Source organism: Chionomys nivalis, chromosome 5 (assembly GCF_950005125.1).
Source record: "Chionomys nivalis chromosome 5, mChiNiv1.1, whole genome shotgun sequence".
NCBI lineage: Eukaryota > Metazoa > Chordata > Mammalia > Rodentia > Cricetidae > Chionomys > Chionomys nivalis.
Genome location: NC_080090.1, coordinates 113,150,239 through 113,222,327, shown reverse-complemented (window position 1 = coordinate 113,222,327; position 72,089 = coordinate 113,150,239).

Genomic DNA, 72,089 nt, shown 5'->3' with positions numbered 1-72,089 from the left:
TTTGGAAATGAACAATTTAAAGAATTTAAATATGAAATAGAGAAGCAAGTTACACCAGCAAAATTCAAACAATGGAAAAGACACTCTTGGGCCTTGAGGATACAATATAAAAAAATGGATATGTTGGTGAACGAAATTGCTAAATGTAAAACATACCTAACATAAAATGTACTATAAATCTTGGAAACTGCAAGAACAAATCTATGAATAATAGGAACAGAAGAAGCATAATAAACCAAATTCAAATACCTAAAAATACTTTTAACAAAATTATAGATGAAAAACTTCCTAACCTGAAGAAGTAGATGATACGGAAAAACCCTGTCTTGAAAATCCAGAAAAAAAAAGTTTAAAAGACATATAAAACAAGAAATAGATTTAGTCAGATAGAAAATCTCGTAGCCGGGCGATGGTGGCGCACGCCTTTAATCCCAGCACTCGGGAGGCAGAGGCAGGTGGATCTCTGGGAGTTCGAGACCAGCCTGGTCTACAAGAGCTAGTTCCAGGACAGGCTCCAAAGCTACAGAGAAGCCCTGTCTCGAAAAACCAAAAAAAAAAAAAAAAAAAGAAAATCTCAAAACACTGCATTATGTACAGAAAAGAAGGAGGAGGAGGAAGAGGAGGAAGAGGAGGAGGAGGAAGAGGAAAAGGAGGACGAGGAGGAAAAGGAGGACGAGGAGGAGAAGAAGGAGAAGGAGAGGGAGGTAGAGGAAGGAGAAGAAGAAGAAGAAGAAGAAGAAGAAGAAGAAGAAGAAGAAGAAGAAGAAGAAGAAGAAGAAGGGGGAGGGGGAGGGGGAGGGGGAGGGGGAGGGGGAGGGGGAGGGGGAGGGGGAGGGGGGAGGGGAGGGGGAGGGGGAGGGGGAGGGGAGGGGAGGGGGGAGGGGAGGGGAGGAGGAAGAGGAAGAGGAGGAGGAGGAGAAGAAGAAGAAGAAGAAGAAGAAGAAGAAAAAGAAGAAGAAGAAGAAGAAGAAGAAGAAGAAGAAGAAGAAGAAGAAGAAGAAGAAGAAGAAGAAGAAGAAGAAGAAGAAGAAGCGCAATGGAAAGGTTCAAGAAACATTTAAATTTGAACCAGTTGGAATGACATGGGACTTTTCATTTTAGACTCTAAAAGTCATAAAGTCCTGTACTTTGAGGATCGTAGATGCCATTCTAGACTATTATATCCAGGAAACTTTCAATCACCATAGAGGGAGAAATTAAGATATTCAGTTGAAGATAAATTTAGACAGTACCTATCTACAAATACAGGCCTGCAGAAGGTAATAGAAACAAAATTCAACCGAGGAGGTTAACTACACACATCAAAAGACAAGGAATACATTTTCATGATCAGCGAAATCAAAAGAAGGGAAAACCCCCCCGAACAACAACAAAATTAACAGTAATCAAAAATCATTGATTATTATTACCCCTCAAAATATATGTTTTGGTCCACTAATAAAATGTCATAAACTAACTGAATGGATACAAAAACAGGATCTGTCCTGCCACTACATATAAGAAACACATTTCAATAACAAATACACATTACCTCACAATAAAGACTTTAAAAAAAACTTTTTCCTTGTAAATGGATCTTATTTTCAAGTGGTGTAGTTATTTTAAAAGAAAAAATAGACTTCAAATCAAAATTAATCAAAAGAAATGGACAAAGACACATCATACTTATCAAAAGAAAGCTGTATCAAGATAATATTCCAATTCTTAACATATGTGCTTATAACACAATTGTGCCCAGGTGTGTAAAAACAAACAAACAAACAAACAAATGCAAAAAAGGAAACAAAAAATTAAACAAAAAAACCCAGTTTCTACACGTTTAATTACATATTGACTCTCACACACTGATAGTGGAAGACCTCAAAATCCAACTCTCATCAATACACATGTCATCTACCTATAAGCTAAACATAGAAATGCTGGAACTAACATAGAATATAAACCAAATGAACCTATGATAGTTTTAGAACATTTCACTGAAAAAGAAAAAAAAATCTTTTTCGCTGAACTTCATTGAACTTTTTCAAAAACTTGCCACATACCTGGATAAAAAGTAAGTCACAATGGATAAATAAATAATAAAATAATTTTCCACATCTTCTCTGACTACCTTGGATTAAAGCTGGACATCAACAACAACAGAAAAAAAAAGAACCTTACAAACTCATGGAAATTGAACAACTCTCTACTGAGTAAAATTTGTGTCAGACAGAAAAAAATTAAAAACTTTTTACAGTTGAATAAAAATGAACATAAAATATTCCCAACATTATAAGGTAGAATTAAAATGGTACAAAGAAGAGACTTTATAGAAGTAATTGCCGATATAAAAAAAATGGAAAGATCTTGTATTACTCAGGTTTTCTAAAGTCGCAGAACTTATAGAAAATATCTTTCTCTCCCTATGAAGGGAATTTATTGGAATGACTTGTATGTGGCAGTCCAACTCATCAAACAATCGGTAGTTACGAGTGGAAAATTTAAAAATATAAGTAGCTGCTGATTTTGGCAGTGCTGGATGTTTCAGCTGTTCTTCCATTTATGCTGGAATCCTATGGAAGAAGATTCTAATGCAAATGAAGAAATGGATGTGCAATATTAAGATATGGTTTTAAACTAAGCGTGGTGGTACAATGAAGCACATGATCTTGCTGATAGTGACGATAGAACTTCAAAATGACAGAGCAAAATGTTGTTTTAAATTTTACCATTATCAATCACACTCATAGATTAGTTACAGCCCATCAATGTCTTCTGAGTAAAGAATTAATGTTTCCTTGGGACCAGAATTTGAGAAAGATTATCTAGTCCTAAGTGGTCAGTCCTAAGCCCATATTCCTACATGCAATACTTGCTATACCCATATGTTTAAGCAACGTACGCGCACACAAACACACACACTTAATTAAAAAGAAGAGATAAATTAAGATAGAATAATGTTGGGAACAAGTGAAAAGTAGAGGAAAGAAGGAGTGGTAAAAATGATGGTAATATATTACATAAATATGAATTTCTCCAAATATATAAATAAAAATCTTTTAGGGGTTTTTTAATGTAAACTTTAGAAGGGGTGTTACATTTTAGCATTTCTCATAAGTAAATTTGATTCATCCATTGGGCATTTCATGTGTTCACATATTCAATACAATAAGAATGTATTACTAGAAGGAACTCAATCTGCTTTATTCTATCACTCTTCTTTTACAAATTGTAGAAATATTATTCAGTTAAATAATATAAATTAAAAATGTAGTCTCCAAATGCAGATGGCTAAAGATATGGATAATTTTCTGAAAAATTAGATGTGAGATGTTCATATTGTGTTCAGAACCATTTTAATTTTAACATTGTACAGTCCAGAACTGATCATATTACACAATCTGAAATTGAATGGTGACCAAGCTGTTATAAATTATAATATGGAAGAAGTTGCCACAAGATTCAGTCAACCAATATGAGCTGATTATCTATAAATCTGACCCATTTTATGAACAATTTCCAGAAAAAAATAAAATACTAATCCACTGTCTGTGTTTCCAAAGCCAAAACACATTAGCCTGACACTCTCAATGAATGAAATATAAAATAAATATTCTAACAAACATATCAAATGGTATTGGAAAGATAGCTCACAGTGTAGGAGATTTTACTGCACAATTACTCAGGTTTACTTCATGAAAAGTCTGATGATCATACAACATTATCAAGGTAGAATACAAAGATAGAAACACTAATGAAGGCTGATGGCTGCTGGGTTCAGTGAGACACTCTGTCTCAAAAAATATGTTAGCAAGTCATAGAGCAGATACTCAACATTCTTCTTTTTTCAACATTAGTGCATGTGCACAAGCAACTATGAAATAATGAATAAATATAAACAAATAAACCACACACATATATTTAGAGAAACGGACAAAGTTCACACAAATATAGAAAAAAGCACAAACAAAACCTATATACATAGAGTACTCACCAAACTTCTAAACCACACACACACAGAAAAAATATTAACCACACACACATATCCATATGAATAACACACACAATACCACACATTCACAGAAACAAACATATGCAACATGCATCCTCATAAATATATAGTCATCCCACCACACCCCCAAACTGCACAGCCACATACACACATGTATGTGTATATATGAATAAATAAAACAATTTTTATATACATAAAACATTTTGTTAATAGACAGGATTCTGAAGCTCATGAGTAAAATTCTTATTATATTAGAACAATAAATATCAAAAAACATGGTTTAGCATCAGATCTTTCACATAGCACAAGGCCAATAATTTATTATGAATTATTATTTTAATTAGTATTTTTTTAATTTTATGCCCCAAAATGCTGCAGAATGTTAATTTATCCATGGAAGAATGTTACAATATTTTTATTTTGTGAAGTATCACCTTAAAAATATAAAGGTGTTCTGCATTTGTTTACATTTTATTTTTTAACTAGACAAAGATGTCACATTTGTTTATGTTACATATGTTCAATTATGTAAAGATGTGTTGCTGTTTCAACTTGCTATCTGAAGGACCTAGTTGGTCTAATAATATGCTGAATGGCCTATTTGAAGTCAGTAGAGAGATACATAGGGCTGGCTGGCTAAGAGAATTCATAAAATATGAAAGAAAAGAGAAGAGATAGAAGAAGAAATCAAAGGACATGATTGGGATGAGCCAGCCAGACTAGTCTGTAGCTAGATAGACACAGAGTAAGACATGGAGAATGAAAGAAACGTGTAAAGCATTGAGATGAAAAGATAAAAATAAACAGATTAATTTAAATTGTTTCAGCTAGCAAATAAAGAGCATAAGCTAAAGCCAAACATTCATAACTAATCATAAGTCTAAATGTTATGATTAGAGAGCTACTTGGGCATCCAAAGAAAGTCGGTTATACAAGAGTCTTTTTTTTTCCCACTAATATATGCTTATTACATGTGCATCTGGTTTCTGCAAATGTGAGTGGGGTAAAGGGAACAATTCTGCATTATTTGTGGGAGTGCAAGCTGGTAAAGCCCCTTTGGATATCAATATGGTAATTTCTCAGAAAATTAAGAAACAACCTTCCTTAAGACCAAGCAATACCACTTCTGGGTTTATATCCAAAGAATGCTCAATTGTGCCACAAGGACATGTGTTTAACTACGTTCATAGCAACATTGTTTGTCATAGCCAGAACCTGGAAACAACCTAAATGCCCCTCAACCAAAGAATGAATAAAGAAAATGTGGTACATTTATACAATAGAGAGCTACACAGCAGAAAAAATAATGACATCTTGAAATTTGCAGTCAAATGGATGGAGCAGGACAACATAATATTGAGTGAGGTAACCCAGACCCAGAAAAACAATTATCACATGTATGCATTCATAAGTGACTTTTATACATAAACCAAAGAAAATTTTCCTACAAATGACAATTCCAGAGACCACAGACAACAATTAGAACCCTAAGAGAGACACATATGGATCTAGTCTATATAGGAAGTAGAAAAAGACAAGATATTCTTAGTAAATTATAAGCATGTAGACCATGGGAGAGGGTTGAAGAAGGGGGGAGAGGCAGTGAGGAGAGTAGATAAAAATGTAGAGCTCAATAAAAACCATTTTAAAAAAAAAGAGAGAAATGGCTTGGCTAAGTCATGAAAGGAAAGTAACTACAACTATCTAGTCTTCAACTGTGTCAAAGACCTGAGAAATATAATATTACTTGAGTAGAAGTGTAATCAAGCAACTTTCAAGAAGTGCAATAAATGACAGAGACAACTGCCTACCTGGGCAATCACCCAACTTCTCATTTGCATCATTGGGGCAACCAACTTTGTCTAAGGCCTAGAGTAACTGACAGCATTTTCAGAGGCAGGAAAATTTTCAAAAGTATCCTACTATGTCTTGGTAAGGTTTAGCAGTCTTTTCTCTTATACAACTTGTTCAATCTGGACATCATGCATTTTTTTCAGTCGTTGAGGCATAAACAGTTCTTTGCCAAAAGGCCCATTTTGGAATGAAAACAAGCCCTAACTGGAGTATCTTTAGTGCTCAACATTCCCTTGGAAAAGATCGATGTTAAAAGGAACAATTATATTTCATGTCAATAGAACCCTAGGTAATTTGAATGCCATATTCCTCTGTTCTTTGTAGTGGTTGAAGATTGCCTATCTATATGGAATACAATCTCTATGTATCTAAAGAACTTGACTAGTCTAACTATAACATATAAACCTGGATGACTACTGAGGTATAATTCTAATACTTATATAGCTTAAAGAATAAGGCTTCATAAAAAATGATAAACAATCTTTAAACAACAGTGAAGCAAATGAAGACACTGACCTCAAAATAGTCCTGCAGCCATTCAGTCCCAAAGAAATAAACTGAAGTCAACATTAATTATAATTTGATTGGCCCAATAGCTCAGGTTTCTTATTAACTAATTATTAGACTTTATATTAGCCCATAATTCTTGTCTGTATTAGCCATGTGGCTTGGAACTATTTTTGGCAAGGCAGTCACATCTTGTGTCTCTGTGTCTGGCTTCCTCTGCAGTTGGGTGAAAACTGCAGACTGACTCTTTCTCCCAAATTCCCCCGTTCTCATAGCCCCACTTCTACTTCCTGCCTGCTACTGCCCAATCATCATTTTATTAAAATACAGGGTACAGACCATTGTCCCACAGCATATTTGTATCTTGATCAGAAGTAGAAATGTATAGTACAATATGATAATTATATCCTAAAATTGCATCAATATACAAAATATCTTAGCAGAAATGGAAATTTGCATGTATACAATATGACAAAATAATTTTACATAGGTGTACAAATACTGTAAACATAAATAGAAGTACATACAATATAAGACACATGATTTGAGTTTGTATCAATATATAAGAATCTATACCAATGTAAACTGTATATAAATAATAGCACAGGAGTATTCACTCTATGACTCAATTTTATTATTAGTGTGAGAGGGTCCGCACTAATCAACCTATTATATAATCCAATGTCTTTTGTGTCTAAAAGAGAACCACAAGCCTACATAATTTCCACCACAACCCCTAACTCTATACCATTTGTAATTAACCCATAGTAGATGTCCCTAATTTTAAGGACAAACTTTCTTTGGAAAGGGGACGCTATCTTCTAGAATTACTTCCAGCTGTCAGGGGGTGATGTTATTTCTATAAGGTCCTGTAAAAACTAAAATGATGGATAAATTTAAAGATTACTCTTTGATAAAATTGCAAATATTCAGTGAGTAGTCATTAGGGTTTCTCTGAATTTTTATGCAAAGTCCTGGCCATAATATTATAAGATGGTGCACCATTTCAGCTAACGAAGTTGGAATCATTTTTAGCAGCTGGTACCCAAAATCCATCTTAAAGTAGCACTATCTGCATCATGACATAATATCAAGCAGGTGAAATTGTTGTTGTAGAGCCCGTCTCCTTCCTGGAAATTTCAAAGATTACCACAAAAAAAAAATTGACTCTTCCTTGTGGAAAATTTAAACATTATTTGTATAGGCATATATTTAACAAAAGGTAAAATAGAGACAAAAATAGGTATAAAGAGAAGTAAATTTTTCTAAAATTCTTTCATCTTTCTGTCCTTTACGAGATGGCTACTCATGTGAGACAGAATCTCTAAATTATTCTATTAACAACATGCTTGAATTAAGAAAATGACAGCCATTGTCCAACTCCAAATTTAAGTGGATTTTTAAGTGTGTTACAAAGATTATTATTAAGATTATTATTATTTTTTGTTTTTTGTGGTTTTTCGAAACAGGGTTTCTCTGTAGCTTTGGTGCCTGTCCCGGAACTAGCTCTTGTAGACCAGGCTGGCCTTGAACTACAAAGATTATAGATATGGAGATATATATATATATATATATATATATATATATTCAGGTAAGAAAATATTGCCTTCAAGATTTTACTTTGCTTGGTGATTTTTTTGTGAATAGTTATGTTTTCTTCTTTAGGCATATAGATGTCCAATGTCTCTCAAGTTTAGGAAGTTAAGTACTTTTTTTTCAAAGAGAGAAAGAACATTCTCCCAAGCCCTTATGAGATTTCCTTACCACCTGTATGATTGTTATTCCTGTAGATGAGCTATCATTGAGCTATCATTTCTTTTTTTTTCAAGAGTTTTCTCTTTTTCAACCAAATCTTTATTAATTTTGATGGTATCCATAGCTTTTCTTCTCATGAGGAAACAAGAAATAAAGCTCTTCTCCAATGTAGCACATCTCCTAGTTTCTTTTCTAAGGTCAATACATGCTTGAAATACACCAGCTGATTTAATACAGAGTTTTTTTTTTAATTGTCCAATGTCTCTCTGCTCCCATGGTTCCTTTTTCATTATCATTAAGAAAATTTAAGGTTAATAAAGCGTTGTACAATCTATTTCTGGGGGGTATTTTACATCTGTTTATGTTTGTTTAATATATCCTTTATTGTTTGATTTGAGCTTTCTATAACCACCTGACCTGTAGGATGTTTTTGCTATACCTGTAATATTATGTATATTATAATAAGTAAAAAACTGCTTCATTTTCATAGATACATATGCTGGATTATTATCTGTCTTTATTTGTACACATACATAAATGATAATTATAACTTCTAATAAATGTGTGGTTACTGAATCAGCCTTTTCTGAACTCAAAATAGTTGCTCATTAAAAATTCTGCAAAATGGAATGCATCCATCTTTCAAATTTCCTTCCTTTGAGGATCCTTTGGGTTACACCCTGCAAGTAATGGTGTTTGGTTTTAGAAATAGATAGTAGGGCAATTTGTAAAATTGTCTTAGTCTTTGCCATCTAATAAAAAATTTGCTTTAAACCATTGCTATCGACATGGTTTTTCATGAAATTCTGAGACCTTCAGCACATTTCCAATCAATACTTGATCAATTTCTGCATTGCCTTTTGGAAGAGCAACAGGCAGGTATGTATGGGATTTGTTGTGTCTTATGTATGTGGACAAAACTTATTCCTGATTATGTCTTGAAAGTGAATGAATAATGAAGTCAATTCTGTATCATCTGGTATAAATTCAGTGGTTTCAATATGCAAAACAACTTTTTCTGTATATTTCAAATTAGTAATTGTATTGGGAGGTGCTTTAAAATCCCCCAGTACCATGAGAATAGCATATAATTCTGCCTTTTATACAGAATTATAAGGATTTTGTTCCATCTTACTTAAATCTTATGAGTTGTAACCTGCCTTTTCTGATTAATTTGAATCAGTATAGAATGTATGGGCTGTCTTGATTGGTGTGTTATGTACAATAGGGAAAGATCCATGTAGCTCTTTTTCTAAGGTTAATTTTATCATTTGGGGGATAACCGCTATTAATTTCTCCTAAAAATTTAGCATGAGGTCTTTACGAGGATTCATTGTCTCCACATATTTTTTTATTTTATAATTAGTAAAAGGCACTCTAATCTCTGTTAAGTCTATTCCTACAAATTAATGAAGTCTCCAATCAGAAACCTTATCCACATGAGTTTTTTTAAAAAAAAATTTTACTGAGTTTATGTCGTAAATGGTGTAGGAGGATCTTCTGTCTATTAGTTTCTTTGATTGGTTGAATAAAAAAATGCCTTAGCCTTTTGATAAGAGAGCACTTAGGCAGGCCCATGTAGATAGAACAATTAAAACATTGTGCATTTTGATTTCTCTTCATATCTTTGGAAATTGCTTCTCCTACCAAAGCCTCAATATTATAGTCAAAAGCCTCAATGTTTGCTGTTTGGTGCTGATATATCTTTTAAAGTCACAAGTATCTTTTTGCATTATAAGTTTACATTTTCAAAAGCTAGAGATTCAATAAGTACTTATCTAGCTTCTGGATCTTTAACTACTATTTGTACAGCTTTAGTTAATCTTTGTAAAGTCACTGAAGTGTTTTCATTTTTCTTTGCCATTGTATAACCCTAATATATGATTCAATTCTTTTTCTTCATTCTTGAATCCTGTCCCAAGCATTTAAGGCTTCCATCTGTGTAATTGTAACCCATCTTCAAGGACCACTGATACTTATTAAAGTCTTATTACTTGAAACTCATGACATTACCTTCACCCTAACAAATGGTGAAGGCATGCCTTAAGATACTTGTGCTTGCTTAAATTCTTTTAGATCTTTCATACCTATAGGTTTCTATTTACATTCTTTGTATCCATTTGGGTATTGAGAATTTGCTGTCTTGTCAGAGGTTATAAAAGGAAAAGTAGTTAAAACTCTTGGTAGGTCATCACTGACTTGGAGACTCTGAGAAGTACTAGTGATGCTAAACCCTTTGCTGGTACTGCTTTCCTTGCTTATCAGTTCTGATACTTTCCTCAATGGATTCAATTTTTTTACTGCTGTATTTTGTAAAGACTAAGTCTCTTGAACTGTGACTACTTATTTTTTTAATTTATTTTTATATTTTATTATTAAAATTTCTGTATCCTCCCTACCTCCCACTTCCTTCCCCCTCCTCCTAATACCCTCCCCCTCCCTCTCCAGTCCAAAGAGCAGTCAGGGTTCCCTGACCTGTGGGTAGTGCAAGGTCCTCCCCCCTCCATGCAGGTCCAAGAAGGTGCACATCTAAACAGACTAGGCTCCCTCAAAGCCAGTACATGCAGTAGGATCAAAACCCAGTGACATTGTCCTTGGCTTCTCAGTCAGCCCTCATTGTCAGCCACATTCAGAGAGTCCGGTTTGATCCTATGCTTTTTCAGTTCCAGTCGAGCTGGCCTTGGTGAGCTCCCAATAGATCAGCCCCACTGTCTCAGTGGGTGGGCTCACTCCTCGTGGTCCTGACTTCCTTGCTCATGTTCTCCCTCCTTCAACTCCTCATTTGGGCCTTGGGAGCTCAGTCCAGTGGTCCAATGTGGGTCTCTGTCTCTATCTCCATCCATCACCAGATGAAGGGTCTATGGTGATATGCAAGATATTCATCAGTGTGGCTATAGGATCGGGCCATTTCAGGCTCCCTCTCCTCAGCTGCCCAAGGAACTAGCTGGGGTTATCTCCATGGATACCTGGGAACCCCTCTAGAGTCAAGTCTCTTGCCAACCCTAAAATGGCTCCCGTAATTAAGATATCTCTTTTCTGCTCCCATATGCTCCCTTCCTCCATCACAACAATCTGATTCCCCCAGGGTCTCCCCATCTTCCCCTCCTCACTTTTCTCTCCACATCTCCCCATCTCGCCTTACCCCCACCCCACCCTCACCTTCAACATCCCAATTTTTGCCTGGCAATCTAGTCTACTTCCAATATCCAGGAGGATAACTATATGTTTTTCTTTGGGTTTACCTTCTTATTTAGCTTCTCTAGGATCACGAATTATAGGCTGAATGTCCTTTATTTATGTCTAGAATCCACTTAAAGGTGAATACATATCAAATTCATCTTTTTGGGTCTGGGTTACCTCACACAGAATAGTGTTTTAAATTTCCATCCATTTGCATGCAAAGTTCAAGATGTCATTGTTTTTTACCCCTGACTAGTACTCTAATGTGTATATATTCCACACTTTCTTTATCCATTCTAACATTGAAGGGCATGTAGGTTGTTTCCAGGTTCTGGCTATTACAAATGATGCTGCTATGAACATAGTTGAACAAATGCTTTTGTAGTATGATAGGATATCTCTTGGGTATATTCCCAAGAGTGGTATTGCTGGGTCCTGGGGTAGGTTGATACCAAATTTCCTAAGAAACTGTCACACTGATTTCCAAAGTGGTTGCACAAATTTGCATTCCCACCAGCAATGGATGAGTGTACCCCTTACTCCACATCCTCTCCAGAAAAGGCTATCATTAGTGTTTTTGATTTTAGCCATTCTGACAGGTTAAAGATGGTATCTCAAAGTTGTTTTGATCTGCATTTCCCTGATCGCTAAAGAGGTTGAGCATGACCTTAAGTGTCTTTTGGCCATTTGGACTTCTTCTGTTGAGAATTCTCTATTCATTTCAGTGCCCCATTTTTTTTAATTGGGTTAATTAGCATTTTAAAGTCTAGTTTCTTGAGTTCTTTATATATTTTGGAGATCAGACCTTTGTCTGTTGCAGGGTTGGTGAAGATCTTCTACCAGTCAGTAGGTAGCCTTTTTTGACTTAGTGACAGTGTCCTTTGCTTTATAGAAACTTCTCAGTTTTAGCAGGTCCCATTTATTCAATGTTGCCCTTAAGGTCTGTGCTGCTGGGGTTATACATAGGAAGTGGCCTCCTGTGCCCATGTGTTGTAGATTATTTCCCATTTTCTCTTCTATCAGGTTCAGTGTGTTCAGATTGATATTGAGGTCTTTAATCCATTTGGACTTGAAGTTTGTGCACAGTGATATATATGGATCTATTTTCATTCTTCTACAGATTGACATTCAGTTATGCCAGCACCATTTGTTGAAGATGCTTTCTTTCTTCCATTGTATACTTTTAGCTCCCTTGTCAAAAATCAGGTGTTCATAGGTTTGTGGGTTAATATCCAGGTCTTCTATTTGATTCGATTGGTCGACTTCTCTGTTTTTATGCCAATACCAAGCTGTTTTCAACACTGTAGCTTGAAGTTTGTACTGTAGTTTGAAGTCAGGGATGGTAATGCCTCCAGAAATTCCTTTATTATATAAGATTGTTTTGGCTATTCTGGGTTTCTGGTCTTTTCCATATAGAGTTGATTATTGTTATCTCAAGGTTTGTGAAAATTTTGATGGGACCTTGATGGCGATTGCATTGAATCTACAGATTGCTTTTGGTAGAATTGCCATTTTTACTATGCTGATCCTCCCAATCCAAGAGCAAGGGAGATCCTTCCATTTTCTGGTGTCCTCTTCAATTTCTTTCTTCAAAGACTTAATGTTCTTGTCAAATAGATCTTTCACTTCCTTGGTTAGAGTTACCCCAAGATACTTTATGCTATTTGTGGCTATCCTGAAAATGTAATGCTTCTCTGATTTCCCTCTTTGCTTCTTTATCCTTTTTTTATAGGAGGGCAACTGATTTTTTTGGAGATGATCTTGTATCCTCCCACAATACTAAATGTGTTTATCAGCTGTAGGAGTTTTTTGGTATAGTTTATGGGGTCGCTTATGTACACTATCATATCATCTGCAAATAATGAAAGTTTAACTTCTTCCTTTCCAATTTGAATCCCCTTGATCTCCTTATGCTTTCTTATTGCCATTGCAAGAACTTCAAGCACTATATTGAAGAGATATGGATAGAGTGTACAGACTTGTCATGTTCCTGATTTTAATGGAATGGATTTGAGTTTCTCTCCCTTTAATTTGATGCTAGCTTGCTGTAAATAGCTTTTATTATATGTAGGTATAAACCTTTTATCCCTAATCTATACAAGACCTTTATCATAAAAAAGTATTGAATTTTCTTAAATGCTTTTTCAGCATATAATAAAATGATCATATTTTTTTTTCTTTCAGTTTATTTATATGATGGATTACATTGATAGATTTGCATATGTTGAACCAGCCCTGCATTTCTCCGATGAAGCCTACTTGATCATAATGGATAATTTTTCTAATGTGTTCTTGGATTTGGTTTGCCATTATTTTATTAAGAACTTTTGCATAGATGTTCATGAGTGAGATTCGCTTGTAATTCTCTTTCTTGGTTGAGTCTTTTTGTGGTTTTGGTATCCGGGTAACTGTGGCTTCCTAAAAGGAATTTGGCAATGACTCTTCTGTTTCTATATTGTGAAATACATTAAGGAGTATAGGTATTAGGTCTTCTTGTAAGTTCTGGTAGAATTCTGCATTGAAGCCATCTGGACCTGGGCTTTTTTTGGTAGGGAGGTTTTTTATAACAACTTATAATTCTTCGTGACTAACAGGTCTATTTAGATTGTTCACCTGATCTTGGTTCAACTTTGGTATATGGTACTTATCTAAAAAAATGTCCATTTCTTTTACATTTTCCAATATTATGGCATACAGGCTTTTGCAGTAACATCTAATGATTCTCTGAATTTCTTTTATGTCTGTGGTTATGTCTTCCTTTTCATTTCTGATCTTAATAATTTGTATGCTCTCTCTCTCTGCTGTTTGATTTGTTTGGATAGAGGTTTCTTAATCTTGTTGATTTTCTCCAAGAACCAGCTTTTTGTGTGTTTCTATTTTGTTGAATTCAGCCCTCAGTTTGATTATTTCTAGTCTTCTACTCCTCCTGGGTGAGTCTGTTTCTTTTTTTCTAGAGCTTTCAGCTGTTCTATTAAGTCTCCAATGTGTGCTTTCTCTGTTTTCTTCAAGTGAGCATTTAGTGCTTTGAATTTTCCTCTTAGCACTGCTTTCATGGTGTCCCATAGATTTGAGTATGTTGTGTCTTTATTTTCATTGAATTCAAGGAAGACTTTAATTTCTTTCTTTATTTCTACCTTGATCCAGGGGTGATTCAGTAGCTGACTGTTCAGTTTCCATAATTTTGTTGGCTTTCTGGGGGTAGCATTGTTGTTGAATTCTAGCTTTAATCCAAGGTGATCTGACAAGACACAGGTGGTTACTAACTTTTTTTTTTTATCTGTGAAAGTTTGCTTTGTTCCCAACTATGTAGTCAATTTTCGAGAAGGTTCCATGAGCTGCAGAGAAGAAGGTATATTCTTTCCTATTTAGGTGGAATGTTCTATAGATATCTGTTAAATCCATTTGATTCATTACCTCCTTTAATTATCTTATATCTCTGTTAGGTTTCTGTCTGTTTGACCTGTACATTGGTGAGAGAGGTGTGTTGAAGTCTCCTATTATTAGTGTGTAGTTTGATGACTGCCTTGAGTTCTAGAAGTGTTTCTTTTCCATAAGTGGGTGTTTTTATATTAGGGTCATAGATATTCAGGATTGAGACTTCATCCTGATGAATTATTTCTGTTAAGAGTATAAAATTTCCATCTCCATCTCTTCTGATTGATTTTAGTTTAAATTCAATTTTGTTAGAATGAGTATAGCCACACTCGCTTGTTTCTTAGGTCCTTTTACTTGAAAAACCTTTTCCCAACCCTTTACTCTGAGTAGATGTCTGTCTTTGTGGATGAGGTGTGTTTCTTGTAAACAGCATAATGTTGGATCCTGTTTTCATATCCAATCTCAGTCTGTGCCTTTTTATAGGTGAATTGAGTCCATTGATATTAAGTGATATTAATGACCAGTGGTTGTCGACTCCAGTTATTTCTTTCTATTTTTTGGGGGGGTAGTAGAGTTTGTGTGTTTCCCTTCTTTGAGCTGTGCTTGTGAAAGGTCACTAGATGTCTGAGTTATTGTAGGCAGTGTTGGCAATGTTGGATTCCTTGGGTTGTGATTCTCCTTCTATTACTTTCAGTAAGGCTGGATATTTGGTTACATATTTTTTAAATTTGCTTTTATCCTATAATATTTTGTCTTCTCCGTTAATAGTGAATGATAGCTTTGCTGGGTATAGTAGTCTCGGCTTCATTCATGGTCTCTTAGCTTCTGTAGTACCACTATCCAGGTCCTTCTGCCTCTCATGGTTTCCATAGAGAAGACTGGTGTAAGTCTGATAGGTTTACCTTTATAAGTTACATGACCTTTTAACTTTGCAGCTCTTAATATTCTTTCTTTAATCTGTATGTTTTGTGTTTTGATTATTATATGGTGAGGGGATTTTTTTTTTTTTGATCCAGTCTGTTCGGTGTTCTGTATGCTTTTTGAACCTTCATAGGAATATCTTTCTTTAGGTTGGGAAAGTTTTTTTCTATAATTTTGTTGAATATATTTTCTGGGCCTTTGAGCTGTAATTCTTCTCCTCTATCCCTATTATTCTTAGGTTTGGTCTTTTTATTGTGTCCCATATTTCCTGAATGTTTTGTGATGAGAATTTGTTGGATTTGCTGTTTTCTTTGATCAGGGTGTTTATTTTCTCAATGGTGTCTACAGAGTCTGACATTTTTTTTTTCTATCTCTTGTATTCTATTAGCTATGCTTGTTTCTGTAGACTCTGTTCGTTGACCTAGATTTTCCATATCCAGCCGGCTCTCGGTTTGTGTTTTCTTTATTGTCTCCATTTCAGTTTTCAATTCTTGAACTTTTTCCATTACCTGTTTGACTGTTTTTTCTTGTTTTTTCAGGGTATCATTTACAGATTTACTCATTTCTTCAAAGTTTTTGTTATACTTCTCATCCATTTCTTTAAGGGAGTTTTTCATATCCTGTTTAAGGGACTCTATTTCTTTCACTATGTCAATTTTTTCCACCTCTTCTGGATTAGGATGTTTAAGTCCTTCTGTTGTTAGATTGCTTGGTTCTGGTGTTTTCATGTTGTTTTTCAGATTGTTGGAGGAATTCTTGTCTTGGCACCTGTCCATCTCTTCCTTCAAATGCTCTCCAATGGTTCTTCTTGTACAGGATCAGGGCCCCTTGTTGGCCAGGGACCTCTCCTCTGGGTCTTCTGTTACAGGATAAGGGATCCTTGCTGGGCAGGTACCTCACAGACCAAAGGCCTAGCTTGACACTGGCAAGCTGAGTAAAAGAAAAGAACTCCCGCCACTCACCACTGGTTCCCCACACCAATTGGGGCTGAGCTGGGGAGTCTTTTGGCCCTGAAGGAGGGGAGGGGTGCCTTAGGAAAGCTGGGATGGGATAAGAAGAGAAGAGCAGTAGCTGCAAGGATAAGCCCCTGCAGAATGACCAGAAAGATTAGGGGATCAAGGAATGTCTGAGCTCCGTAACCCAGGCTTCTGCATCCCACAGGTCAGAAACACACTCATCCCTCCAGTGGATCTTCTGTTACCTGTGAATACTTCTAATGATTTCATTGAGTCATATAATTTCTGGTCCTCAATCTGCACATATGATTCCAAAGTATTAAAATATTCCAATAATGATAATTTGTCATTTTTGATATTATTTGAATGGTATATGGATTTCCTTCCTGGAGAGTTACCCTATCTGTTAAATTATCATAAATTTTTAGCAGAGTTTGTCAATTTCAAAAGTGTGAATTCTTTCAGATAATTTTTCAGTACCCTTTTCTAAGGGATTTTTTTAATATTTATTTGTTTATTTATTTATTTATTTACCTATTTATTATGTATACAATATTCTGTCTGCAGGTGTGCCTGCAGGCCAGAAGAGGGCACCAGTCCTCATTACAGATGGTTGTGAGCCACCATGTGGTTACTGGGAATTGAACTCAGGACCTTTGGAAGAGCAGGCAGTGCTCCTAACCACTGCGCCATCTCTCCAGCCCTCTAAGGTTTTATAACCCATACACATTTATTAAATTTTATCTGTCAAATTAATGTTATCCTTTTAAGTGGTATTAATTTCTCAGCTTAAATTTGATTTCTCTTTTTAAATTTTTAATTGTTGTCTAGGTTGTCTGTGATTGTGAATTTTAGGCTGTTTTTTTCTTTATGTATAAAAGTCACTGAAGAGTGAGTACATATGATATTTGTCTTTCTGGGTCTGGGTTACTTCACTCGATATGATGATTTCTAGATTCACTGGTTTTCCCCAAAATTTCAAGATGTCATTATTTCTTTTTTTGCTGTTCAATAATCCATTGTGTAAATATACCACATTTTCCTTATCCATTCTTTGGTAGAGGAGGCTGTAGGTTGTTTCCAGGTTTTAGATACGACAAACAATGCTGTTATGAACATAGTTGAGCACATGTCTTTGTGGGAAAAATGAGCATCATTTGGGTCTTGAGGTAGGTGTTTTCCTAATTTTCTGAGAAATTACTATACTGATATCAAAAGGTAGTATACCACATTGCACTCCCTCCAGCAATGGAGTAGTGTTTACCCCACATCCTCTCCAGCATAAGTTGTCATCAGTGCTTTTGATCATGGCTGTTCTTATAGGTGTAAGATAGAAACTCAGAGCTGTTTTGATTCACGTTTCTCTGATGGCTAAGGATTTTGAGCATTTCCTTAAGAATCATTCAGCCTTTTTTGAATTCTACTGTTTAAAGTTCTTTGTTTAGGTCTGTACTACAATTTTTAATGGTTTGTTTGTTCTTTTGATGATCAATTTCTTGAGTTCTTTGTATATTCTGATGATCAGTCCTCTGTCAAATGTGGGGTTGGTTAAGATCATTTCAGATTCTGTATTCTGTTGTTTTGTCTTATTGACCATGTCCTTTGCTTTACAGAAATTTTGCATTTTCAGGAGATCCCATTTATTAGTTGTTTCAGTGTCTGTGCTACTGACATTATATGTGTCACTGCATTCAAGTCTATTTTCAAATTTCTCTTCTATGAGGTTCAGTGTGCTTGGCTTTATTTTGAGGTCTTTTGATCGATTTGGACTTGTGTTTTGAGTATGGCAACAGATTTGGATCTGTTTTTATTCTCCTACATGTTGATATCTAGTTATGCCAGCAAACAATATTGAATATTATTTATTTTTTCCATTTCATATTTTTGCTTCTTTGTAAAAAATCAGGTGTTCAATGGATGTGGATTGATATCTGAGTCTTTGATTTGGTTCCATTCCAACTTTTGATTTTCAATGGTATAAAACCTGTCAGCTAGCTGTTCATTATTATTCTCTAAAGTCTCTATCATTTCTACTCGTGTCTCATTCTTGACTATGTTATCAAACCATTTCTTTAAAATATAATATGAAGAGAAAAGGTAAGTCTCATGATCACAAAATTGGATGTACTTGAAATACCACATAACCCTTGCATAATACCATCCATAGTAGAAACAAAAAGGTTATTAAATTCCTGGGTGCTGATTTTGTCTCCAATAATATAAATTTCAAATTCATTTATTTCTTTAATAATCAAATGAACTTATCTCCATTATGAGTTTTCAGCACATTATTGTAGGTATAATAATCTTTATTGATGAGCTGGTGTCACCTTTGCAAGTGTGTGGTGGAGAGATGCAAACAGCAGTGGCACATACAGTCACTCAAAATTCTGACACATATGCTAATGAATTAAGATAATTAAATTAATTCTGTACTTTGGGAGGGTTTTTTGTTGATCAAAATATCAAGAAACCCAGAGCTTTCAAGCTGCAAACCTGAACTGGAAAGCCAATTGTATACAGGGAAAATTGTGTGGGTGGGCAGTGTGTAGAAAATGTCAAGTCACTGCACCAGTCAAAATATTTGCAGCTGCATGCAAAAGGATTTGCTCAGCTGTGAACAAGTGTTGAGCAAAGTTCACTGGGGTTGCAGACCTTATAAGCCAGTCCAAGGTTTGTGATCAGCCCTGCTCCATGCACATCAGTGCCAGACTATGGTTGATCATAAAAAAATAGTCCCACAGTAGCTCAGAATGGAGTATAATAAAGGATTCTTTATTTAGGGGTAGAATCACAGCTCAGCTGCCTTCTGCATGAGTGGGAAAGAGGAACCAAATCCAGCATCCAAGAGGCCACGTACATTTTTACATATGCATTTATAGTACATTCAATTAAGCCCAAAGTGGGCCAGTATCTTAAAGGTGATTGGCTAAAGGAGTTCTTACAACATTATCACATTAATTATTTTCTATCTTTCTGTTTCTCTGCCCCTTCTCTCTATCAAACACACACACATACACACACATACAGACACAAGCACACACACACACCAGTATCAGTGAAACATTTACGTATGTTATGAATAGAAATTTGACTTTTAAAAAAATCTCTTCTGTAATATTATCTTTCTTATTTTATATATTTCTTGAAGCCCAGCACTATAAATCTGCATCCATGTATTTATGTACTTCCAAAACTATATAATGCTATTTTGAACACTTTTGAAATATTTTTCACTTTTCTATGACAGATTTAATGATAAAATGTAAATACAGATGAATTGTTTAAAATGAATGAAATTATCAGATAATTACCAATTATTTTTGCTCCATCACACTTTTTCTTTATGCTTCTAGAGAACTTCATAAATTCACAACAGTTTGTCTGTGATGAAGCACTGTTGTTCTTCCTATATGTATTACACATATTTCTAAGTCACAACAAAAGTCACAGGGATTCATTTAAAATAATATCTGACAGTTAGTGTATGTTGCATTAAAATATAAATTCTCTTGAACTATATCCTGTCTTACTGTTGTGGTCAGAATATGTGCCAGCTAAAATGTTGAACCCAGTACTTTTAACCTGTCTTGCATTTAGAACAAGGTGTAAACCTTACACTCATCTGTCTAAAGAAACCTTGGTTCCTGTGTGTATACCAACACAGTTAATTACACAGTTCCCAACTACTGTGCATAAGTATCATCCTGGCAATTTTAAAATCAATTTGATATTAGACAGAGAGCCATTGCAGTTCCAAAAGAAAAGCAGTGACATGCTGAGGTCACTTGGCATGAATAAAATTTTGACAACAAGATTTTGCTGAAGTTGCAATTTCTGTACATTTTATTTCTAATAGGGCATTTGAAGAAGGAGCATTGTATTGATTCTAACATTGGGGTTAAATACAAAACTTTATTATCTTAACCTCAACAGGAGATGGTTGTAGGTCTCATTTTTTAAAGGAATGTTAGTGTTAATTCTTGTCAGATTTCTAAAATTATGGCACAAGGTAATGACTTATTCTAAATTTGCTGTCAAAGGTTTGGCATGAAACCCAAGACCACTTATATTCATTTTAGTAAAAAAAAAAATAAGTAGGCTTCAGGAAATAGTTTCTATGAAGTAGGAAGTTCAATTTGACCATGCTAACATCAATATTCCTATTCTTTATAATATGATGAAATATAACACTAAATCAGGGTATTTCATTCTATATATTCTCTAATCCTGTTACTTTACATATACATATTATATATGCGTAAATCACCAATTATATATTTTATATTCAATACTATCTGTGTTACCAATATTCCCATATAAAAGAAATCATTTTATATGTCTACACTTTTTTAGTAATTAGAGTGCTTAGGATAGATAGAGCCTATATTCAATGACAGTTTGTCATGTTTAACAGTAACTTATTTATCTTTATTTTATTAATTTTTTCTACATTTATTCTAAATATTCCAAACATAAGTGATCAGTTTCATTTTCACCCCAATTAAACTGTTAAAGAACAGACTGGAATAAAACAAATGTGTATATGTATCTAAGCAAATGACATTAAGAAAAAAACTCATGGTATTGAAAACAACCAAATACCCAGTGCAAATAAAGTCATCTAACTTAGAATGAAACCGACAGCTATCATTTTATTAAAATAGCATAATTCCTAAATACATTTAAAAAGTTCCCCTTGAATCTGAACTTAGGTGTAGTCCTAACTCCTCAGCAAAGAGACTTTGCTTTGCAACATATGGAGACCCTTACAAAAACTTTAAATAATCAAAATACAGAAATATGGAGTATGGTCTCATTTCATAAATGTACAAAACAGTGCTACATTTAAATCTCAGTACAAACTGTGGATTAGGAATCAAAAATAATTTTAGAACCGAAAGATCAAAAAGTTTGCTGTGATACTGTACTGTATGAGAAGGTGTACTCAACATTACTGTCCAAATATGAGCTGAACAAGAGCACATAACAAAGCATATAAAAGAAAATCATGAGGCCTCATTCCTACTACATGCAACTAAATGAATTTTGAGATTGAGAGAGTTTTGTTCAAGAAAGAGAAGACCAATTTTTTATTTAGTATCTCATGGACACTGTTAAAGACATATATATGAGCAACATTATATGGTGTTATATTATAGAGGAAAATATTATATATTGAAAACTATATGCACACACACATATGAATCTATGTACTTGACAGTGAGTAAGGAGGACATTAATTTCAAAGTGATAAAGTGGTTGATATGGGAGGATTTTAAAGAAGGATAAAGAACAGAAATTGATGAAGTTATATTTTTATTTAAAGAAAAGAAAAATTTAAAAATTAAAAATCTGCAAAGAATAAGGAAATAGCTCACAAAATAATTTATTTAGCTAATTTATATAGTAAATGCTTGAAAGATTGCATTGTTTATGATATGCTTCACTTAGGAAAGAACAAATCTTTATGAAAATTTCCAATAATAATTTTAAATGCTGTACTAAAAACAGATGTTAGTTAGTTTTGAATTAAAGATGAGCTTTTCTTTTCCTATTTTTTTATGTATTAGTACCCTTGAAGTTGTATAATAAATTTAATGATTGTTCTTCCCATATGTGCAAAAAATTTTTGGTATCTGATAAAAATCATTTAGAACTCCAAATTCACTTTCTGTAGTACTATCTTTTAACCACATTAAATAATCTAATTCTCGAACAAGCAATATTTCCAAACTTGTATAAATGTTCATACTGTGTTTAGCAGTGTTTAAACGTTTTTAGTACACAAATCTTATTTCCTTTAACATCGTTATATTAATATTTGAGAAACTTTTGGAAAGAACTGCAACCTTATACCTATGGATAATTTGAAATACTCTCTATGTAAGATAATTTAAAAAACAAATAACTAAAAGAGAAGTTAAAAACAGATAGGAAAATCTGTGAATATATTAATTTATTTCTTTTTCAGGAGATTAGTGTCAAATATCAACTAAATTATTTGAGATAAAGACTTATTATTACTCAGAAATGGGAAAGATATTGGCCAATTGCAAATAAGAACTCTCTATGGACTCCCTGGGCTCCCTGCAGGGGCTCTACACCCCACATACTGCCTCTCTCTTCTTGTCCCACCCAGCTTGCATCCAGAACACTTCTCCCTTCTGCCCACTTTCCTCTTTGGGCACATAACACCATCCAGCTCAGTCTGTCTGGTGCTGGGGGCAAATCCTCAGGGCAAGTAGGCAGGCGAGACTTCCTTTGTTTCACTGGCCTGCCTGCATCAAGCAAGGTAGGCGCTTTGTTTACAAACTACCCAACCTGCACGGAGATCTGATCTTGGCACCAGGAGAGACAGCAGTGGGGTGAGTTTGTGACCGGCGGCGGTGGAAGCAGCCCTGGACAGGGAACTCTGAAGTTCCTCATCCCCCACCCTATACTCCCTGGGCTCCTTGCAGGGGCTCTACACCCTGCATACTGCCTCTCTCTTCTTGTCCCACCCAGCTTGCATCCAGAACCCTTCTCCCTTCTGCCCCCTTCTTCTTTGGGCACATAACACCATCCAGCTCAGTCTGTCTGGTGCTGGGGGCAAATCCTCAGAGCAAGTAGGCAGGCGAGACTTCCTTTGTTTCACTGGCCTGCCTGCATCAAGTAAGGTAGGCGCTTGTTTACAAACTACCCAACCTGCAGGGAGATCTGATCTCGGCACCAGGAGAGACAGCAGTGGGGTGAGTTTGTGACCGGCGGCGGTGGAAGCAGCCCTGGACAGGGAACTCTGAAGTTCCTCATCCCCCACCCTATACTCCCTGGGCTCCCTGCAGGGGCTCTACACCCCACATACTGCCTCTCTCTTCTTGTCCCACCCAGCTTGCATCCAGAACCCTTCTCCCTTCTGCCCCCTTTTCTCTTTGGGCACATAACACCATCCAGCTCAGTCTGTCTGGCGCTGGGGGCAAATCCTCAGGGCAAGTAGGCAGGCGAGACTTCCTTTGTTTCACCGGCCTGCCTGCAACAAGCAAGGTAGGGGCTTTGTTTACAAACTACCCAACCTTAGGGAGATTTGATCTTGGCACCAGGAGAGCCATCAGTGGGAGAGCTAATCTGGGTACCAGGAGAGCCGTCTTTGGGCACGGAGATCTGATATTGGTACCAGGTGAGACATCACTGGAGCATCAGGAGTACTATCACTGCAGAGTGCCATCACTGGGAAGGTACATCAGTAGGCAAGGAGACCTGATCCGGTAAAAGAAGATCCATAGGGGAGCATTCAGAGAAAGAGATGGGCAGGCGCCAATGCAAGAATTCACCCAACAATCTGAAAAACTATATGAAAACACCAGAACCCAACGACCTCACAACAGGAGGACACGAACACCTTAATCATGAAGAAGTAGATAAAATTGACTTTATGAAAGTGATTGATGCCCTTAAACAGCATGTAAAAAAATGCCCTTATACAAATGGATGAGAAGTATAACAGAAAGTTTGAAGAATTGAGCAAATCAGTGAATGATACCCTAGGAAACCAAGGAAAAACAATCAAACAGATAAAGGAAACAGTTCAAGACTTAAAAACTGAAATGGAGTCAAAGAAGAAAACACAAACAGAAGGCCAGCTGGACAGGGAAAATCTAGGTAAACGAATAGAGACTACAGAAGCAAGCATAACCAACAGAATACAAGAGATAGAAGAAAGAATCTCAGATTCTGAAGATACCATAGAGAAAATAAACATGCTGATCAAAGAAAATAGCAAGGGCAACAAATTCTCATCACAAAACATTCAGGAAATATGGGACACAATAAAAAGACCAAACCTAAGAATAATAGGAATAGAAGAAGGAGAAGAAGAGCAGCTCAAAGGTCCAGAAAATATATTTAATAAAATTATAGAAGAAAACTTTCCCAACCTAAAGAAAGATATACCTATGAAGGTTCAAGAAGCATACAGAATACCGAATAGGCTGGATCAAAAAAAAAAAAACATCCTCTTGCCATATAATAATCAAAACACAAAGCATACAGAATAAAAAAAGAATACTAAGAGCAGCAAAGGAAAAAGGCCAAGTTACTTATAAAGGTAAACCTATAAGACTTACACCAGACTTCTCTATGGAAACCATGAAAGCCAGAAGGTCCTGGATAGATGTACTGCAGAAACTAAGAGACCATGGATGCAAGCCCAGACTACTATACCCAGCCAAGCTTTCATTCACTATAAATGGAGAAAACAAAATTTTCCAGGATAAAAACAAATTTAAACAATATGTAGTCACAAATCCAGCCTTACAGAAAGTAATAGAAGGAAAATTACTAATCAAGGAGTCCAACAATGACCACAATAACTCAGACATCTAGAGACCTTTTACCAGAGCAACTCAAAGAAGGGAAACACACAAAATCTACTACTAAAAAAGTGACCGGAGTTAACAACCACTGGTCATTAATATCACTTAATGTCAATGGACTCAACTCACCTATAAAAAGGCACAGACTAAGAGATTGGATACGAAAACAGGATCCAACATTCTGCTGTTTACAAGAAACACACCTCAACCACAAAGACAGGCACCTACTCAGAGTAAATGGTTGGGATAAGGCTTATCAAGTAAATGGACCTAAGAAACAAGCAGGTGTGGCCATACTAATTTCTAACAAAGTTGACTTCAAACTTAAATCAATCAGAAGAGATGGAGAGGGACATTTTCTACTCATAACAGGAACAATTCATCAGGATGAAGTCTCAATCCTGAATATCTATGCCCCTAATATAAAAGCACCCACGTACATAAAAGGAACATTGTTAAAACTCAAGGCAGCCATCCATCAAACCGCACACATTAATAGTAGGAGACTTTAATACTCCTCTCTCACCAATGGACATGTCAATTAGACAGAAACCTAACAGAGAAATAAGAGAATTAATGGAGGTAATGAATCAAAGGGACTTAAAAGACATCTATAGAATATTCCACCCAAATAGGAAAGAATATACCTTCTTCTCTGCAGCTCATGGAACGTTCTCAAAAATCGACCACATACTCGGTAACAAAGCGAACATCCACAGTTACAAAAAAATATTAATAACCACCTGTATCTTATCAGATCACCATGGATTAAAGCTAGAATTCAGCAACAATGCTACCCCCAGAAAGCCTACAAACTCATGGAAAATGAATAGTCAACTACTGAACCATACCTGGATTAAGGAAGAAATAAAGAAAGAAATTAAAGTCTTCCTTGATGACAATGAAAATAAAGAAACAACATACTCAAACCTATGGGACACTATGAAAGCAGTCCTGAGAGGAAAGTTCATAGCACTAACTGCCGACTTAAAGAAAACAGAGAAAGCACACATTGGAGACTTAACAGCCCACATAAAAGCTCTAGAAAAAAAAGAAGCAGACTCACCTAGAAGGGGTAGAAGACTGGAAATAATCAAACTGAGGGCTGAAATCAACAAAATAGAGACACAGAAAACAATTGAAAGAATCAATAAATCAAAAAGCTGGTTCCTGGAGAAAATCAACAAGATTGATAAACCCCTATCCAAACTAATCAAACGGCAGAGAGAGAATTTGCAAATTAATAATTTCAGAAATGAAAAGGGAGACATAACCACAGACACAGAGGAAATTCAGAGAATCATTAGATCTTACTACAAAAATCTGTATGCCACAAAACTGGAAAATGTAAAAGAAATGGACACTTTTTTAGATAAATACCATATACTAAAGTGAAACCAGGACCAGGTGAACAACCTAAATAGACCTGTTAGTCGTGAAGAATTAGAAGCAGTTATCAAAAACCTCCCTTCCAAAAAAAGTCCAGGACCAGATGGTTTCAATGTGGAATTCTACCAGAACTTCCAAGAAGACCTAATACCTATAATCCTTAAGGTATTTCACAATATAGAAACAGAAGAGTCATTGCCAAATTACTTTTATGAAGCTACAGTAACTCTGATACCAAAACCACACAAAGACCCAACCAAGAAAGAAAATTACAGGCCAATCTCACTCATGAACATCGACGCAAAAATCCTCAACAAAATTCTGACAAACCGAATCCAAGAACACATTAGAAAAATTATCCATTGTGATCAAGTAGGCTTCATACCAGAGATGCAGGGCTGTTTTAACATACGCAAATCTATCAATGTAATCCATCATATAAATAAACTGAAAGAAAAAAACCATATGATCGTTTCATTAGACGCTGAAAAAGCATTTGACAAAATTCAACATCCCTTTATGATAAAAGTCTTGGAGAGATTAGGGATACAAGGGTCATACCTAAATTTAATTAAAGCTATATACAGCAAGCCGACAGCTAATATCAAATTAAATGGAGAGAAACTTAAAGCCATCCCACTAAAATCAGGAACACGCCAAGGCTGTCCACTCTCTCCATACCTCTTCGATATAGTTCTCGAAGTTTTAGCAATAGCAATAAGACAACATAAGGGGATAAAGGGGATTCAAATTGGAAAGGAAGAAGTTAAACTTGCATTATTTGCAGATGATATGATAGTGTACATGAGCGACCCCAAAAACTCCACCAGAGAACTCCTACAGCTGATAAACGCCTTTAGTAATGTGGCAGGATACAAGATCAACGCCAAAAAATCAGTCGCCCTCTTATACACAAAGGATATGGAAGCAGAGAGGGAAATAAGAGAATCATCACCTTTCACGATAGCCACAAAAAGCATAAAATATCTTGGGGTAACTCTAACCAAGGAAGTGAAAGATCTATTTGACAAGAACTTTAAGGCATTGAAAAAAGAAATTGAAGAGGATACCAGAAAATGGAAGGATCTCCCTTGCTGCTGGATTGGGAGGATCAACATAGTAAAAATGGCAATTCTACCAAGGGCAATTTATAGATTCAATGCAATCCCCATTAAAATCCCATCAAAATTCTTCACAGATCTTGAAAGGACAATAATCAACTTTATATGGAGAAACAAAAAACCCAGGATAGCCAAAACAATCTTATATAATAAAGGAACTTCTGGAGGCATTACCATCCCTGACTTCAAACTCTATTACAGAGCTACAGTAATGAAAACAGCGTGGTACTGGCATAAAAACAGAGCAGTCGACCAATGAAATCGTATAGAAGACCCGGATTTTAACCCACAAACCTATGAACAACTAATTTTCGATAAAGGAGCTAAAAGTATACAATGGAAGAAAGAAAGCATCTTCAACAAATGGTGCTGGCACAATTGGATGTCAACCTGTGGAAGAATGAAAATAGACCCATATCTATCACCATGCAGAAAACTCAAGTCCAAATGGATCAAAGACCTCAATATCAATCTGAACACACTCAACCTGATAGAAGAGAAAATGGGAAGTACCCTACAACATATGGGCACAGGAGATCGCTTCCTATGTATAACCCCAGCAGCACAGACATTAAGGGCAGCATTGAATAAATGGGACCTCCTGAAACTGAGAAGCTTCTGTAAAGCAAAGGACACTGTCATTAAGACAAAAAGGCAGCCTACTGACTGGGAGAAGATCTTCACCAACACCGTTACAGACAAAGGTCTGATCTCAAAAATATATAAAGAACTCAAGAAACTAGACTTTAAAAGGATAATTAACCCAATTAAAAAATGGGGCACTGAACTGAACAGAGAATTCTCATCAGAAGAAGTTAAAATGGCTAAAAGATACTTAAGGTCATGCTCAACCTCCTTAGCGATCAGAGAAATGCAAATCAAAACAACTTTGAGATATCATCTTACACCTGTCAGAATGGCTAAAATCAAAAACACCAAGGATAGCCTTTGCTGGAGAGGTTGTGGAGAAAGGGGTACCCTCATCCATTGCTGGTGGGACTGCAAACTTGTGCAACCACTTTGGAAATCAGTGTGGCGGTTTCTCAGAAAAATTGGGATCAACCTACCCCTGGACCCAGTAATAGCACTCTTGGGAATATACCCAAGAGATGCTCTATCATATGACAAAAGCATTTGTCCAACTATGTTCATAGCAGCATTATTTGTAATAGCCAGAACCTGGAAGCAACCTAGATGCCCTTCAATAGAAGAATGGATGAAGAAAGTGTGGAATATATATATACATTAGAGTACTACTCTGCGGTAAAAAACAATGACTTCTCGAATTTTGCATGCAAATGGATGGAAATAGAAAATACGATCCTGAGTGAGGTAACCCAGACCCAAAAAGAAGATCATGGGATGTACTCACTCATAATTGGTTTCTAGCCATGGATAGGGGCCACTGAGTCTATAATTTGTGATCCTAAAGAAGCTAAACAATAGGGTAAACCCAAGGAAAAATATATAGATATCCTCCCAGCTATGGGAAATAGACAAGATTGATGGGCAAAAAATGGGAATCTTGGAGGGTGGGGTGGGATGGGGATGAGGGGAGATGGGGAGAGAAAAGTGTGAAGGAGAGGATGAGGGGAACTGGGGGAATCGGGGTGATTGGGGGTAAAGGAAGGTTGGATGGGGGAGCAGGGAAACTCATACCTTAGATAAGGGAGCCACCTAAGGGTTGGCAAGAGACTTGAACCTGGAATGGCTACCAGAAGCCCAGGGCAATGTCCCCAGTTAGTTCATTGGGGCACCTGAGGATAGGGAACCTGAAATGAACCTATCCTATAATCATACTGATGAATATCTTGCATATCGCCATAGAACCATCATCTAGCAATGGATGGAGATAGAGACAGAGACCCACACTGGAGCACCGACTGAGCTCCCAAGGTTATAATGAGGAGCAGAAGGAGAGAGAACATGAACAAAGAAGTCAGGACCATGAGGGGTGCAAACAACCACTGAGACAGGGGGGCCGATCTATTGGGAGCTCACCAAGGCCAGCTGGACTGCTACTGAAACAAACATGGGATAAAACCGGACTCTCTGAATGTGGTGGACAATGAGAGCTGACGAGAGGCCAAGGAGAATGGCACAGGAACTTTCATCTGGCGATGGATCGAGAGAGAGACAGAGACCCAATTTGGATCAACCGTCTGAGCTCCTAAGGTCCAAATGAGGAGCAGAAGGAGGGAGAACATGAGCAAGGAAATCAGGACCACGAGGCGTGCACCCACCCACTGTGACAGTGGAACTGATCTATTGGGAGCTCTCCAAGGCCAGCTGGACTGGGACTGAATAAGCATGGGTTGAAACTGGACTCTCTGAACAAGGCGGACAATGAAGGCTGATGAGAAGCCAAGGACAATGGCACTAGGTTTCGATCCTAATACATGAACTGGCTTTGTGGGAGCGTAGCCTGTCTGGATGCTTACCTTCCTGGACCTAGATAGAATTGGGAGGACCTTGGTCTTCCTGTAGAGCAGGGAATTTGGACTGCTCTTCAGTATCGAGAGGGAGGGGGAGTGGACTAGGGGGAGGAGAAGTAGAGTGGGGATAGGGTGAGGGGAGCGGGGGGAGGGGTTCAATATGTGGGAGGAGGGGGAGGGAAATGGGAAACGGGGAGCAGTTGGAAATTTTAAGTAAAAAAAATAAAAAAAAAAAGAATTTTGCAGACAATATTGATGGAGCTAGAAAACATCATTTTGAGTGAGGTAACCCAGACATAGACAAACAAGTATCACATGAACTCACTCATAAATGGCTTTTAAACATAAAGCAAAGAAAACCAGCCCACAAATCACAATCCCAGAGAACTTAGACAACAATGAGGACATTAAGAGAGACACACATAGATCTAATCTACATGGGAAGTAGAAAAAGACAAGATCTCCTGAGTAAATTGGGAGCATGGGGACCTTGGGGAAGGGTTAGAATGGGCAGGGAGGGGAGCAGAGAAAAAGGTAGAGTTCAATAAAAAAAATCAATAAAAAGCAACAAAAAAGAGAAATGTACAAACTAGCCATCACACAAGCACACAAGACATGGGAATATTTAAATATGAAAGGGGTATTCCATGTGCATACATGAAATCTTTCCCGTGACAGTTCCTAATTTAAAACTTATCTAAGAATTACTAGATAAGGTCATTTTGTTTATTACCCTATTCTTTTTAAAAGATAGTATCCTTGTGGGTTCACTTATTTTAATCGAATAGGAGCTTATTGGAGTATAATGAATCATCTGTCAGCAGTCATACCTGCTCCACACATGCTGTGATGTAAGCTTTGTCATCCTCTTTCCCACATGAAAATAAACAATTGTTATACAAAAAAAAAAAAACTCCTCAACAACATTCTTGCAAACTTTTGCAAGAACTTTGGAAATCAGTGTGGCGGTTTCTCAGAAAAATTGGGATCAATCTACCCCTGGACCCAGCAATAGCACTCTTGGGAATATACCCAAGAGATGCCCTATCATATGACAAAAGCATTTGTCCAACTATGTTCATAGCAGCATTATTTGTAATAGCCAGAACCTGGAAGCAACCTAGATGCCCTTCAATGGAAGAATGGATGAAGAAAGTGTGGAATATATACACATTAGAGTACTACTCTGCGGTAAAAAACAATGACTTCTCAAATTTTGCATGCAAATGGATGGAAATAGAAAATACGATCCTGAGTGAGGTAACCTAGACCCAAAAAGAAGATCATGGGATGTACTCACTCATAATTGGTTTCTAGCCATGAATAGGGGCCACTGAGTCTATAATTTGTGATTTTAAAGAAGCTAAACAAGAGGGTAAACCCAAGGAAAAACATATAGATATCCTCCCAGCTATGGGAAATAGACAAGATTGATGGGCAAAAAATTGGAATCTTGGGGGTGGGGTGGGATGGGGATGAGGGGTGATGGGGAGAGAAAAGTGTGAAGGAGAGGATGAGGGGAACTGGGGGAATGGGGGTGATTGGGGATAAAGGAAGGTGGGATAGAGGAGCAGGGAAACTCATACCTTAGTTAAGGGAGCCACCTAAGGGTTGGCAAGAGACTTGAACTTGGAATGGCTACCAGATGCCCAGGGCAATGTCCGCAGTTAGCTCATTGGGGCACCTGAGGATAGGGAACTTGAAATGAACCTATCCTATAATCATACTGATGAATATCTTGCATATCGCCATAGAACCTTCATCTAGGGATGGATGGAGATAGAGACAGAGACCCACACTGGAGCACCGGACTGAGCTCCCAAGGTTATAAAGAGGAGCAGAAGGAGAGAGAACATGAACAAAGAAGTCAGGACCATGAGGGGTGCACCCAACCACTGAGACAGTGGGGCCGATCTATTGGGAGCTCACCAAGGCCAGCTGGACTGCTACTGAAAAAACATGGGATAAAACCGGACTCTCTGAATGTGGCGGACAATGAGAGCTGACGAGAGGCCAAGGAGAATGGCACGGGAACTTTCATCTGGCGATGGATCGAGAGAGAGACAGAGATCCAATTTGGAGCAAGGGTCTGAGCTCTTAAGGTCCAAATGAGGAGCAGAAGGAGGGAGAACATGAGCAAGGAAATCAGGACCACGAGGCGTGCACCCACCCACTGTGACAGTGGAACTGATCTATTGGGAGCTCTCCAAGGCCAGCTGGACTGGGACTGAATAAGCATGGGTTGAAACTGGACTCTCTGAACATGGCGGACAATGAAGGCTGATGAGAAGCCAAGGACAATGGCACTAGGTTTCGATCCTAATACATGAACTGGCTTTGTGGGAGCTTAGCCTGTTTGGATGCTCACCTTCCTGGACCTAGATAGAAGTGGGAGGACATTGGTCTTCCTGTTGGGCAGGGAATTTGTACTGCTCTTCAGTATCAAGAGGGAGGGGGAATGGACTGGGGGGAGGAGAAGAGGAATGGGTATAAGGGGAGGGGAACGGGGGGAGGGGGCAATGTGGGAGGAGGGGGAGGGAAATGGGAAACGGGGAGCAGTTGGAAATTTTAATTAAAAAAGAATAAAAAAAAAAGAACTCTCTATGATGGTGCCTTCTTCAAATTTTAAGTGTAAAAATGTTTAAAAGATTTGGCTATTGTCTGTAATTTTCTAAATGTTAATTCTCACAATTACTGCATAATATTTTGCTGTTTCTGTTTCTGGACTATCTTTTACATCTACCATTCCCAACATTTTATTGGCACTTTTATACTTTCTTCTTATTTAAATTTTATATACTTTTGTTGCAAGATATTTTGATCATTTTTTGCACTCCCTCAACACCTTCAGCATTCCCTCTATCCTTACATCATGTTCTTTCTTTCTTAGTATGACAAACCCTTTAACATGTCTAATTTTGTCTCTTTTCAGTTTGTGTTGAGGTAGTATTCATGGGTCTAGTTTCTAACATTTTTGGGAGGCACAACTTAGAAACTCCCTGGTTAAATAATAATTTGATTTTTATAAACTTTCTTTACCTTCTTTGCAAATATTCTTAAAACTTATGTGTAGGAGTTTTATTGTAGAAAGTATTGTTTGAAATAGGGCTTCAAAATTCTGAATATCTGTAGGTTGTGGATTTTGGTAATAATATACATTTTTGAAGGAAAAAAATATTGTGCTGATGGTTGAGATGTAAAGTTGCCTTCAGCTATAAGAGGAAATGTTTTGAATGTAGTTAGTGATTATGCAAGACAAAGTTCAAGGTCTCTCTATACTGCTATCCTTAGGCTTGAGGTTAGAAGCAGAATATGGGATCATTAATGATTTAGCTAAAACTAATATAATAGCAATAATATGAACTCTTAGCATGGTACTGACATCTTATCAATTATAGCCTTGGTTTTTTTTTTTCTTTTTCCTTTAGAACTTGATGCTTTGTCAGAGTATACTACACAGCAGAAAGATAAAATGCTGGTTAAGTTATGTCTTACAGCCAATGGCAATGTTGAATCCTGTTCTTGTGCCTTCCTTCCCTGTTCATCAACTCCAATAATTTTCTCAATTATTTTAAATCATTTTACTATTGTCTTTTGTAAAGCCTAAATGTTCTGGTTTGTATATATTTCTATTGATTTCATCAAGGCACCTAAACTCTGGTCCTCATTTTGCATATGGAATTCCAAGGTCTGAAGTTTCCCCTTTAAGATAACACATCATCTTTGGACACTATTTAGGAGCATGCAGATTTCATCTGGAGAGATATTATATCTCCTAACATACCATAACATTTTAACAATTTTTTTATTGTCAAATTTAAAAGTATGAATCCTTTCAGATATTTTCTCAGTACCCTTAGACATGGATTCAATTTTACCTGTCGAATTAATGTTACCTTTAAAATAGCATTATTTTTTTTTCGGGTAACTTTTGATTATCCTTGTTATTAACCCTACCTACTTGCTGTTCATTATTAGTATGTAAAGACTGTATAATTTCTAAAAGTGACTCATTCTTTCTTAAGGATATAATATGAAGAAAAAAAGCTGTGTCCCAATATCCAATAAATGGATATATTATACTAACCATATGCCTTGAAGAATATAATTTATAGTATTAGCAAAAAAGTTACTAAATATTTCAATATTAATGTAGTCTGACAAATTAATTTATTAATTACCTGTTATGAGATCCAGTAAATTGTTTTAGGTATAATAATCCTTATTATCCATCAGGGCAGAGTTGCAACTAGCAGCATTGCAACCTGGTGGCAACACCAACGGTCCTGAGTCGCTTTAGTTTCCTGACTTGGTACTGAGAAATATGCTCTGCTTAACAAGTTAAAAGCAATTAAATCAATTCCATACATGAAGCAAGAATCCCAGAAATAATGGGCAGGGAGCACAACTCAGAATTTGCACAAGAGATGCCACCTGGCAAGGAATGGTGGTGGGGGTGGGAATGTCTGCAAGTTTGGGAAATTTCCAAGTCTCTTCAGGAAGTTAGCTCTGCTGTGCTTTTACACACACACACACACACACACACACACACACACACACACGCCAAGCAGGCAGGGTTTGGAGACTATCTGGACTGTGACCTTCTTAGGCCTTTAGTATGTCCACCTGGTAGGTGAAAAGTCTGAATCCCTGTGGGGCTCCAGATGAAGAAGTATTCTTAAAAGAAATCCCAAAGTAGCTCATAATTGAGAATAATAGAGGGTCATTCATTTAGGGATAGATTCACAGATCACAATTCTCTGCATGAACAGGGAACAGCAACTGAATTCTGCAGCTGGAAAGGAGGCCAGATGTGTGGTTTACATTGGAATAAATAGTATAAAAGGCCATGTCCAAGTGGGCGGGTAACTTAACGGCTACTGGTGGTAAGAATTTCTACTGCAGAAATCTTAGTTTTGGTTTTCCTTGTGGGTTCCAAGGGGGTCTTCCGGGCATCAATTTTCTCCTAACCACAAAGTATCCCCCTGTGAAGACATCTCTTTTTTTTTTTTTATTGTAGAAGCTCTTCAGACAGATGAAATAACGTCTTCCACACAATCCTGTTACTGTTCAATTTGGAATATTCTCAAAGGACTCTATACTCTTTGATGAAGAAACCTGCCCCTCCATGTACTTCAGTGGTGTATTCACAATAGTCAGGAAATATAAACAGTCTATATGTCTGTCAAGTAATTAACGGATAACAAAATGTATATTTTTCTATATTCCATTAACAAATGGAATATTATTGATCTATTTAGAAAACTTAAAAGATGAAATTTAAAGATAATTGACTAGAGCTAGAAGAAGTCATTCTGAGACAGAGAAAGACAAAGTTCGTGTATTGTATTTTATATGTGGATGTTAATATTGAATTTTTAGATATGACTGCTTTACTTGGGATACTCATAAGGATCAAGAAAATAATATGCCGTCACATGATGGACCCTCAAGTGACAAAGACAGAATGTAAAAGTATAAAGGATTAAAGGAGTATAATATGATTTGAATGAGTAAACTTGGGGATAGCAAAATCAATGAGATTAAAAAGGTAAAGGATAATTCACATTAAATTTGCTCTTTAATCATTTTAAAACCTATTATTGAAGAAGTTTAATAGGAAACAAACCCACACACATCCACACACACACAAAACTCCCTTTCTCACACACTCCTAAGAAGGTTAACTACACCCACAAAATCAAAATGAGTAAATAATTTCATACCACCTAGGCAAGACTTACATGCATGCAAGTGCATGCACATGTGCGCACACACACATACACACATACAAACATGGAATTTGCCCAAACATAACCTGAAAAAGGAAGACACAATTGAACATACCAAATTTGGTAGAAAAAGTCCACAAGACCTCAAACCTTCACAAAGACTCACAGGCAAGTGAGTAAATCTGAGTACTGTGTAGAGAGTCCCTATTAGGGATAAGCACACACATTGGTTTTCCTGTGTCTAATAGTAAATCTTGAAAACATACAAAAACTAATGTAATACGTACTCAGTATTTAATATTTAGGAATATATAGATACATATAATACATATGTAGGTGCAATAACAATGAAAATAGACTGTAATATTGAAGGTGGGTGAGGATGAGCATAAAGAAAAGTCTGGATGGAATTAAGAAAAATTATTTTTAATTAAATCATAGTCATACAAATAAAGAAAACACAAAACAAAAATTAAGTTAAGTTAAAATAAGGGAACAAACCATTACTAATCAAGTAACAGTGATAAAAAAGACCCAGGATTAATCAGGCTTAGTATTTTGGAGCTCTTAATCGGTGTGGTTCCATACTCCAAAACTTTACAACTTATAGCAAGTTTTGACCTCCAAAATTTGACGGTAAGTCTTTATTGCTAAAGATAATATAAAAGTCAAGCTGGTTCTGACCTGGAAGCATATTTCTTACTGTTAAAGTCCATCTATCATTTTACATATCCTGTTTTTAAGATCTGAATGAAGAAGTCAGCTAAGATTTATTTATGTCTAAAAATATACGGATAAAAATGCCATTCAAACTTTCTCTGACATGCATTAATCACAGCCAATGAGTTGAATCCAACTGAATACAAAATGTAAACAATGCTAAATAGTTATAAATTTTCTTAAATATCTCATAAATTTAGTTATTCTTAAAATGGAGTCCATAGAAGGAAGTTGCAATGAAAATTATGCAAATGAAAAGTAAGTAAAAATAACACTGTCTTAGGAATTTACAACTTTAAAAAAATGGCTATAAGAAAATTTGGATATGATAGAAGAAATTGACATTGTGAAAAGATTAAAACAGAAAAAACTTTATTGTATGTGACATTTTTGTCCATCTGTGAAATGCAATTAAAAGCTAAGTCGAGATTCCATGTTACACAACTCTTATAGACATCATTAAGAAAACCATTGACAGCAAATTCTGATCAGTATATAGACAAAATGTAATCTTTTGTAGATGGAAAAATAATCTTCTATAGACACTATAAAATGTAAATATCTTATTCAAAACTAAAAGTAGTGTTGATATGAGACCTATAAGAATAACTTTTGATATGCAATAAAAAAATAAACTGAGTAAAAGTATCACATAGATATCTGCATATCCATGCTTTTAGGCAATTCCTTCACATTATCCAGAGAAATGTCCCAAGCCAGACAAGATAAAACTATTTTATTTGTCAATTAGTTTATATAAAGGGGAATAAATTTTAACAAAAATAAGGCAGACAACTTTACTTATGGTTCAGAAACTTTTGCAGAAGAATGAAATCAAGGGTTTGAATTCCAGAAGAATCATAATCAGAAACACTGCAAATAAATTTCAGTAAGTACATACTAATATTAAAATAACAGCCATCACCCAGCTCTTCCTCAGGACAGAACAGTTTAAATGCAATTGTCTGGCAGGTACAATAGGTTAAATCTGAAAAAGCATGAAATCAAGGCAGAGGCCATATCCAGAATAAGGGTCCAATGGGGATATCATTCAGCATGTCTTTTCCCCAGACTGAGTTCGATTGTTCTGTTCTGACACCTAACAAGACTAAGCATGTCATAAATTGAATGCAAATATTTGTCACTGGTGACACGGGATTATTCCAAGAACAATCCAGGAGAAAATACTTTTTTTAAAGATAAAAAGCCTTCTGCCCTTTTTCTGTAGGTGGTCTCACAGTTTCAAATGACATTATTCACCACAGGTCATTCTTTCAATCACTTTCTGCCACCTTTCCTTCCTAAAAACCTTCTCATAGAAATCCCCTAGTTCTCTTACAAATTTATTACTTTTTTTCATTAGCTGTTACTACACACATCTGAGAACAGATATATAGGCATATATATTCTTAAATATACTCTTTCCACTCTGAGCATTTTTACTTATATACATGTTTACCGTGATTACAATTAGATAAATGGTGTGCTGCTCCCTGAGGAAAACTTTTCACCTACTTTCAACATTTTTACTGTTCAAAATTTCTGTAGGTTTGAAACATTTTGGAATTTTTGTCTACTTTTTCAAGTCTACTGTTGTCCTCAGCTCTGCATCATTATTGCTTGTAATTTTCTACAATGATCTCCTTTTATTTCAAAGAGAAGTTTTCTTGATGAGAGATGAAAATTGGATTTATTTATGTTTAAAAACATATGTTTAAATTTTGGTTAGGGCTTATTCTGGGTTAGTATATTAGTAGTATTGGTACTCCAACAACATTTGTGACTTCTACATCACACAGTACCTATATAAGGTTCTACTCTCAGGCATGCTTTTCCTCATATTGAGAACATTTTAAAAAGAATAGGCAAGATGTTGGATAGTGTTGAAATATGCATGCTACTACTGAAAACATGCAGGTAATCTTTCATACTGGCCTTTGATATATTTTTTAGATATACTAGCTGGGTATAATTGACAACATCATTGATAAGCTTACCTCTTCTGTTACTATGAGTGCTAGTACTCAGAAAGGAAATATTCATGTTAGTTTCAATTGTGGACTTTCTAGGAACTATTTCTGAGGTGCATGGTATCATCAGCAATATAAACTTACATCACACTTCTGAGAGGAAAGTAATGGGAGTACCAATATACTGTATATATGGTAGGCTCTATATCCGCATTGCCAAGTAATGATTGAATAGAATACATAACTCTAGGACTATATGCAAAGGAATGATAAAGGTGGTCCACATGGAAGAATAATTTCATTTATTTGGTATCTATTGATTTCCATAATAACTGGTCAAGCTTACATTCCCAACAACAATGATTGAATTTTAAATTTTCCCTTCATTCTATTCAGTATTTTTTTTTAATGAAGTGGAAAGTTTAAAAGAAATTCCATAGTAGTTCGGAATTGAGTATCATAGAGGGTTATTTATTTAGGTGTAGACTCACAGATTACTGTCTTCTTCCCAAACAAGGATCAGCAATCAAATCCCAAAACTGGAAGAGAGGCTGGAAGTGTGCTTTACATCGGCACATATATTATAACAAGCCACACTGAAGTGGGTTGGTAACATAAAGGTTACTGGCTGTAGGGATTCCTACAGTTCCTCCCCCTTTTGTTTAAATAAAAAGTTCTAAGCCTAATAAAGTTATATAAAATAAGAATAAATATCAGGTATAAAAATTAAAATTACAGCCAGTATAAGCAATATGAAACAAGAAATGTTTCAATAATTATCCTATCCTAATGAGTTTAAGACGTGTAATAAATAAATCAGCCAAGTCATGAGAGGAAGGTAACTTTAACCATCTAGTCTTTAACCCCAATGAAGACCCAAGAATGGAAATAATACTACCTGAGTAAGGAGGAAGTACAATCGGACAGCTTTCATAATGAGCAACAAATGACAGAGACAACTGGCTACATGGGCAAACACCTAAAGTTTCATTTGCAGCATTGGAGCAACCAACTTTTGTTAGGACCTAGAGGAACTGACAGACTATTTTCAAAAGCAGGAAAAATTTCAAAACTGTCTTACCCTGTCTTGGCAAGATTTGACAGTTTTTTTCTTGTATCCTGCTTGTTCTGTTCAGACATCATGCATTTTATCAGTAGTCAATGCATGGGCAGTTACTTGCCCAAAGCCCAGTTTTGCCAAGAAGAATACAAGCTCCAAGTGGCTTGTCTTTGGTGTTCAACATTCTCTCAGGTATAGATTAGTGCTGCCAGGAACAATCATGTCTCATTTCAACAGTACCCAAATTATTTAAATGACATATTATACAGCACTTTGAAGTGGTTGAAGATTAATTATTTATACAGAATACAATCTCTATGCATCTAAAGAACCTGATAAGTCTAACTATAAGTATGACAAACATGGATGACTACTGACCTCTGAATCTTAATACCTAAATAACTTAAAGATTAAGACTTCATATTAAAATATTAAACAATCTTTGAAAAACATTGCAACAAATGAGGACAATGATCTCAAAATGTAAAGAATTTATAAGATTTTTGATGAGAGTTAGAAATGTATACTGCAATATGATAAATATATCCTAAAATTATATCAATATACAAAATGTTTAAACAGACGTAAAAAGCATGCATGCAAAAAATACAAAAAATAACTTTGCCTAGGTATACAGATATTGTAGATGAAAATAGGAACATATTTAATAAATTTGTGTTTGTATCAATATACAAGAATCTATACCAATGTAAATAATAGCTCATAAATATGCACTCCATTACAAACTATTATTATTATTATTATGAGTAAGCTAACACTAATCTATTATCACATCATTTTTTCCCTTTTCTAAAAAGAGATCCTCGAGCTTGCATAATTTTACCCCAAAATTCAACCTTATAACAATTAAAATAAACTCCTAAATAATATCCCTAACCCTGAGAACAAACTTTGTTGGGATTAGGGGATGTTGCCTTCTAGAATTACTTCCAGCTGTCATGGGGTAATTTTCTTTCAATTGGGTCTATACTTGCTAGTTTATGAAGTCTCAATTTTCCTTTTATTGTTAATTCAGAGACCTTTTCTATATGAATTTTTAATTTTTTATTTGGTTTATGTGGTTAAAAGATCCATTCTACAATAATATCTTCCCTTTGCATTAAAATTCCTGTAGGGGAAATTCTAGAAGGCAATATGAATAAAATTCAATAAAGATTTGTTTTCACTCTATCCACATGTGACTCCTGAAATTTTTCTGCAACAACAATCAATTCCTTTTGATATTAAGATATTAATTCTCTGGGACCATGTAAGTCTTTTTACCATCTGAGATATTTTTTAAATGAGTTATTAGATCAGGTATTATTCCAAAAGCTGGTTAAAGACTGGAAATGTCTTCAAGCAACCTTTGAAAGTCATTCACAGTCCAGATTTGTCTCTCCCAATTTATTTCTTTAGTATTCTAATTTTCTATAAAAAAATATAATACCTGTATTATAATCTAGGTAATTGACAGCATCTCCTCTCTGCATTTTTAGGAGAAAATTTTAATCCCCATTTTGGCAAATCTTGATTTCTTCAAAAATTCTTTCTAAAGTATCTAGGTTTGAATCAGATAGCAAAATATTTTCCATGTAATGATAAATTCCATATTTAGGACTTTTTTACCTTTTATTTCCAATGCCTAACTTACAAAATATTGATATATGGTGGAACTATTGAACATTCTTTTTGGAAGGACTGTCCACTGGTAGTAGTTTGAGAATTATTATAAGTAGGATCCTAAGAAGGTAGGAGGTTCTTCTGTCTATGTGTTATTTTCACTGGTTGAATAAAGAAACTGCCTTAGCCTTTTGATAGGGCAGAACTTAGGTAGGTGGAGTAGACAGAATAGAAGTGCAGAGTGGCAGATGCCACGAAGATCCTGCCTGAGACTGACACTGGTTAGAATCTTTCCTGTTAAGCCACAACCTCATTTTGTTACCCAGAATGGTAGAAATGGGTTGAATTAAGATGTAAGAATTGGCCAATAGGAAATTAGAGCTAATGGTCCAGGCAATAATTTAATTAATACAATTTCTGTGTGATTATTTTTGGTGTAAGCTAGCTGGGTGCCAGAATGAAACAAAGGGACCTTCTCCTACAACAGCTTTCTAGTTAGGATCCATGTGTGTCTCTCTTAGGATTCTCTTTGTTCTCTATATTCTCTGGAGTTGCAGATTGTAGGCTGTATATTCTTTGTTTTATGTCTATAAGAAACTTATGAGTGAATACACTTATTTGTCTTTCTGGATCTGGGTTACCTCACTCAATATTGTTTTTCTCAATTCATCCATTTGCCTGAAAATTGCAAGATGTCATTATTTTTGTCACTAAGTAGTACTCCCTCTGTTGCATAGGCTGGCCTTGAATTCAGAGATACGTTGACATCTATCATGTAGGATTGGGATAAAAGGCAAATGTCACCACCACCTGACATATTCTGAAATTCTCAAACGTTTATAGAAAAAATGTACATTAAACATTATGATATAACATACAGTTAACAATCTTTTCTACTTGACTTAACCACTCATTCTGCTGAATCCCCTTCAGTGTCAATAATGGTAATTCTGCAGTACTAGCTCTCTTATAGTATAAGCAGCAATATAAGAAGTGCTGGGCGATGGTGGCGCACGCCTTTAATCCCAGCACTTGGGAGGCAGAGGCAGGCGGATCTCTGTGAGTTCGAGGCCAGTCTGGTCTACAAAGGGAGTTCCGGGACAGGCTCCAAATCTACAGAGAAACCCTGTCTCAAAACAACAAAAAAATAAAAAAAGAAAATAAAAAAAGAAGTGGGATACAGATGTTCAGTAACTGAATTTAAATAAATTTTGAAATTTTTCAACAGTTGCTTTTTATATGCACATGAAAAATGTTACTAAATATTTATATAGTTTCTATTTGGAAAAGAATGAAAATCAAAGATAAGCAAAATAAGAAAATATGCAAGACAGGGAGTGAAAGGCAATTTTTTGAGTATCTTAAGGAGCTAGTAATAATGTCATTACGAGCTAAATATTAATCCTTACCTGATTTCTTAAGAGTACCTATATAAAAAATATGGTCATTGTATGTCATGTGCTGTATTGTTGATCTGCACAAAAAGACTGGTCTATGTAACATTAACAGGAGATAAGATAAAAAGATACCTAAGAATCACAGCAGATATGGAGATTGCTTTTAGAAGTATACCCCAGGCAGAAAGCAAGAATGAATGAATCCACACAAATATATAAACTGCATGAGTATCAGCCTTCCATTTGTACAGATAAGATCTGCTCAAGTTACTAGAGTATTGTTATTAAGCAAGGTGCATTGCTTTTATCTGACAAGAAGGAAATATGCATTTCTTCAGTCTTTGGTATAGTCACAATTTTTTAAAATGAAAACCATCAAGTTAGAACCTAGTTCAACCCAGAACCAAGTATTGTTTATGTATGTCTTTGAGACATTGTTTTTTATATTTTTAAAGAAAACAATAAAGAAAAGAAACAATAGATGCATAAAGTAAATGACTCATGAAGCTTGCCATATGTACTATATTTGTCTTTATAAAAAAAATTGCCTAATTCATATGCTAGAAAAACTCTGAAGGTGGTTAGCAAAGTAGACTGCAGTTCATCTATCTCTATCCACTGGAGAAATTGTCTATTTATTTGCATCGAAAATGATTTATTTTCCATGTGTGGTAAACTAACCCATCATAAGTAAAAGAAGTTCAGCTGATTTTTTACCAGAGGAATGAGTTGGAGGAATTACATTTCTATAACAATTACACTCCCAAGAAGGTACACTAACTTGGAATTGATAGGGATATAATCATGAATCATCTCTAATTTTCTTACCTAATATGGAAAATTTAGAAAGTTGTTGTCAGTTTGGTGAGTAGATTTTCATATTTGTTTCTATTCAGACAGAATCAATTCATCCATATAATTATACATATATCTTAGTAATTTTCCTGTCACTGTGATAAAGAACCCTACCAAAGCAGGCCAAGGGAAAAAGTTTTATCATGGTTGAAAGTTTCATCAGTGCAGGAAGGTAGGATAGTGACAGTTATAAGAGATTGAGAATGCAAAGTATGAAGAGGAAGCAGCTCCAGTCCTGTCACAGGTATCTCAGCTTCTCTAGTAAGGCTTTCTTTTATAAAGGTTGTTTAGAATCCCAAACCATTTTGCGAGCAATGGAGCAAATGTTCATTCAAATAAACTATGTATTTACATTTAGGAAAATATAAACACACACACACACACACACACACATATATATATATATATTCATATTGGCATATATTTTTGATGTCATCAGGTCAGTTTTAAGTAAAGCCACATATCTTAAGCAGATGTCATCTAATAACCTATTTACTTTCCTTGTCATTTGGTCATAGTGCTGTGTGCTAGGAGATCCATCATAGGGAGCCCCACTGCTTCCATGGTTAAAAGTTATAATTTTGTGTGGCTTTTTACATTAAATAATCACATGAGGTACTTTACTTCATAAAGCTACATATGTATCAATCAGTAATCAGACTCATTTGCATATGCATTTTTGAAAAACATTGAAGCAATTTATTACCTTCGTGCAGCACACACACAAAAAATAATGACATCTTGAATTTTGCAGGAAAATGGATGGAGCTAGAAAACATTATTTTGGGTGAGGTAACCCAGACACAGAAAGACAATTATCAAATGTGCTTACTCATAGGTGGTTTTTAAACATAATGCAAAGAAAACCAACCTAAAAAGCACAATCCCAGAGAATTTATACAACAATGAGGACACTAAAACAGAATTACATAGATCTAATCTACATGGGAAGTAGAAAGTAGTAAAAGACAAGATCTCCTGAGTAAATTGGGAGCATGGGGACCCATGTAGACCTTAATAAATATCAATAAAAAAAAGAATTACCTTGTAATACTGCCATGATAAGGTTAACCATTCCTTATTAATTTGGAGGATAAGAAAGAAAGAATTTGTACTAGTGAATAAGAGATTTAATTTATTGACAAAAATAATCCTGATCCAGTCAGACAAGGTAACCTTGAAATTAATTCATTCAGAAGAGCATCATATGTCAGTATTTCTTCATTCATTAAGATAAAGTAATATATTTCACACTGAAAAACAAACATGGTAGAGAGAATTTGAAGATATGTATAAAACAAAAGCAAAAACCCTTCCTAGTCAGTATTAGTACAATTAAAACATGAATTTTGAATGAATCTCGAGAAATAACCTTCTTAGTTAGAAGATAGACAAGAATAGTATGGCTTAGAACAGAAGCAAAAAGTCCTACACAGTATGTCTTGTGAGCTGACTGCACAATATTCCAATCTATTTTAAAATCATGGTCCCAGTCTTCCTGGCAGAAATCCAACATTGTTTAAAAAAACAAATATTGAGTCAATTATGGACACTGAGCAGTTTGTCTAAAAGAATAATATAATCTATCATTTAAACAATAAAAGTACTGTTGTGTCTTGATATCTCTGCCTCTCAAGGGTCAGAATGTCTCATTATGATTAAATGTTTTTGAGGATGTATAAAGACTATTCTGTTTCATCAAAAACCAAGACACTAGGACATTTCTGTGCATATATTCACTATTAAAAAACAGTATTCTAAAAAAACTTTTGTCTTTGTGACTTTATATTGTGACTTTTATAGAGAAACATGGGGAAAATATCATAAATCAGTCCTCTTTGATTTTAAAAAGAGAAGGGTCACCATACCTTACAAATATTTGAGGTCACCCACCTCAAAAATATTTATAAATATTTCTTTTTAATCCACAGTACTTCATTCTCTTTAGGGCATGCCACCAAAAATTTCTTTAGATTCTATGCTGAGAGAACCTATAACACAAGCACATAAAATGTAATAGATATTACAGTGAATGTAAAAACACTCATATTTTACAAAACTGGGATTAATGAAGGTATGCTACTCTGATATTTGAGATCCTAAACAAAATAGATTTTCTGTTTCTTTTTTCCCTTTTGTGCAAACCTGAAATAATTTGACTGAAATAAAAAGGAAGAAAAAGTAAGTTAAACAATAAAAAACAAGCAGATTCTAAGCATATTTCTGAATGCATTTTCATTGATTACATTAATTTTTTGCCTTGCTGTTTCATATACTTCCTAAAAATAGTGCATAAAACTTTTCTCATAGATATGGTAAACCATTAGTCACACAAAAGGATCTAAGGATCTAAGCATAGGATGACTGCAAATGACCTAAATTACTTGTTCTTTCCACTAGATATATAGATATATGCTCTGCAAATCCAGATCAATGTTTCTATTGCTTTCTTCCTCCTCCTCCTTTTTGTGACAGGATTTCAATATATAGTCCAAATTAAATAGCAGTTCTTAACTGTCTTGCTTGAGATGTTGAAAATAAGGAATAGAGATAATTTATATATGCTAATATTAAAAATTGTGAGCAAATGACTAAACACTCACCTGGATCTAGGTTGTAAGAATCAAAACAGAGCCTGCAGAAGAAGACAGCCACTATGTAAAACATCTACATATCATGAGAATGAGGAAATGGGACTTTAGAATGCTAGTGCCGTCCCAACTCTTAAACTCACTTCCATTCTCAGGAATGCTATCTTCTTTGAAATATTGTCTTTATTTCTGCTGCTATTCAAGAACTGTTAATATAATTCTTAGCTCCAGACTATAAAATTATGCAAATATGAGCCATCTAAACTCAGCTTACACAAATAATCATATTGTTGTGTTCTTCTTTAAAACATAGGATGCACCCTAGAAAGCAGCCATTTTAGAAGGCTCTGAATAAAGAACTATTTATAATACATCCATGCTGTAGGAGTTCAGGAGGTGTAAGTCTTTGAAAAATATTACATGTCTCAGTAAGTTTCTAAAGTATAAGATAAAAGTGTTTCAGAATGGCTGGGCGATGGTGGCACACGCCTTTAATCTCAGCACTGGGGAGGCAGAGGCAGGTGGATCTCTGTGAGTTCAAGACCAGCCTGGTCTACAGAGCTAGTACCAGGACAGGCTCCAAAGCCACAGAGAAACCCTGTCTCGAAAAACCAAAAAAAAAAAAGTGTTTTAGAATGCACCTTTCTGTAAGCCGCAAAATCACTGAATCTTGCTTGGACTTCTCACCAAAACAGGGTAAGTTATTTGCAAGAAGAAGTGGCCTAGGGAGCAACAGGGATGACTCACTTTTTTGCTGCCTATGGACAGAATTTAATTCTATGTAAATATGGCTGACGTTGAACTCCTGAACCACCTTCCTTCATATCACCATTGTTTGAATTACTAGTACAGAACCCCAGGCTTTGATTTATCCTCCTTTATGAAAACAAAATGGGTACCAATAAGGTCTATCTCTACATCTCCATTCCATGAATTTTTATTTAATTTTAATCAAGTAGTTACAAACAACTACTGATCCAGTGATACATCTTAGAATCTTTTCAGATTTAACATGGGGGAAAGTGAAGTTCTGATCTTACCAAATCCCATTCTACTACATTAAGCTCTATCTTAGGGAATCAGTTTTGTCTATTAACATTTCTGGTCAAAAATTCAATCTATCACCTTTTCTCTCACCACCATTTCCTATGTCTCCATGTTTCTAACACTTCAGTGCTGGAAACATGGCTCTGAGCCCAGATTTTACATAGATTCTCAGTATCTAAACCTAGGTCCTTACAATTGAGTAGTAAAAATTTTATCAAATGAGGCATCTCCAAAGCCCTGATATGTTTAAGAATGAAATCATGGATATCTATATGAATCAAAATATCCATTAAATATAAATAAATAAAGTCACAAAAATTATGAATTATATAAGGGAATGCCTTGCCATATATAGAAGGATTAGGCCTTTTACATAGGTAAAGTGAATTCCAGAATAAAAGAAAAATGGGAAAAAAGTGAACAATGTATATATTTTTCTCTCTAAGCTGATGAGACAAATCAATATTTAAAGTTTCCCACATTGCATTCTCCATTGCAATAATGGAAAGTATATACCAATAAAGCTATGTACCATAAGGATAAAAAAATATTAGCTAATTAGTCACAAGTAAATAATGTAAGAATTTACTTTTCCCTGTTTGTATACAAGAGTGGCAGAAAGAAAGGGATAGAAAACAAAGGATAAAAAAGAAAAGAGCTGAACTTCAAAACTCCATCTCTAGGAGGAAAAAAGTGTTTCAGTGTCAGGAAAAAAAGAAGAAAAAGATGTCTGAAAATAAACAGCAGTCTAGAATTTTATGAAGTCTGCCACCATATATAAAAAAAGATTGCACCCAATAATAAATGAATCTAATCAGAGAAACCAACACAAAGAAACACAAAGTCTTTTGTTCTGATGATTTTAGAGGTGAGCAGATGGGTTCATTTTATATATCTGGGGGTGGGGTTGAGGTGAAACAAACACCCATAGACATGTACAATATGTAAAAAAAGTTTTCAATATATACATATCATAAACCATTAATTGCAAACGAAAGTGCAAAGTATGGGTTCTGAATAATATGATGTACAACATTAGGTAAAATAATAGACTGACTCAGCTAGAGATCTTTTTTTTCCCATTGTTTTCTTTATTTTATTCTCTTTTATTTAAAATTTCCACCTCCTTCCCGTTTCCCATTTCCCTCTCCCTCCTCCCACATATCACCCCCTACCACCACTCCCCTCCCCCTCTTCCCACTCCTCCCCCCTCCCCCCACTCCATTCCCCCTCCCTCTAGGTACTGAAGAGCAGTCCAAATTCCCTGCCCTGCAGGAAGTCCAAGATCCTCCCACTTCTATCTAGGTCCTGGAAGGTGAGCATTCAAACAGGCTAGGCTCCCACAAAGCCAGTTCATGTATTAGGATCGAAACCTAGTGCCATTTGTCCTTGGCTTCTCATCAGCCTTAATTGTCCACCATGTTCAGAGAGTCCGGTTTCATCCTATGCTTTTTCAGTCCCAGTCCAACTGGCCTTGGTGAGCTCCCAATAGATCAGTTCCATTGTCACAGTGGGTGGGTGCACCCCTCGTGGTGGTCCTGACTTCCTTGCTCATGTTCTCACTCCTTCTGCTCCTCATTTGGACCTTAAGATATCAGTAAATTGCTCCAAATTGGGTCTCTGTCTCTATCTTGATCCATTGCCAGATGAAGGTTCTAAGGTGATATGCAAGATATTCATCAGTATGGCTATAGGATAGGGTCATTTCAGGTTCCATTTCCTCAGTTGCCCAAGGTACTAGCTGGGGACATCTCCCTGGACACCTGTGAGCCCCTCTAGAGTCAAGTCTCTTGCTAACCCTAAGATGGCTCCTTTAATTAGGATATATATTCCTTTGCTCCCGTATCCACCCTTCCTATATCCTTACCATCCTATTCCCCCAAGCTCCCCCCATCCTCCCCTTCTCACGTTTTTCACCCCATTTCCCTTTAGCCCCATGCCACCTCACCCGCAAGTTCCCAGTTTTTGCCCGGCAATCTTGTCTACTTCCCCTATCCAGGCGGATGACTATACGTTTTTCTTTGGGTTCACCTTCTTATTTAGCTTCTCTAGGATAACAAATTATATGCTCAATGTCCTTTATTTATGGCTAGAAACCAATTATGAGTGAGTACATCCCATGTTCATCTTTTTGGGTCTGGGATACCTCACTCAGGATAGTGTTTTCTATTTCCATCCATTTGCATGCAAAATTCACTATGTCATTGTTTTTACTGCTGAGTAGTACTCTAATATGTATATATTCCACACTTTCTTCATCCATTCTTCCATTGAAGGGCATCTAGGTTGTTTCCAGGTTCTGGCTATTACAAACAATGCTCCTATGAACATAGTTGAACAAATGCTTTTGTCATATGATAGGGTATCTCTTGGGTATATTCCCAAGAGTGGTATTACTGGATCTTGGGGTAAGTTGATCCCAAATTTCCTGAGAAATCGCCATACTTATTTCCATAGTGGTTGCACAAGTTTGCATTCCCACAACCAATGGATGAGTGTGTCCCTTCCTCCACAACCTCTCCAGCAAAGGCTATCATTGGGTTTTTGATTTTAGCCATTCTGACAGGTGTAAGATGGTATCTCAAAGTTGTTTTGATTTGCATTTCCCTTATCACTAAGGAGGTTGAGCATGACTTTAAGTGTCCTTTGGTTATTTGAATTTCTTCTGTTGAGAATTCTCTGTTCAGTTCAGTGCCCCATTTTTTAATTGGGTTAATTAGCATTTTAAAGTCAAGTTTCTTGAGTTCTTTATATATTTTAGAGATCAGACCTTTGTCTGTTACAGGGTTGGTGAAAATTGTCTCCCAGTCAGTGGGTTGTCTTTCTGTCTTAGTGACAGTGTCCTTTGCTTTACAGAATCTTCTCAGTTTCAGGAGGTCCCATTTATTCAATGTTGTCCTTAAGGTCTGTGCTGCTGGGGATATACATAGTAAGTGATCTCCTGTGCCCATATGTTGTAGAGTACTTCCCACTTTTCTTCTATCAGGTTCAGTGGGTTTAGACTGATATTGAGGTCTTTAATCCATTTGGACTTGAGTTTTGTGCATGGCGATAGATATGGATCTATTTTCATTCTTCTACAGGTTGACAACCAGTTCTGCCAGCACGATTTGTTGAAGGTGCTTTCTTTCTTCCATTGAATACTTTTAGCTCCTTTATCAAAAATCAGGTGTTCATAGGTTTGTGGTTAAAATCAGGGTCTTCTACTCGATTCCATTGATTGACTTCTCTGTTTTTATGCCAATACCAAGCTGTTTTCAGTACTGAAGCTCTGTAATAGAGTTTGAAGTTAGCAGTGGTAATGCCTCCAGACGATCCTTTATTGTATAAGATTGTTTTGGCTATCCTGGGTTTTTTGTTTTTCCATATAAAGTTGAATAATGTCCTCTCAAGATCTGTGAAGAATTTTGATGGGATTTTAATGGGGTTTGCATTGAATCTATAGATTGCTTTTGGTAGAATTGCCATTTTTACTATGTTGATTCTCCCAATCCAAGAGCAAGGGAGATCCTCCCAATTTCTGGTATCCTCTTCAATTTCTTGCGTCAAAGACTTATAGTTCTTGTCAAATAGATCCTTCACTTCCTTGGTTAGAGTTACCCCAAGATATTTTATGCTATTTGTGGCTATCGTGAAGGGTGATGCTTCTCTGATTTCCCTCTCTGCTTCCTTATCCTTTGTGTATAGGAGGGCAACTGATTTTTTGGAGTTGATCTTGTATCCTGCCACGCTACTAAAGGTGTTTATCAATTGTAGGAGTTCTTTGCTGGAGTTTTTGGGGTCGCTTATGTACACTATCATATCACCTGCAAATAATGAAGGTTTAACTTCTTCCTTTCCAATTCGAATCCCTTTGATCCCCCTATGTTGTCTTATTGCTATTGCTAGAACTTCAAGCACTATATTGAAGAGGTATGGAGAGAGTGGACAGTCTTGTCGTTTTCCTGATTTTAGTGGGATGGCTTTGACTTTTTCTCCATTTAATCTGATGTTAGCTGTTGGCTTGCTATAAATAGCTTGTATTATAGTTAGGTACGACCTTTGTATCCCTAATCTAAGACCTTTATCATAAAGGGATGTTGAATTTTGTCAAATGCTTTTTCAGCATCTAATGAAATGATCATATGTTTTTTTTCTTTCAGTTTATTTATATGATGGATTCCATTAATATATTTTTGTATGTTGATCCAGCCCTGCATCCCTGGGATAAAGCCTAATTGATCATAATGAATAATTTTTCAAATGTGTTCTTGGATTCGGTTTGCCAGTATTTTACTGAGGATTTTTGCATCGATGTTCATGATTGAGATTGGTCTGTAATTTTCTTTCTTGGTTGAGTCTTTATGTGGTTTTGGTATCAGAGTAACTGCAGCTTCATAAAAGGAATTTGGCAATAACTTCTCTGTTTCTATATTGTGAAATACATTAAGGAGTATAGGTATTAGGTCTTCTTGAAAGTTCTGGTAGAATTCTGCATTGAAGCTGTCTGGACCTGGGCTTTTTTGGTAGGGAGGTTTTTTATAACAACTTCTAATTCTTCGCGACTGACAGGTCTATTTAGATTGTTCACCTTGTCCTGGTTTAACTTTGGTATATGGTACTTATCTTAAAAAGTGTCCATTTCTTTTATATTTTCCAATTTTGTGGCTTTTGTAGTAAGATCTAATGATTCTCTGAATTTCCTCTGTATCTGTGGCTATGTCTCCCTTTTCGTTTCTGATCTTGTTAATTTGCGTATTCTCTCTCCGCCATTTGATTAGTTTGGATAGGGTTTCATCAATATTGTTGATTTTCTCCAAGAACCAGCTTTTTGTTTCATTGATTCTCTGGATTGTTTTCTGTGTTTCTATTTTGTTGATTTCAGCCCTCAGTTTGATTATTTCCAGTCTTCTACTCCTAGGTGAGTCTGCTTCTTTTTTTCTAGAGTTTTCAAGTGGGCTGTTAAGTCTCCAATGTGTGCTTTCTCCTTTTCTTTAAGTGGGCACTTAGTGCTATGAACTTTCCTCTTAGCACTGCTTTCATAGTATCCCATAGGTTTGAGTATGTTGAGTCTTTGTTCATTGAATTCAAGAAAGACTTTAATTTCTTTCTTTATTTCTGCCTTGATCCAGGTGTGGTTCAGTAGTTGACTGTCCAGTTTCCGTGAGTTCGTAGGCTTTCTGCGGGTAGCATTTTTGTTGAATTCTAACTTTAAGCCATGGTGATCTGATAAGACACAGGTGGTTACTAATATTGTTTTGTAACTGTGTAAGCTTGCTTTGTTACTGAGTATGTGGTCAGTTTTCAAGAAGGTTCCATGAGTTGCAGAGAAAAAGTTATATTCTTTCCTATTTAGGTGGAATGTTCTATAGATGTCTGTTAAATCCATTTAATTCATTACCTCCTTGAATCCTCTTATTTCTCTGTTAGGTTTCTGTCTGATTGACCTGTCCATTGGGAAGAGAGGAGTGTTGAAATCTCCTACTATTAGTATGTGTGGTTTGATGACTGCCTTGAGTTTTAGTGATGTTTCTTTTACATAAGTGGATGTTTTTATATTAGGGGCATAGATATTCAGGATTGAGACTTTGTCCTTATGAATTGTTCCTGTTATGAGTAAAAAATGTCCCTCTCCATCTCTTCTGATTGATTTTAGTTTGAAGTCAACTTTGTTAGAAATTAGTATGGCCATACCTGCTTGTTTCTTAGGTCCATTTGCTTGATAAACCTTTTCCCAGCCCTTTACTCTGAGTAGATGTCTGTATTTGTTGATGATGTGTGTTTTTTGTAAACAGCAGAATGTTGGATCCTGTTTTCGTATCCAATCTCTTAGCCTGTGTCTCTTTATAGGTGAGTTGAGTTCATTGATATTAAGTGATATTAATGACCAATGGTTGTTAATTCCGGTCATTTTTTCTCTCTCTCTCTCTCTCTCTCTCTCTCTCTTTCTTTCTTTCTTTCTTTTTCTTTTGGTAGTAGAATTTGTGTGTTTCCCTCCTTCGAGTTGTGCTGGTGAAGGGTCATTAGATGTCTGAGTTATTGTGGGCAATGTTGGACTCCTTGGGTTGTGATTTTCCTTCAGTTACTTTTTATAAGACTGGATTTGTGGCTACGTATTGTTTATATTTGTTTTTATCCTGGAAAATTTTGTTTTCTCCATTTATAGTGAATGAAAGCTTGGCTGGGTATAGTAGTCTGGGCTTGCATCCATGGTCTCTTAGTTTCTGCAGTACATCCATCCAAGACCTTCTGGCTTTCATAGTTTCCATAGAGAAGTCAAGCATAAATCTGATAGGTTTACCTTTATAAGTAACTTGACCTTTTTTCCTTTGCAGCTCTTAATATTTTTCTTTATTCTGTATGTTTTGTGTTTTTAATATTATATGGTAAGGACACTTTTTTTATCCAGTCTATTCAGTGTTCTGTATGCTTCTTGGACCTTCTAAGGAATATCTTTCTTAAGGTTGGGAAAGTTTTCTTCTATAATTTTATTAAATATATTTTCTGGACCAGTGAGCTGTACTTCTTCTCCTTCTTCTATCTCTATTATTCTTAGGTTTGATCTTTTTATTGTGTCCCAGATTTCCTGAATGATTTGTGATGAGAATTTGTTGGTTTTGCTGTTTTCTTTGATCAGTGTGTTTATTTTCTCTATGGTATCTTCAGTGTCTGAGATTCTTTCTTCTATCTCTTGTAATCTGTTGGTAGTACTTGTTTCTGTAGTTCCTGTTCATTTACCCAAATTTTCCATCTCCATCCTTCCCTCGGTTTGTGTTTTCTTCATTACTTCCATTTCATTCTTCAAGTCTTCAACCGTTTCCCTTACCTGTGTGTTTGCTTTTTCTTGTTTCTCTTGGTTTTCTTGGGTATCTTTGAGAGATTTATCTATTTCCTCTACCTTTTTGTTTGTAATCTCTAATTGTTTATGGCAGTTTTTCATCTCCTGTTTAAGGTCCTGTACTATTTTCATATAATTCACTTTTTAGTCGAATTCTTCTAATTCTTCTGGAATAGGGTATACATCTTATTTCAGGATTCCTGGATTCTGGTGATGTCATGTTGCCTTTCAGGTTGTTGTAGGAATTCTTGCATTGGTGCCTGCCCATCTCTTCATTCAATTGGAGCCAGGAGAGGCCTGGTGTCTTGGTCCAGTTTTTGCTGTGACTAACTCTCTGGGTGTATCTCCTCAGTGTAGAAGCAGGAACCTTTCCCATCCAGATGGAACTCCTCAGCACTGAAACATGGACGCCTGGTAGTCCATTGACCCGCGGACAAAAGGGCGAACTTGGGGGGCAGGGTGGGGTCAAGTAGAACACAGGAGACCCTGCAGTGCAAGCTGAAGGTGCCTGCGCTCCCTTACAGGGATCCTTGAGGCCTGCCCAGTGGGCAGGCACTCACCACTCTGAGTGGGTAGCCTTAATGTAGGAACAGGAAACTGTTCCTCAGCAAAGAACCTAGCAGACAAGGCAGGCTTTGGGGGAGGCTCTTGTGTAGGAAAGAAAGCCCTGCAGCAGGAACTGGGGGAGGAAGATTTGTGCTCTCTTCCGGGATTGTCCACCCCTGGATAGCACACACTCACCCATCCAGATGGAACTCCTCAGCACCTAAACAGGGACTCCTGTTAGCCCAATGAGCTGGGAACAAAAAGAAGAATGTGGCAGGCAATGTGGGGTCCAGTAGAGTACAGGAGACCCTGTAGCCCCAAGCTGAAGGTGCCTGCACAACCTTGCGGGGGACCTTGAGGCCTGCCTGGTAGGTAGGCACTTACCGCTCTGGGTGGGTAGCCTTATTGTAGGTCAGCTAGAGATCTTATGCAGGTCAGAGTTCATACAGAAAATCTCTATACCTTTTGTTTAGTTTTAATTGGAACCCAAAATTATTGTAGGAAAAGGAAATATGTATTTCATTGTGGACACCTATAAATTCTCAAAATAATAGAAAATTGATAAAAATAAAAATAAAAGCATAAGCACACTTCAACCAAGAAAAATGACAGTTTCTCAGAATTTATCTTATAGATAAACTTAAGATAAATTCAACAAAAAATATTCTACAGATTTGCTCTTATCCTAGGTAGTAAATTCTTCAAGCCATAAAAATTAAGTTAGAAACCAGCAATTTACATTTCTCATCATCTTTATGATAGTATATTCAATACAAAAAGCAAAATTATAATTTTAAGGATTAGGGTCACTAATCTCTGAAAACTAGTACTGTTATCTCAGATAAAAATGCAATAAAAAGCAAGGCTCCAGACATTCATGCTGACTCTATTTGCAATCCCAGCAAATTGGAGGCAAAAACAAATGGATCACTATTAGTTAGAGGTTGGACTTAGTTAAAGTTGCATGCCACTCTTTCCACGTAGTTAGAAATTGACTGCAAAGAAGGAAAAGTAACTAAACTAAACAAATAAAACTTCAATAAACAAAAAACAGGGAAAATAATACTCATGCAGAAAACAAATGTAGAATCACAGGTCAGACCTGTGAACTACATTGTAGTGAGAAAGAGAACAATAAAGAAAAATATATGTGAAAAAAACTGTATTTACATGGCTTAAAAACTAAAAAAAAATCAACAAAAACATTACTGAACATAAAGTGTATAGTTTTCACATATAAATATTTTCTCTGTGTTATTTTTATTTCTTTGAATATTTTGTGGGAAAGACTGTCCTTTCTTTTCAAAGATAGTGACAATTAACATATGATAGAGAAACAAGATATTTAGAAAATAAAATTAGTATTTGTATGAGTTTAAGTAAATATTTGCCTTGTACATTTTCTTAGAATGCATGTAGGAGCATCTCTGAGGAGGACATCTAGTGTCTGCTCTACCATTCCATATTTTCCAAGACTGCATTTGTTTTCTGAAGCCAGAAAACTTCAGAGACCATTCTAAGTCTTGCACTTATAGTGATAGAGCTATATAAGTACATGTCTGTTTTGGTTGGTTGAACAAAACTTGCTTCCCATTCCCAGGCTAATGCATTTGAATGCTTAGTCACCATGTAGAGGTACTATTTGAAAAAATTACAATGATTAGGAGACATGACTTTGTTGAAGAAACTGTGTTACTAGATTTGGTTTTGATGTTTCAAAAATCCTTGTCTAGCCCAGTGTTTCATCCATCAGGATATACTATGCTCAGTTATTTCTCCAGTGCTTCCTTCCATTCATGCTGCTATACTCCTTGTCAAATTGATAATTAACTAAACCTCTGAAACTGTAAGCAAGATTCCAATTAAGTGCTTCCTCTTATATGAGTTGCTTTTGTCATTGCATTTCTTCATATCAAAAGAAAGACTAAGACAGTTGACTCAACTTAACCTTTCACATGGATGTTGGGATTCTGAGGTTCTCATTGCACTTTAATTATTATTATCCAATGAGCCATAAAGCATTTTACATGAACCCATTTTATTAGAAACAGAATAGTCCAGCCTAGCCTTAAAACCACTGTATATCCTATTATCTGACCCTCCCATCTCCACTTCCCAATGTTGGGAGACATAGTTTTCTTTAGAACTTATTTTATGTTATTAAGTTTCTGATTCTATTTTCCAGCAATGGTTCCCCCAGCTTATTCGAAGGAGTGTCTTTTTTAGAGTTTGTAAAATGTTTGATACCAAATATATTTTGGAATACATTCTAAAACCAATTAACATTTTTAAACAGAAAGAGCAGTTAATTGTTATTATTTATATGAACAATAAGGAAAAATAACAAACAGATTTCTATAGTAATTGCATTATTTAAGAATAAGATATAATAACAGATAAGCAGTAAGAGAATAAGAAAAGTAATTAGTGCTTTAAGATATAAACACTGGATCAAAAATCAACCTGTGTTTTATGTAATGTTTCATGTTTTTGCATTTAAACTATTTTATTGCAGCTTATTTTTACTATGACTATGTTGAACTATATCTCATATTGTTTAATAAAGCAAATAAAGAAATTGATTTAGCGTCTAGCACATTGTGACCTCCAATCTTGAAAGAGTAGTCTTGCCTTAGACAGTGTCAAAAAGTAATAGACAATTACCAGTATCGTGTTTTAGGGTTGAATTGTGGTTCTTTTGCAGTAAACAAAAGCCTATTTCAACTTAAGTTTAAATATTCATTATTGCATTAAGCTATAACAAGATACAATAAGTTCTTATCTCTTCTACGACTCGTGAAATGAAAACCAAAACATTGGAGACTGTGTTTCAGATTTAAAGAATGTGCAAAGACTCAGGCTCATGTACCAACAGGCCTAAATTAAAGCATCAAAACTGAAGAAGTCACATATTGGGATGGTGCCTCTTTTCCTCCAGGAAGGATTTCACAGAACCTTAATTTGATTCCAGAGGGTTTTTTTTTTTTTTCATTTCTGGAGAGTGAAATAAGAGATAAGTTTGTGAAAATTTGAGAAAGAAACAATGTTTATATCCTTTCAGAATAAATGTTCAATTGTGTCCTAGCAAAGGCAACTGCTGAATTTTTTAGCCTTACCATATCCTCTTCTACAGTGAACAATCTGCCTTTCTGCTTGTATTTTTACATAGATGCAAGGGCTCACTAGACTCCACATTGTCTCAGTATTTTTAGCTAGTAGAATTAAAAATCAAATACATTTTCTTTCATAATTATCCAGCACCAGTTTTTTTGTTATCTTATACAAAACAGAAAAAAAGATTATAGAACTGGAGAGATAATGAAGCATGGTCAGAATAAAGTAATTCATAATTACACTTATCAATTCTGTATATATAAAAAAGCAATTTTCTTCATTGTGTATTTTTTGATCTTACATTAAATTGTTTTTTTATATTATCACCCTATTTTTAGACATGTACATATTTCCTCACTAGTTAATAATGTACTTTATAGATTCACCTGTTGAGATGCTTTACTAAATACAACATTTAATAAGTTGTATCTTCTAATTTCTGAACTCCATGATGTTTTTCTATAACTTAAAATATAAAAATTATACCACTACATTGTGGTGGTTGCAAGGATTTTAAAAAGTGGCAATTTTGGAATCTGGGATGTGGACCAGTATTGAAACAAATGCAATGCACTTAAAAGGCTCTGTATTTGTTTCACAAAAACAAACCATTTTTAATACTGACTATATCTAACAAAATGAAATGTACATTAATGCACATGAACATTTATGAAAACTGTTATTATTTTCTTTGACAGTAATAGTACTTCTATCTACTTCTCACATACTGTTCAACATACATTTCAAGACATAAATCACTAGATGCAGTATATTATTGATTTTCATAACATATTTTTATTAACCAGTAATTTTATTGTTTGACAATTTTATGAACATATGCAATGTATATTTATCATATTCACCAACTCCTTATACTAGCATTAGACTCACTATCACCCATGCCCCCGTAATCAAAAATCTTTTTCTATTAAAATTAACATGTTGTTTTTAAAACTTGTTTCCAAGAACTGTATTCCTGCTTTAAATAAACAAAGGAATAAAGAATATTTTAAAGGACATTCATCATGACAAAACATAAATAATGCAAGAATCTATTTGAGGTATTTTGTGAAATAATCAAAACCTGAAAGAGATGTATCTCTGTGTTCTGTGCACTATTAGGTATACTATTTGAGTCCACAAAGAGTTTTTCTTTTCTTACAATCATAATTCTAAATCTCTTTTATATATTGAAATTATTTTTTTCTTTTTTTTAATTTTTTATTATTACTTAAAAAATACCAATCCAGCCGGGCGGTGGTGGCGCACGCCTTTAATCCCAGCACTTGGGAGGCAGAGGCAGGCGGATCTCTGTGAGTTCGAGACCAGCCTGGTCTACAAGAGCTAGTTCCAGGACAGGCTCCAAAACCACAGAGAAACCCTGCCTCGAAAAACCAAAAAAAAAAAAAAAAAAAAAAAATCCAAATTCCCACTCTCTCCCTTCCTCCCAGTCCCCTCCCTCTTACTCCACAAACCTTCTCCCCCACCCCTCCAACCCTAAGGGAGTGCCATGCACCCTGTGGAAAGTCCAAGGTCCTCCCCACTACATCTACATTGAGCAAGGTTTACATCCAAAGAGAATAGGATCCCATGAAGACGGTATATGCAGTAGAGACACATACCAGTATCACTATCAGTGGCCCCCTCAGTCTGCCCCAGCTGTCAACCCCTTTCTGAGGGGCTTAGTTGTTCCCGTGCTCATTCACTCCCAGTCAAGTTGGAGTTGGTGAGTTCCCATTAGCTCAAGAAAACTGTTTCAGTGGATGACTCACTCATGGTCTTAAATTCCTTGCTTATACTTTCACTCCTTCCACTCTTCAAACAGGATCTTGGGAGCCAGCCCATTGCTCCAATGTGGGTCTGTTGTTGCTTCTGTTCCCATCTATTGTTGGACAAAGGTTTTATGGTGGTATTTAAGATAATCATCACTCTGACTACAGGGTAAGTTCAGTTCAGACACCCTCTCGTCTATTGCTTAGGGTCTTAACTGGGGTCATCCCTGTGGATTCTTGGGCATTTTTCTAGAGCCAGGTTTCTTGCTAACTCCATAATGGCTCTCCCAATCAAGATATCTCTTTCTTTCATCTCATATCTGTACTTCGTCCATCTCAACTATCCCATTCCCTCAAGTTCTCCTTATCCTCCCCTTCTCCCCTTCTTTCTACTCCCTGCCACCCTGCTCCTAAATTTTTGTCTGATTCTAATTTCCAGGTGGGTCTATATATGTTTTTATTTGGGTTCACATTTTACTTAGTTTCTTTAGGATCCTGAACTATAGGCTCGTTGTCCTTTGTTTATGACTAGTATCCACTTATGAGTGAATAAATACCATATTTGTTTTTTGGGGTCTGGGTTACCTTACTCACTAAGTCTATCCATTTGCTTGCAAAATTCAAGATGTAATTATTTTTTACTGCTGAGTAGTACTCTAATGTATAGAGTAGATGTGCCACACTTTCTTTATCGATTCTTCAGTTGAGGGGCATCTAGGTTGTTTGCAGGTTCTGGCTATTACAAGTAATGCTGCTATGAACATAGTTGAACAAATGCTATTGTAGTACGATTGAGCATCTTACCAAGAATGGAATTGCTGGATCCTGAAGTAGACTGATTCCCAATTTTCTGAGAAACTGCCACACTTATTTCCAAAGTGGTTGCACAAGTTTGAATTCACACCAGCAACGGATGAGTGTTCCCCTTGCTCCACAACCTCTCCAGCATAAGCTATAATTAGTGTTTTTGATCTTAGCTATTGTGACAGGTGTAAGATGGTATCTCAAAGTTGTTTTGATTTGCATTTCCATGATAGCTAAGGAAGAAGAAAATGTCCTTAAGTATCTTTTGGCTATTTGAAATTCTTCTGTTGAGAATTCTCTGTTTAGTTCAATACAACACTTTTTAATTGGGTTGTTTAGAATTTTAAATGTCTAATTTCTTGAGTTTTTTATATATATTTTGGAGATCAGTCCTTTGTCTGATTTGGGGTTGGTGAAGGCTTTTTCCCATTTAGTAGACTGCCTTATTGTCTTATTGAGTGTGTCCTTTGCTTTACAGTAGCTTTTTAGTTTTAGGAGGTCCCATTTATTTATTGATGCTCTTATTGTCTGTGCTATTGGATTATATTTAGGAAGTGGTCTCCTGTACCCATGCATTGAAGGTTACTTCCCACTTTATCCTCTATCAGGTTCAATGTGGTCAGACTTATATTGAGGTCTTTAATCCATTTGGACTTGAGTTTTGTGCATAGCGACAGTTATGGATCTATTTTCATTCTTCTACAGGTTGACATCCAGTCATGGCAGCACCATTTTTGAATATGCTTTCTTTTTTTTTTCATTATATAATTTTAGCTTCTTTGTCAAAAATCAGGTGTTTATAGGTGTGTGAAATAATACCTGGGTCTTCAATTCTATTCCATTGGTCAACATCTCTGTTTTTGTACCAATACCAAGCTGTTTTCATTACTGTAACTCTGTAATAGAGCTTGATGTCAGGGATGACAATGCCTCTGGCAGCTGTTGTACAGGATTGTTTTGGCTATCCTGGGTTTCTTGTTTTTTCCATATGAAGTTGAGTATCATTCTTTCAAGGTCTGTGAAGAATTCTGTTGGATTTCGATGGGGATTGCATTTGGTGGGATTGCCATTTTTACTATATTGATCCTTCCTATCAAAGAGCATGGGAGATCTTCCCATTTCCTGGTATCTTCTTCAAGTTCTTTCTTCAAAGACATAAAGTTCTTGTCAAATTGGTTTTTCACATCCTTTGTTAGTGTTCTCCAAAGATATTTTATTTGATTTGTAGCTATTGTGAAGGGTGATGTTTCTCTTAATTCCCTCTCAGCTTTTTTATCCTTTGTTTATAGGAGGGCTACTGATTTTGTTTTTTTGAGTTGATCTTGTATCCTGCCACTTCACTAAAGGTATTTATCAGCTGTAGGAGTTTTCTGGTAAAGTTTTTGGGGTCAATTATACACTATTGCAAACTACAAATGTTTAACTTCTTCCTTTCCAATTTAAATCCCCTTGTCTCCTTATGTTGTTTTATTGCTAGTTCTATAACTTCAAGAACTATGTTGAAGAGATATGGAAAGAGCAGATAGCCTTGTCTTGTTCTTGATTTTAGTGGAATCAGTTTGAGTTTCTCTCCATTTAATTTGATGTTAGCTGTTGGCTTCCTGTATATTCCTTTTATTATATTTAGATATGATCCTTGTATCCCTAATCTCTCCAAATTCTTCATCATGAAGGGTTGTTGAATTTTGTCAATTGCTTTTTAAGCATCCAATGAAATGATTATATGATTTTTTTCTTTCAGTTTATTTATATGGTGGATTACATTGATTAATATTTGTATGTTAAACCAGCCCTGCACCTCTGGGATGAACTTGGTCATGTTGGATGATTTTTTTTGATGTGTTCTTGGATTCAGTATGCCAGAATTTTATTGAGAATTTTTGCATCCATGTTCATGAGTGAGATTGGTCTGTAATTCTTTCTTGTTTGAGTCTTTGTGGGGTTTTGGTATCAGGATAACTGTAGCTTCATAAAAAGAGTTTGGCAGTGAGCCTTCTGTTTCTATTATGTGGAACACTTTGAGGAGTATACTTATGAGCTCTTCTTAAAAATTTTGGTAGAATTCTGTACTAAAACCATCTGGCCCTGAGCATTTTTTGGTTGGGAGGATTTTGATAGCAGCTTCTATCTCCTTGCAGTTTAGAGGTCTATTTAAATTGCTCACATGGTCTTGATTTAATTTGTTATCTATTTAAAAAAGTGTCCATTTATTTTCAAGTTTTGTGAAGTACAGATTTTTGTAGGAGGACCTAATGATTCTCTGAATTTTCTCAGTGTCTCTTGTTATATCCTCCTTTTCATTTCTGATTTTGTTAATTTGGATGTTCTCTCTCTGTGTTTTGATTAGCTTGGATAAGGGTTTGTAAATCTTGTTCATTTTCTCAAAGAACCAGCTCTTTGTTTCATTGATTTTTGTATGATTTTTTGTGTTTCTATAATGTTGATTTTAGCCCTTAACTTGATTATTTCCTGTCTTCTTCTCCTATTGGGTGAGTCTGCTTCTTTTTTTTCTAGAGCTTTCAGGCATGCTGTTTGGTCACTGACATGAGCTTTCTCTGTTTTATTTATGTGCTCTTAGCTCTGCTTTCATAGTATCCCATAGAAGTGGATATGTTGTGCCTTCATTTTCATTGATTCAAGGAAGATTTTGATTTTCTTATTTATTTCTTCCTTGAACCAGGAGTGGTTCAGTAGTTAACTGTTCAGTTTCCATGAGTTTGTAGGCTTTTTGAAAGTAGTATTTTTGAATTCTAACTTTACTCTATGGTGATCTGATAAGAAACAGTGGAATACTCCATTTTTTTTGCATCTGTGGATGTTTGTTTTGTTACCAAGAATGTGATTAATTTTAGAGAAGATTCCATGACGTACTGAGAAGAAGGTATATTTTGTTTTATTTTGGTGGAATGTTCTATAGATCTCTATTAAGTTCATTTGATTCATTACATCTATTAGTTCTCTTTTTTCTTTGTTAATTTTCTGTCTGTTTGACCTGTCCATTGTCAAGAGAGGAATGTTGAAATCTCCTACTACTAGTGTGCTGGGTTTGATATGTGATTCAAGATTCAGTGATGTTTCTTTTACATATGTGGGTGTTCTTGAATTAGGGGCATAGATATTCAGGATTGAGAGATTATCTTGATAAATTATTCTTGTAATGAGTACAAAATGTCCTTCTCCATCTATTCTGATTGATTTTTAGTTTAACATTAATTCTGTTAGAAATAAGAATAGCCACAACTGCTTGTTTCCTAGGTCCTTTTGATTGGATAACCTTTTCCAAACCCTTTACTCTGAAGTAGTGTCTTTCTTTGAGGTTGAGGTGTGTTTCTTGTAAATAGCATAGTGTTGTATCCTCTTTATGTATCCATTCCTTAGCCTGTTTCTTTTTATAGATGAATTGATACCATTGATATTAAACAACATTAATGACCAAAGGTTGTTAGCTTTTAGCTTCAGTTATCTTTTGGCAGTAATGTTTGTGTGTTTCCCTTCTTTGGATTATTCTGTTGGGGGGTTATCAGGTGTCATTGTCATTGTGGGTGTAGTTAGCATCCTTAGGTTGTGGTTTTTTTCTAGTACTTTCTGTAAGACTGGGTTTGAGGATACATATTTTTTAAATCTGTTTTTGTCATTGAATATCTTGCTTTCTCCACCAGTGGTGAATGAAAGCATTGATGGGTATGGTAGTCTGGGCTGGCATCCATGATCTCTTGTTGTCTGCAGCACATATATACAGGACCTTCTGGCTTTCATGTTTTCCATTGAGAAGTCAGCTGTAATTCTGATAGGTTTTCCTTTATATGTTACTTGACCTTTCTCTTTTGCAGCTCTTAGTATTCTTTTTTGTTCTGTATGTTTTGTGTTTTGATTATTATATGGCAAGGGGATGTCTTTTTTGATTCAGTCTATTTGGTGTTCTTTACACTTCTTGTACTTTTTTCTATAACATTGTTGAATATGTTTCTGTGTATTTTTGTTGGAATACTTCTTCTTCTATCCCTATTATCCTCAGGTTTGGTCTTTTCATGGTGTCCCAGATTTTCTGAATGTTTTATGTTAAGAATTTGTTGAATTTAGTGTTTTCACTAATTAATAGACCAATGAGTTTGTTTCCTCAATAGAATCTTTAGCGTCTGAGATTCTTCCTTCTATCTCTTGTATTCTGTTGGTTATACTTGTCTCTGTAGTTCCTGTTCATTTACCCAGATTTTCCATTTCCAGAGTTCCCTCAGTTTATGTTTTCTTTATTACCTCTATTTCAGTCTTCAAATCTTGAAATGTTTCCTTCACCTATTTAATTGTTTTTTTTTTTCTTGTGTTTCTTGTGTTTCTTTGAGGGATTTATTAATTTCTTCCAGAATTTTGTTTGTCTTCTCCTCCATTTCTTTAAGGGAGTTTTTCACTTCCTCTTTAAAGGTCTCCATCATTTTCATTAAGTAATGTTTAAAGTTGTTTTCTTCTATATCTTCTGGGTTAAGATGATCAAGTCTTCCTGTAGTGTGTCTGTTGTGATCTGGTGGTACCATGTTGCTTTCTTGGATGTTGCGTTGTGGGAATGGTGGCGTGCCACCACCTGGCTAGCTTTACCCGAAATAATTACGCGGAAATTGTATTCTTTTAAACACTGCCTGGCCCATTAGTTCTAGCCTCTTATTGGCTAATTCTCACATATTGATCTAACCCATTTCTAATATTCTATGTAGGACTGTGAGCTGGCTTACCAGAAATGATCTTAACCTGCCTCTTTCTGGAGTGGGAGAATCATGACGACTGCCTGACTCGGCTTCTTTCTCCCCGCATTCTGTTCTGTCTACTCTACCCACCTAAGGGTTGGCCTATCCAATGGGCCTAGGCAGTTTCTTTATTAATTAACCAATGAAAGCAACAGATTAGAAAGAAATCACTCCCACATCAACGTTGGAGGAGTTCTTGTGTTGGCACCTTCCCATCTTTTCCTTCAGCTGTTATTTCTACAAAAATTGGTCTCCATGGAGCTCCCAGGGAATGACGCATTGGGAGCAGGGTAGATGGCTGTCTAGCAGACCAGCTCCCTGCAGGCTTTTTAAAATGCTGAAGGCATCTCAAAGTTGTTTTGATTTGCATTTCCCTGATTGCTAAGGAGGTTGAGGATGACCTTAAGTGTTTTTCGGCCATTTGAACTTCTTCTGTTGAGAATTCTCTGTTCAGTTCAGTGCCCCATTTTTAATTGAGTTAATTAGCATTTTAATGTCTAGTTTCTTGAGTTCTTTATATATTTTGGAGATCAGACCTTTGTCTGCTATGGGGTTGGTGAACAACTTTGAGATACCATCTTCCACCTGTCAGAATGGCTAAAATCAAAAACACCGATGATAGCCTTTGCTGGAGAGGATGTGGAGTAAATGGTACACTCATCCATTGCTGGTGGGAATGCAAACTTGTGCAACCACTATGAAAAGAAGTGTGGTGGTTTCTCAGGATATTTGGGATCAACTTACCCCAGGACCCAGCAATACCACTCTTGGGAATATACCCAAGAGATGCCCTATCATACAACAAAAGTATATGCTCAACTATGTTCATAGCAGCATTGATTGTAATAGCCAGAACCTGGAAACAACCTAGATGCCCTTCAGTGAAAGAATGGATGAAGAAAGTATGGAATATATACATATTAGAGTACTACTCATCAGTAAAAAAACAATGACTTCTTGAATTTTGCATGCAAATGGAAAGAAAGAGAAAACACTATCCTGAGTGAGGTAAGCCAGACCCAAAAAGAGGAACATGGGATGCACTCACTCATAATGGGCTTCTAGTCATAAATAAAGGACATTGAGCCTATAATTCATGATCCTAGAGAAGCTAAATAAGAAGGTGAATCCAAAGAAAAACATATAGTTATCCTCCTGGATATTAATCTTCATCAGGCGATGAAAGGAGACAGAGACAGAGACCTACATTGGAGCACCGGACTGAAATCCCAAGGCCCAAATGAGGAGCAGAAGGAGAGAGAGCACAAGCAAGGAACTTGGGACCGCAAGGAGTGCACCCACACACTTAGACAATGGGGATGTTCTATTGGGAACTCACCAAGGCCAGCTGGACTGGGTCTGAAAAAGCATGGGATAAAACCGGACTCGCTGAACATAGCGGACAATGAGGGCTGCTGAGAAGTCAAGAACAATGGCACTGGGTTTTGATCCTACTGCATGTACTGGCTTTGTGGGAGCCTAGGCTGTTTGGCTGTTTGGATGCTCACCTTACTAGACCTGGAAGGAGGTGGGAGATCCTTGGACTTCTCACAAGGCAGGGAACCCTGACTGCTCTTCAGGCTGCTCAGGTAAGGGGAGTTGATTGGGGAGGAATGGGATGCGGTGGCTGGGAGGAGGCAGAAATCTTAAATAAATAAATAAATAAATAAATAAATAAATAAATAAATAAATAAAATGTTGATGGCGCCTGAGAAGGAAGGCCCCTGGCCTTTTACCCACGTGCAGGTTTTAGGGTGTGGGGGGGTCCAGAGTCCCAAGGTTGTCTCACCTCTTATGTCCACCAAGAATTAGTCACCATGGAGCTTGCAGAAAACGACCATTTGGAGGTGGCATAAATGGCTGTCTATTTTATAACTTTCTTCCTCCTCCTCCTCCTCCTCCTCCTCCTCCTCCTCCTCCTCCTCCTCCTCCTCCTCTTCTTCTTCTTCCTCCTCCTCCTGCTCCTCCTTCTCTTCTTCTTCTTTTCGGTTTTCTTGAGGCAGGTTTTTCTATAGCTTTGGAGTCTGTCCTGGAAATAGCTCTTGTAGACCAGACTGACCTCAAACTCAGGGAGAGCCACTGCCTCTGCCTCCTGAGTGCTGTGATTAAAGGCATGTGCCGCCACTGCCCTGACCTATTTTATAGCTTTCTATACTTACAAAAATCACTATTTTTCCCAGTAGTATCAGTAGAAAGTCAAAGCCCAAAGAAATCAGACTAATGTATTTATTCACAAAGAGATGGTGCAAGAAAATCAACATCTCACAAGGTTGCTTCCCATAGCTTAATGTTATATCAATAAAACTGGAAAGAAACATTAGACTTCACAATTTCTTTTCCTAAAATTAGATATTTTATTTTATTTTCTAAATTATTACATTAGTCAAGGCATAAAGTCAAGTTCTTGAGCAACATGTTGTCTGCAGTACAATTTTTCATTGTGACATATTACTTTTTTGATATTGCTTAAGAACTATTTTATAAGATGAGGGCAAATGTCATCCCTAATACTCAGGCCAATGCATTATCTAAGTAAGTTTTTGGAAAAAAAATTCAAAAATGAAGAGGTATTTTTTGCATAAGTTTTGTTAACAAATTCATGAACAGAAGGACTGCCTAACTTTTCATATTCAATCAAAGCCCACCAATATTCTACAAATTAAATATCCATTTGGGATATGAGAATATTATTTTTTCTGAGTCTAGCATTACAGATTAGTATTGCAAAGGTTCATTTATCAGAAATGTACTTGGAAGTTGGTTTAAAATATCCTAGTGATAGATAGTCTTTTCCTTTTTTTTTTTTTAATGAATGGCTTACTGTAACAGTGAAAATTACAGTCCTTGAATAAAAAACTTCTGGGAACAATGAGCTATCACAATCCTTTATAATCATCTCTCTGATCCGTACGGCTTCCTTATCTTTTAAAATGCATTTTCTTAAGACTAAATTGTTTAAAAATGTTAAGAAACTGTATAAATGAAACTGTGTATTGTATAATTTAAAATACAGTTACATTTAATACTAAAATGAGGTATCAAAACTAGGCCTTTAAAATTGGATAGATATTCTGTGATAAGGTTATTTACATTAAAATTATGAACAAGATATAATTTTAGTGTTTATTATAAATATTAACCACAATTTGTTATTTAAAATATCTATGTACATCTAATTAATTATTATAGAAAGATTATCTACTATTTTAAAGAATAAACTTCATTTTGTGAAACTTTACAAAATACACAAGCATTAACAACAACTCACTGACAATGACCAATTAGTAATTATCATAAATGACATATTTATCACTAACAAATTAGGACTAACATCCTGGAAAATAGTATCTATTAAAATTGCAATGTCTTTCATATGATTTAACTGAGATATTTTACAATAGATTCTCATGAATACTTATGTTTATACATTATTTAAGATGAATAAGTAGAATTAAATTTGCATCCCATGGTATATAAGTGTTAACATAATACTGAGAATTTGGAACAAGAGAAATGGCTTAGTTCTAATTATCACTGTACCACTTCAGAGGATCCAAGTTTAATTGCCAGCTCCTATGATCAGAGGCTACAACTTCTGTAGCTGTAGTTCCACAGAATCTGATTTCATCTTCTCTCTTAGGTGGATACATATACATGCACACACATACATACAAACCTTTTTTTTTTAAAGAAACTTATTTTGTCTTGTACACATAAAGTTGTGAAAGCTTAAGAATCTGTTAGCAATGAAAGAAGCAAAAGCATTTTAAGGTCTTTAAGGGGTTTGTTTATCAAGTAAGTAATTTTTGATTATATATTTGACATGTTAAAAATAATTACTGGAGTATAAAAATAAACTATTTGATTTTTAATAAGTGAATGTGCTTCTTAGAAGAGGGTATTATAACACAGACTAAAAAACTGTTTAAGTTTCATATAATTTTCTTGGTTATATAAAAATCTAAATATTAGCAGTCATCCAGACTAGAGTAATATATTATAAGAAAGGAAATTGAAGAGTTCTCACAGTGTCAAGTCATAGTCCTATTTTCTCCACTATTATATGAATATAAATTCTGAGATAGCAACATAGACTTGTCATTTGCTACATGAATTCTTCAAGGTATGAACTAGATACAATACTCATTTTTTAATCATTTGTTAAATATGTGTGAGAATTTAATTTTTAAAAGTTTGATGGTAAATTTTGTTTATTCATTTCTAATAGCCTTTAAGCATCTCTCAAAAGATTTGTTGACTGTTATCCTTTGTTCTTGTTACCTAATGAAATAGAGTCCATAACCTGGAACAGATAGGCCTTCTGCAGATGCTGAACTTTCTGCCCTAGCTTTGAAATTATGAAGTAGGCATCATTTTATGTGTCCCTGACTCATTTCATGATATCTCAGAGACACATCATGCAACAATAAATTTCTTGCTATCATATGTATATAATAATGTCATGGCATAGATATTTATCAGTAAAGTATATACTCTGTGGTAGATGACATTGAAGTGTATGTTTTGTAAACAGCTATGTGTAATCGTAACAGAAAATATTTAGAAATGAAACTTCTGCTGTCATGGAAGAATTTAAGTCAGGATAACTATTTCCCAAAGTTGTTTACATTCTAACATGTACAAGCAAGTGTTATTGCTTTCTAAACTTTTTAAAAATAGTACATTCCTTCTTCAGTATTATCCAACAAGATGAAATTTACATGCCCTTTTATGTGGTCAGTTAACTTATATATGTATTTTAAATAAGACCAATGTTGGCTCATATACCTAATTTAGAATGAATTCTAATTTAACTTTTATTATTCATCTGTTGGCATTTTTTGTGTAGCTTGTGTATGAATTTATTACACTCATTTCCAAATCTAGGATCTTCTGTTTTGCAATTCTGTTTTGTTGATTCAGTTTTGCCAAACAGAAACTTTTGTTTGAAACTTAGTTGATTAATTACTATTTTCTAAATTTTGTTAGAATAATTAAGCCATTTTGTTTCAAATATCTAGGTATAGTTTGATGAAAATGATTTTTACTTTGTCTCTGCATCTAAGGTATTTCTTCTCTTAGATTTCCTGTCTTGTGTATTTTATAGAATATATATTACTAATTAATCATCAAGGAAATAACCTTGTAAATAATTTGTCATGGAAGAACATTTGAAAACTGCCATTAGGATAACCAAATTAGTATTCACTGGTTATATATTTCATGTCATTGATGAAGGACACATGGTAAAGATATTCCTCATTGGAGGATATTTCTTCCTATCAGACAAATTTTGATAAAAACTTCAGGTAAAGATAATAACGTACATTTATTTTATTTTATTTTTTTCTTGAAAAACTTTCTGCCTCCTCGCCTCCCATTTCCCTCCTCCTCCTCCCATTTCTCTCCCCTCCCCCTACTTCTCTCCCCCTCCCCACACTCCGTTCCTCCTCCCTTTCCATTCTGAAGAGCAGTCCGGATTCCCTGCCCTGTGGGAAGTCCAAGGTCCTCCCCCTTTCATCCAGGTCCAGGAAGGTGAGTATCCAAACAGGCTAGGCTTCCACAAAGCCAGTTCATGCAGTAGGATCAAAACCCAGTGCCAGTGCTCCAATGTTGGTCTCTGTCTCTGTCTTCTTTCATCGCCTGATGAAGGTTAATATTCAGGGGGATGCTTATATGTTTTTCTTTGGGTTCACCTTCTTATTTAGCTTCTCTAGAGTCACGAATTATAGTCTCAATGTCCTTTATTTATGGCTAGAAAGCAAATATGAATGAGTACATCCCATGTTCCTCTTTTTGGGTCTGGCTTACCTCACTCAGGATAGTGTTTTCAATTTCCGTCCATTTGTATGCAAAATTCAAGAAGTCATTGTTTTTTACTGCTGAGTAGTACTCTAATATGTATATATCCCATACTTTCTTCATCCATTCTTCCATTGAAGGACATCTAGGTTGTTTCCAGGTTCTGGCAATTACAAACAATGCTGCTATGAACATAGTTGAGCATATACTTTTGTTGTATGTTTGGGCATCTCTTGGGTATATTCCCAATAGTGGTATTGCTGGGTCAAGAGGTAGGTTGAACTCGACTTTCCTGAGAAACCGCCACACTGCTTTCCAAAGTGGTTGCACAAGTTTGCATTCCCACCAGCAATGGATGAGAGTGCCCCTTTCTCTACAACCTCTCCAGCAGAGGCTATCATTGGTGTTTTTGATTTTAGCCATTCTGACCGGTGTAAGATGGTATCTTAATGTTGTCTTGATTTGCATTTCCCTGATTGCTAAGGAAGTTGAGCATGATCTTAAGTGACTTTTGGCCATTTGAACTTCTTCTGTTGAAAAGTCTCTGTTCAGCTCAGTGCCCCATTTTATAATTGGATTGATTAACCTTCTACGGTCTAATTTTAAGTCTCACGATCCAAAGGAGGAGCAGAAGGAGAGTGAGCACGAGCAAGGAACTCAGGACGGCGAGGGGTGCACCCACACACTGAGGCAATGGGGATGATCTATCGGAAACTCACCAAGGCCAGCTGGTCGGGGACTGAAAAAGCATGGGACAAAACCGGTCTCGCTGAACATAATGGACAATGAGGACTACTGAGAACTGAAGAACAATGGCAATGGGTTCTTGATCCTATTGCATGTAATGGCTTTGTGGGAGCCCAGGTAGTTTGGATGCTCACCTTAATAGACCTGGATGGAGGTGGGTGGTCCTTAGACCTCCCACAGGGCAGAGAAACCTGCTTGCTCTTTGGGCTGAGGAGGAAGGAAGACTTGATTGGGGGAGGGGGAGGGAACGGGAGGTGGTGGCGGGGAAGAGGCAGAAATCTTTAATAATTAAATTAATTAATTAATAAAAAAAATCAGCAAGAAAAAAAATAATAAAATAGAAAAAGAAAAAAAAAAACCCAGTGCCATTGTCTTTGGCTTATCATCAGCCCTCATTGTCTGCCATGTTCAGAGAGTCCGGTTTTATCCCAAACTTATTCAGTCCCAGTACAGCTGGCCTTGGTGAGCTCCCAATAGATCAGCCCACGGCCACAGTGGGTGGGTGCACTCCTTGAGGTCCTGACTTCCTTGCTCATGTTCTCCCTCCTTCTGCTCCTCATTTGGGTTCTCTGCTAGATATGACAGCTGGGACTAAGGGAAGAGGAGTCATGAGATAACTGAGACTTGGCTCTGTTGGAGGCAGAGAATAGGATATGTGAATGAGCAGGAAGCAAATCTGGTTTCCTGGAAGGTAAGTTCTCTTGTTGGCAGTGTATTCTGCAACAAGGTACCTATAGATTTATATTAAACTTCTAAATTATAACCTATTTGTTGTAGGAGGACATTTGTTCATTCCTAACCAGACCATGAAATAATTACTCAAAAATTATTTGCAATATTGTTTAGGGAATAGCTTAAGCATATTGCTGGTTAACACTTATATCTTAAATTTACATATAGCAAAACAGGTGTCAAGCAAAA